Source organism: Carcharodon carcharias, chromosome 26 (genome assembly GCF_017639515.1).
Source record: "Carcharodon carcharias isolate sCarCar2 chromosome 26, sCarCar2.pri, whole genome shotgun sequence".
Lineage (NCBI taxonomy): Eukaryota > Metazoa > Chordata > Chondrichthyes > Lamniformes > Lamnidae > Carcharodon > Carcharodon carcharias.
In genome coordinates this window covers 15,787,513-15,859,601 of record NC_054492.1, presented here as the reverse complement: position 1 = coordinate 15,859,601, position 72,089 = coordinate 15,787,513, and positions in this window count along the sequence as shown.

The window sequence follows — 72,089 nt, the reverse complement described above, 5'->3', positions numbered from 1 at the left end:
TCTGTGATGTTGCCTTCCTGAGAATTGGAACAAATGCACTATCTTTTCCTCCTGGCCCACTTGTGTCCTGAAGCTTATCGTGTGCAGATCACACCTCTGTACAACCCTCTATTGTTTACGCAGTTCCAGTATCTGAGCTGGTAACTAGGATTGTGACTATCAAAAGAAGAGACAGTGGTCTGGATCTAACACAGCCCCGGCGCAGCAGGAACCATGGTGGGACTAAATCGGAGGGTGGAAGGGGCTGACATGGATTCCCGGCTGCCGGTGTTGGGATGTCAGTTAGGCTCATCAATGAGCCAATTGACAAGCTTTATCCCACAATCCAGTGGTGCTTCTTGGAATAATTGGGAGCTTCAGGCTTTCCCCTGTTGGGTTTGCAAGTGGCCTCCCAGGGGGTGTTCCGTTGTTATCAGAGACTCTGTGCCTGATTGAAGCACTTGGCATTGGGAAGGAGGAGGTGCTGCAGAAAACTGTGCCCTTCCTTTGTCTCGGACCCTACGCTCCCCTCTCCTGTGACCATGGTTCCCATCCTGCCTTCAATCACCTATGGCCTGAGGTCCCTTGGTGATCTTGGGCCTCTGGTGGGTGCATTACTGGCAGCTCCCAGTGAGGAGCAAAGGGGAGCTGCCGCCCTCTGGTTGAGTGGTAGCTCTTGGCAGGTGGGACTTCCACCAATGTGGTCCTGAATCCCAAGCCTGACTGTGGCCACTTGTGTGCCGGAGGGCACTTAATACTGTTGGGCCTCCCCCGGGGAACTGACAGGGGTTCCCCACCAGTCCTCTGACCAGTAGGCAAGACCATTGTTGGGCCAATAAATCTGGCTGGTGTTTCTTTCTTCAAGGCATGTTCTTCTTCTGAGTCTTTGTTCTCAGGTATCACTGGCAAGCCAGGTGACAGGGCTTGAGTCTCCAAAGGCATTAATTTACAAGGGGAGACTGAGATTGAGGGAAGTGGGGAGTGGGTGGAAAGCAAGTTGTGCATGGCAACACAGTCTGCAGCGTGTACATCATACCAGATTGTGGGCTGAGGGGGAAGTGGGATTTGAGAAGTTACATAAGGAATTCATCATTCTAGGTGGCTTCATTTAGCCACAGCCTCAGTGATGGCCAGGCCACTAAACCCATGCACAGCCTCCTGAGGGCACGCAGCCTTGCCTGTCTCCTGCTAGTTCTTTGCTGCTTTGTTGCTATGATGTGCCACATTGACTTGCGCAAGAAAGAGGAAACAGCATCAGTGAGTGCGTTGTAATGTGTTTGGCTGATATTTCAAATAGCTAGAAGTATATGAAAGTTGCAACATGTGGGTTTGAGGCAAGCAGCAATGATAGATGTGTGCTGGTGAGCTGGAGCACCTGAATGTTAGGCATAGATCTTGATTGCGCGAGCTTATTGATGTGTGAATGATGGGAGAGTGGTGCATTGAGTAGAATGTGAGATTGGTGGTATTATTGATAGTAGTTGGCACTGGAAGGTGCATCCACTAACCTTGATCACTCAGATCATTGAATGTTCTCCACCACTGCATCCAGGTCCTCGGGGCTAGACTCCTTGCTTTCTGCTCCCAATCCCTTCTCAGTTGGTTCTGTTGAAGGGTCATGAGGACTCAAAACGTCAACTCTTTTCTTCTCCGCCGATGCTGCCAGACCTGCTGAGTTTTTCCAGGTAATTCTGTTTTTGTTTTCCTTCTCAGTCGATGCCTGATGAGCCTCTTAGACCACTGTGGAAAAATGACGTCCCTGCTCCTTTCCCCCTCCAGCGTAATGCTTCCAGTAGTGCATCTGAGAGTCTGGGAGTCCTCTCTCTCTCTGGCCTGCTCCTTCCTAGTTTATTCTTTTTGAAAAAGTCTCTCCCATTAATTTCCAGTGCTTGCTGAAGAATGCACCTCCCCTTTAAGAGATGCAGACTAGCTGAAAGAAGTGTAAGTTAGTTTTAATTTGGTGCTACCCTTGCACAATCCTAGGCCCCCTGTTGAACATGTCGTCAATCAGCAGCATGTTATTACTGATCTGCAGGCCACAATCGTGAAGCTTTTATGCTCAGTTCCATAATGGGGTAATCGTGCATTTTTTTTATTCATTCACGGGATGTGGGCTTCACTGGCTGGACCAGTACCTATTGCCCTTCCCTACAATCACCACTCCTGTTAACGGAGCTTATCCAAATTTCAGCTTCCTGATGTGCATGAATGATGGTAAAATGAGTTCAGGCATTAAATCATTGTACTTAATAAAGGAATATGTGTTCTCAGTTTCTCTTCAGCCCTGATTGTTTGGGTTGATTTATGCCCCTTTTAAGCTTTCTAATGAGGATGAGAGAATATTTCAATGTAACTTGACATTGGCAAAATGGGTGCAACATTTCAGGACCATGGAAGAAGTCCCAGGCCCACATTCTCATGAGAAATGACAAAATAATCTGCAATTTTGCTATATAGACAGCATCAGCCTTATTAATCCAGTGCAGGTGAAACAATAACAGAACTATTGCTCCCAAATCACTTTCTTTGGACCAATTGTGAAGAACCGCTTTAATCAAAGCCACTTGAAGGGTGAGATGGTGGAACTATTTCTAATGAGAAGTGACGATAAATCTTTGCATAGTTATTAGACTTTATTGGATAACTTTGGAGACCCCAGTCTCTAAAGACATTTCAATGTCATTTCCACAAAGATGTTGAATTGGGATTCTTTGAAACTTTCTAAGGTGTACAGGTATGGGAGTTTTGCTTCAGGAAAACCAATGATAGTTTAAACATTTAGTTAGATATTTAATCCTTGATCATTAAATACAATGCCATGCATATCATGTTACCCTGAATAATCTTGTCAAGCCTGCGACATATTTAATGAAATAATTCACTCATACACAGGTAGACTTATACACAGAGTACAAAATGATAGTGGTTATAGTCTTTCTTCATATTAGGTTGCATTACAAGAGGGTATGGTTGGCAATAATGTAATAAGATCTCCACTTGGCTGCTGAGACTACAGACAAAATTTGTATTAGATCACCAATGGGCAATAGATTATTTCCAGTTTCATAGACGCTCAGTCAGTGCTGAATCCGCATGGTCTGCAAAAGCAATATTTCAATGAGCGAGTGGTCATGATGGAGCAGGCCCCCAAGAGAGAAGATGGAAACAGATAAAAACAAAAAACTGCGGATGCTGGAAATCCAAAACAAAAACAGAATTACCTGGAAAAACTCAGCAGGTCTGGCAGCATCGGTGGAGAAGAAAAGAGTTGATGTTTCGAGTCCTCATGACCCTTCAACAATCCAATCAGGCAGAATTCTTTCAGAAAATAATGCTTTAGCATAAAATATGTGAGTAATTTGAAAGTTGACACCTGGTAAGAGTAACTTTGTTGGGAAGAACAGGTGACTTTTGATCTATGGTTCCAGTTTTCCACTACTGGAGTTTTCCTAACCTCATGTTTGGGCCCATTGTATGCAAATTATAGTGATTGATTCCTCTGATCAACCAACAATTACATCATGATTGCACCCTGTGGGGGAGGCAATGACATAATGGTATTGTCGTTGGAGTAGTTATGCAGCGACCCAGGGTAAAGGACTCAGGTTTGAATCTCACTATAGCAGATGGTGGAATTTGAATTCGATAAAAATATCTGGAATTAAAAATCTGATAACTATGAAACCATTGTTGATTGTTATAAAAACTGGTTCACTAATGCCCTTTAGGGAAGGAAATCTGCTGTCCTCACTTGGTCTGGCCTACACGTGGCTCCAGAGCCCAGGGCCACAGCAATGTGGTTGACTCTTAACAAGAGCAATTAGGGATGGGCAAATGCTGGCCTAGCCTGTGCTGCCCACATCTCAAATGAATTTTTTAAAAAATCCTACAATGCACTGGATAGCAGTAGATAGACTGTTGTCCTTTTTGCCTAGCAATTCCTATGTACCTTTTGTGGATAACTCCATACTTAAACTTCTCTACACAAATGGCGATGCTCCAAGTAACAATACTGATTAGACAAGTATTCCACAAGCAGAAGAAATGGAGTACCAAGCTATACTGTGAGTACTCTTGGAAAATACCTTACATTGAAACAGAATAGCAAAGTGCAGCCACAACAACCCTTGTGCTCATGGAGAGCCGGTTACATGGTAACTCTTCATAGAACCAAACAGCACAGAAGGTGACAAGTGAGCTCACTGTGCCTCTGTTGGCTTTTTGAAAGAGCTATTGAATTAGCCCCACTCTGCTGCTCTTCCCCCACAGTCCTGTAAGTTTTTCCCATTCAAGTATTTACCCAATTCCTTTTTGAAATTTACTATTGAATCTGTTTTCACCACCCTTTCAGACAGTACATTCCAGATCAGGAAAACAGAATCTTAGTTTTGTTTCAGTCAGAAACACTGGAGAAGTTAAACTTTTATGTAAGTCACGAACCACAGAACTGAATGTTTACAACCAAAAACAGGTCACTACCAGTCAAGATGAATGGATAACCTCACTGTCCAACCTTACCAAGATTTTCCTGCTCTAATTTGATGATTGCTTGTGAAGGGATGTGTCATCAGCAAAGGGAAGAACATTTGCTTACCAATAATGATGAGCATCAGAGTGAAGGCAATTGCACTTGCTCAAGGAATTGTAAATAATAAAGATGATCAGTGATGTACTATCGTAGTAAGACACCTTAATTTATATAACTGCTTTCAATTCTCACTGTTAAAGCTTAGAACCTACAACACCTCAAAATATCAAATCTATAAAGTATAACAATGATGCAAATATAGGGCCAGGATATTCTGGCCCAGCCATGGCAGGACCCACCGTGGGGGATGTGGCTGGCCAGCCAAAAGACCATTGGCTTCCAGCAGGACCGGACGATCCCAGTGGCGGATGGGGCCAGAAAGTGCTACCCATAGGCCGGGATTTTCTGGCCTCATCGCGGGTGGTACCCACCGCGGGTGAGGTGGTGCCCCAGCCAGAAGTCCACTGACTTGCGGCGGGACCAGAAGATCACGGCGGTGGGCGGGTGTGTAAAAGCCCGCCGATAGTTTTTATGCACTTTACTGTCGAGTCAAAAGTGTCAGCAGCCTAAATACCCTGTGGCTTTCTACTAACTTCAACTATGATCTGTTAATAAGTCAGGCACTTATAAAAACTTTCTGATAATGCTGCAAACAATCGACATTAGCAACAACCCACTATCACTCTTTTGGGAAGCAACGTTTGCTACATAGATCGCTGACTCACTCAATTGTCATGCTGGACTGTGCAAAGAGCAGCCCTTCCCTGAGCATTTGGAGCTTGCGCATGATGCTTGACGTTTGATTGACTTGATATTGGACTCTCTCTCTTACTGAGTTTATGCACCCTCGTAGTTTTAATTTCACAATGTCGACTTGCAAGGGTGTGACCATTGATAACACTCCCAGTAGGCAAGTTAGAGCACACGTGGTCCCTTGTGCTTATAAGCAGTGGTATTCAAACTGATAAGAAAAATACCCTGGACACTTTTTTGATTAACCTTCAACCGTTTTTCTCCAGATTGAAATGGAGTCATTCCGATTTCATGCCTGCTCCAACTAAGTAAATCCACTGATGATTGAGGATTGTTTGCTTACCTATCACAAGGTCACTTGCCTCAAGTGTTGAACATTGAATGGATATTATGGAGGTTATATCCAGTTGTTCTGGACAAGCTGACAGTGAATGATTAGGAGCTTGTTGAAGCTTATCTATCAAGGAATGTTTTGCCAAAATCAGTGAATTTTTGGAAATTTCTGCTCAAAGGCACAAAGTCTACCAAATTTGTGGCCAATCAATCAAAACCAGACAGCGAATTTAAAAAAATGAATAACTTATGTTGCTTTAAACAGTTAAGTGCAGTGCAGCTATACAAAATACTTAAGCACTGGACAATAGTAAAATATGAGGTAAATGTATTGGATCTGAAAGAGTTGCTTATAAGGTCATATCATACTCAGTGTTCGTTTGTTCTAGTTATTCAAAGCTTAATTTTAAGAATCTAAAGTATCTGGTCCATTGCTCCAGTCATGTTTAAGGTGGCCACAATGCACAGAACCTCCACTGTGGAACATGACTTGTTGCAAAAGGCAAAGTAGGTAGCATCAAGCGGCTGAAAACTACATGGAAACATGCCATTCTGTAACAACCACAGGTCTGAACAGCAGCCAAAATCTTCATTTTAGATTCATAAAAGAATGCATGATTTTTGAATAACACTTCTTTAGCACCAAAAATGTGGCTCTATTTCAACAGGGATATTAGGCAAGAAGTATTGAGCAATATGTAAGCATCCTCTGTCCAACTTTCACACATAACTCAGGATTACAGTATCTGATAAGTGAATAAATCTCTTGCTCAGCTAAATATCTATAGACACAGGATCATACTCATCCAGTTAGTTCCTGGTAATCAGTAAGGTAGTAAATATTTTTCAGTGGAAAGTATATTGCTTCATGTGCTCTGTGCTATTGTCAACATGATTCCTCTTTATATGGAATCCTATTGTTGAAGGGGTAGATGTCTATTTTAATAAAGGGCCACATCAGTGAGAAGGCAAAGAGAAAACTAAGCACTTAATTTACCCCCCAAAATATAATCTATCAAAAAATCCCTTAACTTTGCTGTAAACAATTGATATACTAATGAAAAATAAAGGACAGCTAAGTCAAATAGTATTCCCTGATATTTTACTTTTCCTAGGAATAATGTGGAGAATTGTACAGAAAAAACTACTGGTTTCATGAAGTCGTGACCTTGCTGTGATGGGTTACTCAATGAGATCTAATGGTGTCCACAATCGACACAATTTATCTCCACATGACTCTGCTATCTCTTAAATAAAGAAAGTGAATTCCACCATCCCTCCCTGAGCACTGAGAATGCTATTTTGAACAGCAAAAGCAGGAAAAAATATTTTCCTCCCAGCGGAGAGAATTTAAATAAAATGTAATTAGAAACACCTATTTTATAGGCTTTTCCACACTGCTCCATTTGCACTCTGGGAAGCAATATAAAAGATTGGCATTCAGGAAAAGACACAACTAACATCCCCATTAATTTTTACCATTATTTCTTAACATATTTAATATCTGGAGAATAATGATATTGAAAGGGTTATCGGGGCAGTTACAGCAAGCTGTTGTGGTTCATAGGATTCAGCTAAAGTGTTATGGTTTTCCAGCTGCCTTGGCCTGTGATAATATCTTCCACTGTGCTAGTATTATATATCTCGTCTGACAACATCAGCGCATGTACCAACACCAGAGGTAAAACAGTAAAATTGTAATGTACAATATATCAGGACCAAGACCGAACAATTACATCACACAGTCTAGTTTACTCCCTTGCTTAAGTCCTGTTGCAAGGGTTTGCAGAGATTTGCTGTTTAGATTTAAAATCATTTGTATATCTTGAAATATTACATTAACGTTCTGGGTAGACAAAATGAAAGAGCCACTGTAAATTCATTGTAATGTTATTTTGCTTTATTTTGGAGAAAGGTTGATTAGAGTGTGGGCAGAAACATACTGCACCCTCCAAATACAACCTACTATGCTCTTTTTAGCAGAGTGCTTGAATCATACGGCTACATCTTCCAGTCAGCTGTCCCGACGTCACCCCGCGTCATTTAGATTTTCAGTTTGGCGGGTGCGCAGCTGAGTCGGCCACTTAAGGCCTGTGAAAAGCTAATTAAGCCAGTTAATGAACCTACCCGTCCAACCTTAAGCTTGGGGGGGCAGGCCAGGAGCCCTGCCGGGCTTCTGAAAAAGCATGAAACCTCGTTCACGGGTGAGATGAAGTTTCATGAGGGATTTAAAAATTTTGGAACGTTTTATAATAAAAATTATGGACATGTCCCAACTCATGTGACAATGTCACATGAGGGGACATGTCAGTAAAATTATTTCTATTCTTCAAACTGCTTTTCACATTTGAGCCGATTTCCCTGAGGCAGCACTTAGCCTCAGGGAGATCCATGCGCTCTTTTGCGTGCATGCGTGAAAGAGTGCACTTCCGGCTCAGGGAATCCCTCCCCACCCCCCCCAACCCGCATAGTAAGCGCACATTGGGCGGGCCTTAATTGGCCCACCCACGTAAAATGGCGGCGCGTTGGGAACCCACCGACCCCCACCCGCTTCTGCGCTCCACCCCCCAACGGGGGGAAAATGTTGCCCATAGTTGATCTTCTGCTTGGATTCATTTTTGAAAAATTTGATTCTATCTTTTTGCATTTTTAGTAGAATTATATTTGCCATTAAAAATCAAAGGAATATATAACTTTGACAAAAAAAGGCCCTCAAACATCACTTGATGTATTTAAGATAATTAGGCAGGACCTGGGCCAAGATATATTGGGTACAAACATTTGATGAAATGTTGAAAGTTTTTTGACAGTCTGAAGGGAAAAAGAATCTCCCCCACATCTAACAAATGAAGTTTTAATTATCCAGTTCAAAGGAGGTCAAGGTCACTGTTTAAGTATTAAGACACATCATTCAAATGATCTAAAATCCCGATATTTAAGTATGTTTCATTGTAATATTTCAGATCAATATTCCTTGTTCTTATTTGATAAACATACTCCCTTGTTGCAAATCGTCCATGTTGAGCAAAGACAATATAGCCTACACAACAATTTTCATTGATCATTAAACCTAATGAAAAGAACTGCATCATTGAGTATCAAAGTTAAGGCTACGTTTATTGAATGAAAAAAACACAATTGTTAATATGCTAATGCAATCTGTTATGACGTTGTGTATCGGTAATCAGCGATTATATGATCAATGTGACCCATCAGGATTTATGAAAGTGAAATTAGTTTGCTGTGTTTCCAATAAATAATTTTCTGTCACGCAGTACTTTCGTAGCTAATGATAACTATAGAGATGTTTCATTGCAATGCTGGAGGTCGATATTTTAATCACCTTTAATTTATAAACTAGACCAGCAACTTTTGCCTTAAAAATGCACAAATACAGACCAAGCGTGTTTCTACCATTACAAAGTAATAGCAGTGCAGCCTCCCTCAAGTCAGTAGGTCAAACCTTTAAAAGACTACTTTCATTATTATAGCAATCAAATGAAATTACTAATTGAAAACATCTCTGATCTCAGTCCACGAATTGTTCTACTTATGATATTGAAAGAATTAAAGACACTTTGCTAATCTTTTTTTATGTCTGTAAACCATAGCTGGAAGCAGAATTCCTTCACTATAACATGCTGCTCATCTTCCTCTTTAACATTTTCTTTTATCTGACTTGGCATAAGAGCTGTCAAGGCAACCTTACTGTATGGGGCCTCTTCTCTGATATATTTTGCAAATAAAATCGTTCATGTGTCATCCATGGTCCCTGCGGCCTTGCTGTCTGGGTTCCTGCTCGAACAGGTGATAACCTGATAGACTTTATCTTGTGTTCGTCAGCCTCCCTGAAGTCTGTAGACACTTCGACTGGCTGTTAGGCATTTTAAAATTCCCCCTTGAGCCATAACCTTCCCCCTTTCTCCTATCATCAGCTGGTATGTCTCTGAGCTGTCAGTAGCTTGTTTTTTATTGATGTTTCCATGTGTTTTATGTCTTTCTGAGATATGACGGCCCTGACACAGCTATGGAGCTGTAGTGATTTCAATCAGGCTGCATAAGAGGCTCTGGATTTTAACTTATACAGCCTGTCTTAGATACTTCAGAGATTCACCTTTAATGAAAATGTTTCTGAAGACAGAAAAAAAGGCCTGTGTGCAACATCAGTGATGAATACACAAGACAAAAGCCTGCTTTTGTCATAAAGGAAGCAAGAACAGAAAGTGACCCTCAAGCCAAAGGTTCTGACACCACATCAAATCCCTTTAGGCTCGATGTGGCAGGCTGGGGCTAGCTTAAGATTACTTTATCACATCCAAGAGTGACGCTTGCATTTACTTCAGATGTCCAACATGTAAAGAGTTGTACATTTCCCAACCCATGTCGCCTATTAAATCAAGTTTAAGTGACTTGTGGAGCACACAGCCTTGTCAAACTGAGCTAAGCTTAAATCAATTTGAAACATGAAAATGCGCAGCGAATTATTATCCTACAAAATTCTAGGCTTGCTTCTCATCAATGCCGTTCATTCGTAATAATCCTGAAAACAAATTAGCTAGCATATTTTCAAAACAGAACAAACACTGCATTGGTATTTGGCACTTCTATGCATTGATGCATTGAAATTTTAGTGCTTGAAAATGGAATTTTCCTCTCTATAAATAGTAAGTAATATAATATTATTGAAATTAAGTCCAACATGCTACTCATGTAACATCATTTTTTATTATAATAACTTCTTAAAATGATGATAATTTCTTTAAAAAATACAACTTAAAAAAAAAACTAAAATCACATTGTCTTTTTACAAACCATGTGGAAAATACATGTTTTAACATCAATGCCTCACAGTCCAGTACTTTAACTATTTCAATTAGCATAGTTACAGTGTTTGGTACTGCTACATTATTATTTAAATTACAACATCTTAATTGGCTGGTCATCAGGCAAAAATTCCCAAAATGAGAGAAGCGACAGGAACTCCATTCAGTTAACAGAGTGCATTCAATGATTTGTTGAATATGATCAAGTATTATTAACATTTGTAATGAGACTATGTGATATAAGAGCTTACACTTTTACTGATGCCATTATTGGAGTGGCATCAATGCTTTTTTTTAATCAGAGGACAGATAACCAGTTAAAGTATCTTTCTGTTCTAACTGGGAGTTAATAGTTCCTGTGTTATAGGAACAGAGACACAAATAAATATTAATACAATGCATAATGCATATCATTCAATCCATTGGTTGTAACTTCTTTAATATTGATATACATTGAAAAAAATGTACTTCTAAATCAGAAATGAAAACGAGCCCTGACATACTTGACCTTTGCAAATGTTCAAGTATATTTAGTGAAAATTGCAAGAGGCTAACTACTTCCATTGTAAAAATTTTAAAATGGCATTACATTTTTCAGGATATATTTGCATAGCTATGCACGATTTTTGCATAATTGTTAATAACTGTATTTATTGTCAGTATAGTTTGAACTTGTTAGTCTCATTATAAACTAACCCAAGAATGTACTTTCTATACATTATGAAAATCTGCTACACCAGGCCTGCTAGAACTCCTTTTATAAAATACTATGACAAGAAGCCCTAGTACTCAAACAACTTGCTGTTCAGTCAGAATAATAATATGGCATTGTTTTCTGGTTAAATGCTTTTCAGAAATGTAATTACCTGAATTACAATTATTGGCATCGTTGTTAAGATAAGTACCTTACTTTACTTCTATTAATATTATTAATTCCTTTGAGAACTTCTTTTCGTACATAGGAAAAAACATATTTTACAACATATTACACATTACTTTTTAAGCGAATGCTTAGTTAAAAGAAGCAAAGCTGAATATTATATCATACTACTTTGTTCCAGAACATTAAAACAGTATAAGCTGAAAATATTTCAGCTCCATGAAAAATATGGTATAATAAAATCCTTAAATATGTACTATTTTTTGTATATGTAAATACACTGCATTAGTATCAAACCTTTACAAACTAATGCTGTTGTTGAAATGCATATAGTTTCAGCACTACGAGAAAACCACTAATTTAAAATCTTTGTTGATTGCACACGTTCTGAATTTTTAACGCTAAAATAAGCCTAAAATTGGAACTGAGTCAAATATAAGCTGTCACCCAGGAAGTATTGAGGGAAGGAAAACCTTCACAGTGAAGCTTTAAAATTTCAATTTATATTGGTCATGACTTGTGACACAGTTTGGTGCGTTGGGGCCTGGGAGTCAGGGTTGCCACTGACCTCTGTTCAGACTGGTTGAGAGAGATGTCAGCTGAAAACTCCCAGGGATGTACTGGCTGCCAACTAGTCTGAAAACTTCTGCCAAATTGTCGTACCCCTCAGCTGAATGCTAACCCGAGAGGAGGGGAGCGGTAGTACTAAAAAGGTTAGAGGTGGGCATCACTTTCAATAGTAGGCTGTCTGGTTCATTAAAGACAGCCGGTCCCAAACAGCATGGGAGTCAAGCAGTTCAGTAACCTCTAGGATGGTACTTTCTGCATAATTTTAAAATCAAAGGCACAATAATCTGGAGTGCTTAATGGGTTGGTGAAAAGATTATGGTAAAGACTTTATTGTTTTAGTGATTTCTTATCTTTAGATGTGTTACATTTATAGCTGCTAACGATTATGTCACATTATGATTTGATAACTGATTTTACTTCACAAATATTATTTGCAGTGAACAATAATTTTGGTACATATGCAGGCATAATGTACTTTAAACATGTGAGTATTTTTGAGTAACCATCTCAAAATGATTCAATTCAAGCTATGCAAATATGTTTTCTTGCACTGCTTTTGTTTCCAGAGTATTTATAATTTACAGTAATGGTGAGCAAACTTGTCAAATTATCATGCAATGGATAATGCATGAATACACATCTGGTAATATGCACTAGTTTTATATTTTGATCTTGATAGGCTACTTCCAATACTGGATGAAAATGGCATTTGTTTTTCTGTGTATTACAAATTATTAAGAAAAGTGGAAGCAACAGATAAACATTCTGCATGAACAAGCTTATTAAGTAATTCAGCTTTAACAAGTAACACAATTATTTCCACATATTAATAGACAAATTAAAAGCAATCCAATTAAAACTAAGGCTGACTCTTTATTGCTCAAGGAATGTGCATCCATTTTATTTTCAAAATGTGAGTGCTTTTAAAGCATCCTTTATGATATAACTGTCAGTCATGTAATCTGCTGATTTTAATCGATTTGTACCTTGTTTAAAGTTTTTGTTTGCAATACTTTAGCGACTTCACAAATTATGTGCATTAAAATACATTTTCCTCAGCAATAAAATGTTCAGTGTAATTTTATTTGGAACTGCTGAAATATGTTTTTGGTGTATCAAATACAATAATACTTAAATAACTGCCAGAGCAAATCGATGACATGCAAATGGCTTAAGTTTAAAATTTTAAGTAAAGAAAATAAGAAACACATTTCTAGTGATGAACATACTATTGATACTTCAAACAGAATGTTCCAAATGAATAAAACTATGTAGCTTGGTGCCTGTTATAAACTTAGCATAATGCAATTCTAGTTGAGGAAACCTATCTGATTGATTGTGTTGGTGCTACAAAGAGTTACTTAAGTGTGCGTTCATCTGCATGAACATTACACTGTAGAAGTCAATGATGGGTGATTCTAACTAGTATTGCCAAGGAGTTGATAAGAATATGAATTATCGTGCCATCAGGTTACAATATTATAAAACCATAGTTAGCATCACCTTAGCATTTTCCCCCAGACACCAAGGCCAGAATTTTATGGCCCCGTCGCGGCCATTCTAAACTCCATTGACTTTGACAGGAACGTAAAATCCTTCTGCCGTAAAATCCCACCCGGAGTAGCCAATAATTGCTTATTAGCATAATACCAATGATTAAGAAGAAAGGTTCAATTTACATAAGAGCAGAAAGTTTATTTTTGTCCATTGTCTTAATAGCTTTTAATTACTTTTATTTGAAAATCTAAACAAAAATAGGAATTAAAAAATACATTCTTCTTAATTATGGCAGATTTAGCTCCGTTGCAATGTTCAGATAAATAATGTAATGATAAAAAAGTAGTTGTCTATTTCTGGTCAGTGCTTGAGTTAAAAGCCAAGCTATGATTTTTTTTGCATAGGGTCTGACAGAGGCTAGTGAAAAGAATATTGTGATAAAATGATCGCGTTTAAATAAATCAAAAATGGATGAAATAATTAATCAATAACATTTTTAAAAATAACTTTTCCGTTATGGTTTTCCAAATTATTGATTCAATATAAACCCACTTGTTTTATCTGTCTGGGTTTAGCCATGTGTTTTTGTGTATGTTTTTTCTTTAGGAAATGTTTTGTGAATAGAAATTAAAATGCAAAGACTGGAAACTGTAATAAAGCAGAAGATGCCATAAAATACAGAAGATGTCCCATCACAGCATGTAAAAGTAAAAAGGTGCAATAATGTTTAGGGTACAGATCCTTCATTAGAATAATTCTGATAAAGGGGCTACTAATTCTAAATGATTAATTCATGTTTTATCCTAATAGAGGTTGACAGACCTGCGCTGTATTTCTGACATTTTCTGTTTTAATTATCTCAAAAATATGTTGTCAAAATATGTCTGTTGATGTTAAACTATCTATCTATCTATAAATGTATATATATATTTTAATATATTAAGATAACCCACTTTAGTGGAAATTAGCCTATGAATAATATATATAATGATGCCTAGAAATTTACTTACACATCATTTAGAAATAAATCGCAATCATTCTTCAGTCTGAAATTCCCATTCAAATTCTTGATGTAAGCATTTTTGTTACCTTGACATTTTTTGTTTTGCAATATATTGATCATAATGCCCTTGGCATTCAGTGAAAGCAACAACCTGGGAAACAAAATAAAAAAAATATCGTTTGGTGCAAAATACTTTACAGTCATTTTATTGGGAATTGTAAACATTACTAACATTTTCAATTATAAAGTTTATTGTTTCCCAATGCCTCTGTTTATTGAGATTGTGATGCCTTGGAAAGTCAGTGCTCTGTATTTCAACATATCTAATCCCCATGGTATATATTTTAAGATTTTAAACAGTATCAGCAGTAGCAAGGAATGCTGAAAAATTATAATATTCACAAACTTAATGTTCAAGTTTGCAGGTGTGCATACTTCTAATTGTCTTGTTGAAAATACCTCCTCATTACAACAAGCAACCTGCAAAAAGTAAGAATTGAAGGTAATATAAAGTCACTACTGCTGATGACTAACAACAGGCGTGTCAAAATAGATAACTGATGCAAGGCAGAAAGCTGCTAAGTTTTTATACAGTCAGATTCTGTCATATTCACAGTCAGCCAAGCAGCGCAAAGGTGACACCTGGAGACTATGCTTCAGACCATTTCTTCTTGATAGGGGTGTCTTCCATGTGCAAGTTATTACCTGGCAGAATAGCATATGGTAAAATGTAAACAACATCTGCATATTCTTGTAATAATTTCATATGTTTAATTAGTTCCAGCAAAGCAGTTTACCCTTAGAGACCCTCACTGTCAGTGTTGAGATCATACATTTGTGCCCTGCTGTCTGTGCTGACAGGCTTCCATTGTTCAAACGATGCATTCAGCTCACCAGCTAATGTGACTGAATCTTCAGAGGGTAGAAGCACATCTCCCCAATCCAGCTGTAGGAAAATACGTCTGTCAGTCCAGCAGAAAGTGCTAATGGCAGATGTGACAGATCATATAAATTTGGAAAATATGCAACAAAAGGGCTTGAAGTGAGTATCCCTTTGCCTTTAAATTAGAAGTAGTAAAGATTTTGTATGCATATTTACAGTAATAATGCATATAAACAAAATCCTATTCACAATCATAGCTAGGACATAGCTACACAGCTGAATCTGTGCAGGAGGAAAACTGGTGCATTAGGATATCTGGGGCCACCATTCGCTTTTAACACAATGCATGAACTCTACCATTGCATGCATAAATATTGTTTAAGGTGCTGCTTAAAACTTATCACTTTGACCAAGCTTTTGGTCATTTGTCCTAATATGTGGCTCAGCATTAAAGGTGATTTTTAGGTGCTTCTTGTTGTTGTTGTTGCACTGAGATAGAGATCCAGCCATTGACTTCAAACATTTATGTTTTTTAGAAATAAATGGTTTTCTCAAATGATATATGTTCCTGTTGGCGTTCCTCAAGTATACGATTAACAAGGTGCAGAGTGCTTAAGAAGGTTTAATCTGCCACTGAGGCATGCAACATGCTGCAGTGTGGACAGGAAGATAAGAGCATATTTTTGCAATAAAAATGGAAAATTCTGGAAATAAGGAGCAGGTTATTCAGTATCTGGAGAGAGAAGAGAGTTCCTTTTCCAGGAAATTTTTTCTCCAGAACAATTATACAATTTGATCCTAATTCTTTAATTGGAATTGTGCTGTATAATTTATGGACAAAAACATACTCTAACGATATAACTCTACCTGGCATCTGTCGGATCTTTTCACAAATACCAACTTGCATTTATATAGTGCCTTTAACATGCTTCACATAAGTGCTTTCAGACAAAAAAATTTGCAACAAGCCAAAGATGGAGATCTTAGGAGAGGTGGCTGAAATCTCAATCAAAGAGGTAGGTTTTAAGGATTTTAAAGGCCAGAGAGGTAGGTAGGTAAGACAGAATTCCAGGGATTGGAGCCTGGACTGGGGAAAGCACGGCCACCAATAACGGGGCCAAGGAAGTTGGAGCATGTAAAAGAAGGCAGGGTTGGAGGAACTAGTTTCAGTGCTGGAAAGTGTTAACAAAGATAAGGAGGGGCCGTTTGGTTAATAATGAAATCCCAACACAATGACTGGAATTTTTGTCTTGTTCCAAACCTGCGCATAAATCTCCAAAGATTCAGTAAAATTTAACATTATCTGTCACAACACGTTGGTAATGATTCATTTTTCACCAGTGGTACCTCCAAACAGCTACAGCCTAGATATTAATGATGGGGATAATGTGTACACTTAATACATTTGGAGACATTCCTTGGCTATCTTAAGAAAAGTGTTTGAAGGAAAAGTGCTAATGTGCACATTAAGTAGCTTATAAAAGAATGTTATATAAATGTATTGAGTGGTCTTTTACTAACATAAGCAACAGTCATTTTTAATATTTTTCTCCAAAAAGCAGTAGGTTTGTGCTATTCATACAGATGAATAAACACTGGGATAGAGATAAGAACAGGTGCCTGCTAGGAGTTGTCAAGTTTAAATTCAATCTGGGGGTTCTAATGACATAATGGCCGTAATTTTCCAGCCCTGTTGATATCGGACATCATGGCGGGTAGAGGGGGACAATATGGTGAGAAGGTCAAAAATTGGTTCCACGCCAGTGTGAAAGCACAGCGGGATCATCCAATGCTGTCCGCCATGGTGGTACGCCAATCCCGCTGGAGGCTGGCGTGAACCCGCTTTGCATCCCGCTAGTGATGGGAATCGCACCCCCCCAACCCCCCACCAGATTTCCCATTATGCCAGTGGGAAACACGTCGGCCCAGAACACGTCTGGATAAGTGTGACATCCAGGAGTCGGGACTTCCCGTTAGGGCCTTGCTTAAATTGTGGACACCTGAGGAACAGAAGATGCTGGAGCCCTACAGCTGCTGGACCCTGTAGGAACACGTGCATCGCATGCTGGATGGATTCTCATGGACATGGCTGTGCACAGATTTGCTTTGGAACATCACGCTCTTGGTCAAGGGCTACTATGGATGATCGGGCAGTGGAGAAGCAGGTCCAACTGTGAGTTGGAGAGGAAGGTGTATCAGGTGGGGGGTAAGGTTGGGTGGGGGGGGCACGGGGTGTGGGGTTTGTGGAAACAAAGGTGTTGGGAGGATGAGGTTTGGGAGGGGGATGAAGGTTTCAGTGGGGGTGAGGTTGGGAGGGGGAAGAAGGGAGTATGGGGGAGGAGGGTGTAATGGGGGAGAATACGGCAAGTGGGGGTTAGGTGTAAGGAGGACGAAGATGTAAGGGAAGGAGCTTGGAGAGGGTACGGCGTTCAGAGGGGTGAAGAGCCCAGGGGGAGGAAGGAGCCTTGGGGGAGGAAGGAGTTTGGAGGAGGGAAGGAGTCCAGGGGGAGGAAGGGGTTCGGAAGGGGGAAGGAGTAAGGGTGAAGAAGGGAGTAAGGGTGGAAGACGGTGTAAGGGTGGAGGAAGGAATAAGGCCCGGGGAGATGTCCAGGTGAACGTGCAAGGGCGAGGTCTGTGGAGTCAATGACTGCCACCTGAAGAGGGAACTGATGGTGGGCACTGTAGGATAGAATGGTAAGTATGAGAGGGGGCAGAGTGAGCCAGAAGGTGGGAGAGTGAGGTTGCGATGGTAGCAGTAGAAAGGACAGCGAGGGTGGTTGGTGGGGACTTGGAGGCAGATACAGACCCTGGGGGTGGGAAGGAAGTGGATAGGAATGGGATTCTTAGGAAGATAGGGAATATATACGTTCACCTGGATATCCTGGAAAGAAAAGCATTCTGGTTGGTAGGTGACAGTGGGGAGGTGGAAGGTGATGCCAGGGAGCTCAACAGTGATGGGGAAAAGGACATGGTGATTGGAGGAGGAGAAAGAACAGGGGGGCTGACCAGAAAAGTTGCAACTATCATTTTTCTCAAATTGAAAGTGAGCGGAGCCTCGTATTGGACGGGCTCAGGTGCTGCATGGGAGTGTGATCAATGGCTGTGCAGAGATGCAGGTCAGCTCAGATGGACAACTGAAAGAGAACCCCAGCAGGCAGCATTGAAAATGTTCAGGACATTGAGGTGAGTGTGATGGAGGAAGGATCCATGTGCGTGGGAGAATGCTTGCACAAAGCTCTAAAAGGCTCTGCCACACACACACTACTCCCTCCAGAATTACTTATGGCCCAGCTGTGTGCAGCTGACTGCTAGTGGGGGGGAGGATGCAGGGGGAGGACTCTCAAAGCCTGTAAATGAAGCTGAAAGACAGCGTTACACATTATTTAGTGGAAGTGAATATATTTTCAGATTATAAGGTGACAAAATGTGTTTACCACTGCAATCAATTGTGATCAGAATTTCTTAACTTTTCTAGGCCAACCACTTTTTCTAGGTGCTGCCCTGACATCCGCAGGAGGGGTGGAGACAGCCTGTGCAATGGTTGTTCCTATTGCCTCTGATTACTTTGACATGTATTTTCTGGAGAGCCAAAGTCTTGACGGCTTCAAGTTGCTTTGGCTGTCCTCCTGCGGGCCAGCTGATCCCTCTGCGGTGACAGAGGGTGAGGTTGAGAAATCACAGGCAAAGGGGACTTAGGCGGAGAGGACAGCCTCTGAGATTCCTGAGTGGATGACCCAGGGGTACGCATCTGCCACTCTTCCTTCCTTCGGATGCCCAAGGACCCCGGTCTGACTCCTTGAGGGGAAGGAGCACCTGGAGGGATGTTGAGGATCCCCATTTCCCTCTCAGGTTGTCACTGCAGGAACTAATCCATGGCTACCACGATGGAGTGCAGGCCTGTGTGTGTCTTTGTGTTCTGCTGGACAAGGGTCTCCATGGCATGCACCATATTTCTCATGGAGACCTTCATGGGTGCACATCTGGGCATCACTTCATCAGAGAGCAGGCAGGCGCCCTCTCCAACTCAAGTGCCACTCTTATGTGAGCTTCCAACAGCTCTGCGTGACATTCTCCTGCGCTGGTGGAGGGTGTGGGTAAGCGCTGTGGCCGGTCTTCCAGGCTGCTTATTTCCAGCTCTTCAATGGAGGAGGTGTCCCCTTGGCTGGAGGTGAGGACCTGGATGGAGTCCAGGCCCTGTACTGGCTGGCTGACAGTGACAGTTGCTTGGCAGAGCTCTCTGTGGACAAAAGTAAAGATAATTAGTGTATGGCAGCAGAGTAAAAAGCAGGAGAGAGAGCACTCATAGTTGCGTTGAGAGAGGGATGCAGGATCCTCATGTTGGCTTTCTCCGCCGAGCTCACCGTTGCCACAGGCACGATCCACGTCCTCACCAGTCAGTGCATTGTCACAATCCTCAAAGCGGGTGAAGGGCCTAATGTGGGCCACTCCACCCTGGGTCTGGGACCTCTCCTGCTGTTATGAGCAGGCTTCTCCTGCATGAAAACAGATGGAGAGAGTGTGAGCAGGGCACATGGCACTGTGTGGAATATTTGTGTGGTGATTGGAGTCATGGACAGGATGAGGATGAGCTCCAGAGGATATGAACCTGATGGAGGTGTGAGGGTGTGGGTGAGAGTCAGTGGTGTTGTCCCTTGAGGTGTGAGATCCCTGTGGATGTGAGATGGGTTTGTGAGTGTGTGAGTTGAGAGTGATGAGGTGATTGACTTACGCTGGCGGAACAGATGAGAGCATTTATCCTCCTCCTGCACTGGATGGCTGACCCCCTCTGTGCTTTGGTGGTGCTGACCACTGCTGTCACTGCGCCCCCCCCCCCCCATGTCAGATTGATGTCTCTGGCGGACATGCTGCAGCCAGACCAGTCATAGAGGACATCACGTGGGCCTTCCACCTCGTCCAGCAGGCGCCCCAGGGAGACGTCACTAAGTTTGGGGGCTGCCGCCTTCTTTGGTTTCGGCACCACCGGAGCAGTCCTGGTCTGAAGACATGAGGCAGGCTGAACTCTGGTGTGCCTTAAATAAGGCACCTGGAGCGGGGAAGCTCTGAAGTCATGGCATGGCGGGCAAACCCGAGCCCCGCCTACCAGCGATCCGGTGTGTTCCACATGGATGGATGATTAATGATGGTGGGACTCACCAGGAATGGGATGAGATGGTGCGAAAAGTGGCCATTGCGGCCAATGGATTCAATGTTCTTTTTCCCGCCCACTACTGCATGTTGTGCAAATCAGAGATGATTCCACCCGATAAGTCAAATGTTACCCTTGGCTAGGTGGTAGGACTTTAATCCCTGAGTCAGAAGATCAGCGGCGGGATTTTCCACACTTGCCCACCACCACCATGTTTCGGTCCCTCCACAGGTCAATGGACTCCTGGCTGGGGCCCCGCCTCACCTGCGGCGGGCCCCACCCACGACGGGGCCGGACAATCCTGGCCCAGGGGTTCAAGTCTATCACAAAATCTTGAGCATATAATCCCGGGTAGTACTTCAGTGTAATATGGAGGAAAGTTGCACTGTTGGAGGTGCTGTAATTTGCGTGACATGTTAAACCATATACCTCTCTGCCTCCTTTAAATGCAGCTATCCATGAAGGACAGAGGAGCTCTCCAAGTGTCCTGCCCTCTCAAACAATATCAATAAAATAGATCATCTGGTCATTTATCCCATTGCTGTTTGTGGAACATTGCTGTTCCAATAGTAGCTGCTGTGTTTCACCACATAACAACAAGGACTCCACTTCAACAGGAGGTCATTAGTTGTAAATGATTTTGGGTCTCCTGAGTTGTGTAAGCTGCTGTATAAGTGCAAGTTCTTTGCTTCAACTACAAACACACAGTGAGGAATGTTTATGAATCTCAGCAGGGACTTGAATCATACTTTCAACTCCCTCTGCAGCATCTATTACTTCCTATTATATATTATATATATATATATATGTATATATATATATATATGTAAATATATATATATACACACACACAGTATTTTTAAAAATCATCATTGCCATAGCATTATTATACAACTATGGTTGCTATCACTGCATCTGAATGTGATTTGTACTGATAATTCTTGTAGCACTCAGCCTAGGCAATATTGGGCCCACGCTTACCATTAATCATAATAAAATAGGTGATGAGTATTTTGGAGAGCTTCCAAACTTGTCAGATGTTTAACAACACTCAACAGTTGAAACTAATACTCACAGAGATAATCAAAATCATACCTACCACAGTTTCATAACCAGGAGATAATATGCACAGGTGACTCAGAAAGGTTAGCTACAATGAATCTTGCAGTATAATGATGACTATTAATTCTGCGGTAGATATCATGCAATTTGAAATGTAGTCATGTGGTAAGTTCAATATCCCAGTTCCTTGCAAGACTTTCTTTACATTTGCTTTTTCCCAGATTATGATCATTGGACTAAATATTACTGTTGCTGAAGAGCTGAAATGTTGAAGATTCTAACAAAATGTTCCATGTTTTTGAAGCTCCACTGAACCCTCCTGTGCCACTGACATTTTCCATTGTGTTCCCAGCAGTAACTGCATTAATGCCCATTACTGGCACTGCATAAGGGATGGATGATATTAAAATTCCATGCAAGTGAACTGTTGGCCATTTTTATGTTTTGATATGGGTCTTTTTTGTAATTTGTGTCTGGGGTCAGAATGCAGAGTGTCCTTGAGCTCAATTTTGTTTAAAGGGGTAGATATATTCTCTGCTCACTGTGGATCTGTCACAAAATTGGCAGAGAACCAGGTTGTTTGCCTATCTAACTGAAACATTCACTTTACATTGCTCGTGTCCAGGTTGCAAAATCAGTTGGGTTAGGAGAGAAACATAAATCTATGATGGGTTGATAGGAATGATGACCTGCCATAATCTGTAGCAACACTTCCTGAACAGCCTATTGATGAAGAGTTGTGTTGGGGGTGTTAAAAACATAAATATTCTTCATGCTAGTGCGAATGGTCTTTGGAGAACTGATGGAAAAGCTGAAATCACCAAAGACAGGAATTTATTCAGAGCTGCTTCCACTGCATCGCTGTAACATTGCCCATGATGGAAATTCAGGAGAAACTGTGTTTATGTGTGTAAATGGGATTCCTACCACATTTGCAAAGAAGTGAAAGTGATGGAGTGGTAACTGATCTAAGGACATTCACAACTCAAAGGTTTGTCTTTCTCCTCTGGGGGCACTAAGATTCCTAATGTGTGGAAGAATACCAAAAATTGCACCCTCCCCAAAAAAATTGCACAGTTAATGAATCCATTTTACTGTTCTAGTGTATTTGATGCATTAAGTGTGTTACATTTTGAAGAGCCAGGATGGATCCATTCTCCAAATGCTTTTTCTTTTAGTAGAACAAAGTGGACAGAGGGACAACCGCAGCAATGACAGATCTCTCATGGCATTTTCCCAGGATGCAGACTGGTCTGTGCCAAAGGGCATAGCTAGAGTCTCTTGATTGCTTCAGGCCTACTCCAATAAATCTGTCTCAGTGTGTAAAGGTTAACTCTGTTTTTTCATACAGGGACAATTGTCTAGCAGAGAATTAAACACACGAGATAACCTTCGCCACTCATTTTGCATAAATATTTGGTTTACCAGAAACGTTAACAATTGTTGTTACTTCTGTTTCATATGATCATGTAAAAGGCTAGCAAAAAGGTAAGCCTTGCATCTATATAGCACTTTTCACAACCACCAGAAACCTGAAAGCACTTTACAACCAACTAAGTACTTTTTGAAGTGTAGTCACTGTTGTGATGTAGGAAATGCAGCAGCTAATTAACTCCCACAAGCAGCAATGTGATAATGCCCAGATAATCTGTTATTCTGTGATGTTGATTATGGGGTAAATATTGTCCAGGACACTGGGGATAGGTCCCCTGGTCTTTTTCAAAATAGTTCCAAGGGATTTTTCACATTCACCTGAGCAGGCCGATGGGGGCCTCATTTCGACATTGTATCTAAAAGATGATACCTCCCACCGTGCAATAGTCCCTCAGTACTGCACTGGAGGGTCAGCCTTGATTGCTGTGCTTAAGCTCTGGAGTACGAATTGAAACCAGTGTCTTGTGATTCAGATGCAAGAGTGCTATCAACTGAGCTGCATGGCTAACACACAATTACAATTACAACTGCAAATACCAAAAACAATTTGCATTTATATAGTTCCTTAAATGTTGAAAACTCAAAAGGCATTTCAGAAATATTTAATCAGACAACAACAGGCCCCAAACCAAAGAAAGAGATATGAGGAGGGATAACTCAAACGCTGGTCAAAGAGATAGACTTCGTAAGGATCGTGACATAGGAGATGGAGATGGAGAGACAAATGTTCAGGGATAAAATTCTAGGACACAGATCTTAGGTTGTTGAAGGCATGATTATCAATGTTGGGTTAAAATGAGTGACAAGAGTCCTGTGCCAGAGGAACACCAGGGGATTTTTTAAAATTCTTTCATGCGATGTGGGTGTCACTGGCTAGGCCAGCATTTATTGCACAGCTCTAATTGTTCTTGAGAATATGATGGTGAGCTGCCTTCTTGAACTGCTGCAGTCCATATGGTTTAAGTAGACCCACAGTGCTGTTAGGGAGGGAGCTCCAGGATTTTGACCCAGCAACAGTGAAGGAACGGTGATATAGTTCCAACACAATGGTGTGTGACTTGGGGGGGGTGGATCTGGCAGGTGGCAGTGTTCCCATGCATCTACTGCCCTTGTCCTCTTAGGTGATAGAGGTCATGGGTTGGAAGGTCCTGTCGAATGATCCTTGGTGATTTGCTACAGCGCATCTTGTAGTTGGTACACATTGCTGCTACTGTGCGTCAGTGACGGAGGGAAAAGATGTTGAAAGTGGTAGATGGGATAAACATCAAGTGGGCTGCTTTGTCCTGGATGGTGTCAACTTCTCAAGGGTTGTTGGAGCTGCACTCATCCAGCCAAATGGAGAGTATTCCATCACACTCCTGACTTGTGCCTTGTAGATGGTGGACAGGCTTTGCAAAAGTCAGGAGGTGAGGTACTCTCCACAGAATTCCAGCCTCTGACCTGATCTTGTAGCCACAGTACTTACATGGCTGGTCCAGTTCAGGTTCTGGTCAATAGGAACCCCACAGGATGTTGATAGTGGGATTCAGTGATGGTAACGCCATTGAATGTCAAGGGGAGGTGGTTAGATTCTCTCTTGTTGCAGATGGTCATTACCTGGCACTTGTGTGGCTCAGATGTTACTTGTAGGGCTCAAAGAGGTTACAGAAGTAGAGATGTGAGACTATGATGAGACTTTTAAAGAAGAATTAGAATTTTAAACTGGAAGTTTGGGACTTACTGTAGGAATCAGCAAGATCAGGGGTAAAGTATGTGGGACTTGAGTGTGGGATAGAATACAGGCATCAAAGCTTTGGATGAACTGAAGTTTATAGAGGGTGGAAGATGGGTCAGCCAGGACAGCACTGATGCAGTGTAAGCTGGAGGTTACTAAACTATTGGCTGATAGTTTCAGTGACAGGTGGTGGCAACAGCTCCTCACCCAGCTCAACATTCTTGATGATTTGGACATACTTAACACAGGAACAAGAAACAATGCTTTCTTAAAAGCCTGCCAAACAGGGCAACATAGCTGGGCAGATCCTTGTTTTATAGAATACTATTTTAATTGTCCAACTAGAGAGAAGATTTTAAAATTCTTCCAATGGCTCTACCACCCATTTATCAAACTGAGGAGATAGATGTTTACAACTGCATAGAGCTTTTCACCCTTAGAAGGTAGAGATGTGTGAATGACTGTGCATGCTCCGATTGGCTTTTCCAGTCCAACAGTGGCCTTACCAGCATTCATTAAAGGGGCCAATGGAGGCTGCTGAAGAGAAAGAAGGGGAGCCTATTTTTATTTACCTTCCTTGGAAATTGGGAGAAGCAGCCTCCCCATGTTACCACTTGCATGTATCACAGAAGGAAGGAGGGGGCTAGTGGCATTTAGGGGGAGGAGTACCACTGAGGTGGTACTAAGCTTCACCGCCTGAATGTTCCCTAATTCTCCACTGCAATCCCACCCAATTCCAGGAGAATTCAGACTCCACATCTCACTGCAACACACATGTGACCTTTTAGGTCCACGTTGTGCATACACATACCCACAGTGTATGAGGGGAGACTCAATTGCTTGTGTTATCTATTTGATTTCCAAGCTTTTACATTGCCAATGTGCATGGTGGCAACAGAGGGACAAGTTTGGAGTATGAATTGTAAGTCTATTGATGCGTAATATGAGGGGGAGTTGAAGCCAAAAATAGAAATGCTTCACAAGAGAGCCTAGTAACAATATGCAGCAACTCCTGGTGAGGAGATGTGAGATCAGATGTAATGCAGAGTGAAGCTGCCATTTTTTAAACAATACAACAGCAATCTTTATGTTCTGAAGAGTGTCCTCCAAACAGACTTCATCATTTATTTCCAACACAATAAGAATTTACCCAAAGTAGGCTTGACCTGCTAGTGATGAGGTGAGTGGCCTTTATCATGTCACACGTCAAAAGGATTTCATGTCAGAATGTGATCCCAGGTCATAACAGATATACAATGCAAATATGTTGTTTGGTATTAGAAATATGAAAAAGGCAAAGAGAAGTAAATAAAGTCAGTACATACCAGCTGAGTAGTCACCTTTAGTTTCCAATGTTTGAACAGATTGACCATGACAGGCGTTATTACTCTTGTGTTGTTCACAATCGGTAGAAGAATATAGAGTAGAACCTGACAGCTAAGAATTCCATAATAATATATAGTATTACAGGTGTCAGTCTGTCTGTCTGTCTGTCTGTCTATCTATCTATCTATCTATCTGTCTATCTGTCTGCTTATCTATCTATCTGTTTGTCTGTTTGTCTGTCTGTCTATCTGTCTGTCTGTCTATCTATCTATCTATCTACCTACCTACCTATCTATCTAGCTGTCTATTTATCTCTCATTTCAAGATATGCACAACTCTTGGTTAGTCAGCACCTTCATACACTTAACTCATTGGGCTGAATTTTCTGGCTGACATGCGGGTGGCGGAGGTCACACATCAGCGCTTAAAATGTTGTGTGCTGATGTAACGCGAGCGTCCCGACATCGCAATGTTTAGGTCGGTTGGTGCACTATACAGAGCGACGCGTGCCCGCCATTAATTAAAGGCCTTGTTAAGGCCATTAAGTCACCAATTGTCGCTGATTTTGAGGAGCCTTTGGCTCGGCGCACGGACCCAATGGGCAGGCGGGTAAGTGATTTTTTAACAAACCTCATCCACTGGCGGGATGAGGTTTGATTTTGGATTTTAAAACGTTTAATAAAGTTTTTGTGTACTTCATTAACATGCCCCATCTCGTGTGACACTTTCACATGATGGGGACATGTTAGTGATTTTTTTATCTTTCTAGTTTTGAACTTTCACCACCTTCCAGCGATCTCCCTGAGGCACCACTTAGCCTCAGGGTGATGTGCGCTATTTTGTGCGCATGCGTGAAAGAGTGCACTCTCGCAGTTGGGGAATCCCTCCCCCACCCGCACAAGAAGCACATTGCACTTCCCGTCGGGCGTCATGCTGGGCGGGGCCTTAATTGGCCCACCCACTTAAAATGGCGGCGGGGCCCGTTTCGGCGGCGGCAATCGGCTGCCCACCTATCGCTGAGTCGGTCGGGCCCGCCCACCCATCAAGGGCAAAATTCAGCCATTGTTAGACCGACACACAGAATTTTAATTTTCAGTTTCTACTTATTCTAACATAAGTTTTATTCAATGCCTGCTTATAAGTAGCTGAAATATGAAAATATATAGATTGTTCCTATTTTGTTTATTTTTACCTAACACAAAAAAAACCCAAATTGGTTACATTTATAACATGCTTCCCAGCTTCACTTCCAAACTCTTAACTTTAAATATGTTTAGAAGTATAAACAACATGCAATAATGTTCTCTTCACTGCAGAAAAAAGCAAAGCATTCAACATTACTTAGCCTCAAAAACATATGGCTTCAGATACAACTTGTTCCTATTAGACAAATAACCCATTTGACACAAAATATTTACATATATTGGAATCTTAATTATACCTTGTTTTATTTTTGATACACACAAATCCTGCCATAGCAGCTTGGTAAGGTATGAAGCAGAATGAAAAATTATAACTTGCACTCTCACCATGTAAAATTATGTAAACACTTAGACAAGTATTAACAGAAATGGTATTTAATTAACAGAAATAAAATACTTTGGCAGCGATTTGCCTGCATCAAACATTTCCATATCATGATAACAAGTGTGCCCAAATATAACATTTCCACTTCAGAACTAATGCTAAAATACTTAATTTAGTAGCTTTAGGGGATTGTTCAGCATTCTGAATATTAGACATAGACACAGGTGGAAATCACCTGTGGAGTTGGCAGTTACTACCTGAACATAGGAGAAAAACAAAATCACAACAGAGGACATTTTCTGTCCCTGTGCTCCTTACACTTAGCAGAGCACAACTTACAAGGCCAAGGTCACCCCTTTCTTCTGTTCAAATTAATGGTCATAATATCATGGGCTTCTGGTGATTGATTGTCTGTTCTGTGCTCCCTACTCAGGAATCCACTGCCTGCAAGTGTTGGAAGCAGATTCAGTAGTAAATTTCAAAAGGGAACTGGATAGGCACTAGAAAAGGAAAAGGCAGGGGGTTAGGACCAATTGGGTGGCTCATTCAAAGAACCAGCATGGCACGATGGGCTCAATGGCCTGTGTCTGTGCTGGAGTCCATGGATCATTTTTATTCCTGTTCCAAACTTCCAGTATAAGGACTTCAAAAAAAAATTGACATCCAATCAAACACCTGATATTTTGCATGGATGCAGAAAGTGTTGCACAGTCAATGTCTTATTTTGAAACCCTACTTAAATGCTGTTTGTACCAATAGCTAACATTGCATAGGAACAAGGACTGCCCGAAATGCAAATTTCAGGTAAATAATATTATTGGATAACCATTAGACTAGTGTCCTGGTGTTTCTAATAAGGTTAAAATCTATTTTCCCTGCACTCTTAGTAATAATATTATTGACCTTCAGTGCTCAGGTCCAATGAATTACAAAGCAGAAGAGAACAATAACTTGTTAGAGCATGATATATATTTTAGTAGATTATTGTGATAAGGTCTGTATGTCGCGACCCACTGGCGTCAAACTAATCCAGCAATATTCAGCACTACATTGTTCTTAATCAATAACTAATTATCAAAGTATGGCTGAGGTAGCAGTTCTTTCAGAATTCCTTGTTAAAAATGGCTTTTGGCTGTGAGCAGGAAGAAAGGTCGTCTCAGTGACATCGTCACAAGCCTTTCAACATCCACTGCACTGTCAGATTGAATTACTGTTACTAACTAATTGATATAAATTTAAACAGAAGAATGCTTGTTACTGTGGGATGTCATAATATCATCTTCGGTAAGTGTGCGTAAGGAAAAGCGCACTGTAGACTCCCACTCTAATAGATGCAAATTATGCTTGGCACAGCTAGGACATGAATATGATTAAAAATAAATCTAAAGGAATTTACAGACTTTGAGATTTTTGTTCTTTAGGACAATATCGAGTATACCTGTATTGGAAAGTCTCATGAGTTCATGAACATATTCAGATCTCACTTTATGATTACTTTTACTGTGAATAATTTAAAATTCTGCATAAGAATTAGTTAGGTTCTTTGCAAAGTCACAACTACAAGTGACTTTTTAGTGAGGCCTGTTAGTGTTCACCAACATAATCCACTGACCCTGTTCTACGTGTGGTTATAAATGAGACGGGAAACAATAAGAATTTCAACTAGAGAAATTAAATTGCACAAAGTCAAAAATTTGATTCTCAGTAAATTTTAGGCTGCTTCAAAGTAATAACAGAGAAATTAGAGTTAATTATATGAGTTCCTTCAACTTGAGCAATGCAATTGTTCAAGGTTAAGTGCAAAAAAGTTTCCTCAGAATGTGAAAGTGAGCTTACTTAATTCTGCCCCACTGCAGAAGACTCTGTGGCCTATTATACAGATCTGACCATGCTCTCGTCAGTTTTCTATAATATGTGGACTTTGGTTTTTAAATTTTAATGCAGATTTAGCCGTAACAGTTCCATAAGTTTCTCATGTCAATAATTTGAACAGCAGAAAATTTTTTCACAATGTTTGCCCTGTCACAAATTCAAATGAGCTACATGGCATTTTTATTGCAAACTCAATAACGTTATTTAAACATTTTCAAAACTTTATTTACCTTTTTAAAGAAAAAACTGCTATATTTTGTACATCTTTGGGGTGAGATGGGAGAGGAGATGCTTCCTCTGCAAAAAAAACTTAATAGCCTTGAAATTATGCAATGGGCATTTATTATAAATCAATTAGTGCTGTTGTTTCAATAGCAAAGGAATTTCTTGCAAATATTTTGAAAATTTGGTCCTTATTTGACACAACACAACTTAAAGTAAAAATTTTGGAAACTTAAAAAAAAGCATTTTTCTAATTTGTGTTTCTTTTGTGAATGCAAATTCAAGTCACAAAAATTAGGAGCATATAAACATGGTACAGAAGCACAGTAGAAAATAAACTGCAGCAAAGTCCACTGCCAACACATTCAGCGGATCAATGTTAACACAAAGGTAATAATGAAGGCACTAAATAAAAAAGAAGCAGCAAATATCAAATATAATAGTGAACTTAATAGAAAATCCATCCATCAATAACAAATGCATAAATAAGCTATACAAGTCTATTTTAGAGATGCAATTTGATTACTACAAAACTAAATAGGTATTAAAGGCAATTTTTTAAACAATGGGCCTTGTTATGATCAGTCCCTATTCAATTTTCTTTTTAATTGTGGTTAGAATATAATCAAGAACACTGGTTAACTGCTGAAGAACGGTAATTGATGCTAATTTAGAGCATCAAGATGCTGTGCTGTGTTGTTAAAATGCAGACTATAAAATCACTAATATGTTTTTGCATATTTATGCAGGATTTAGATACATACAAAAGCGCTGAAAATAGCCCTTCTTGCGTATGGCGATAAATATTCAGTACAAGAATCACACTGACCAGCCAATTAAAAAAAAGGGGCTAATTCTTTTCAGGGAGGATGGGAGAGAAAAGCACAATTTTAACCTACCCTGCCCATCAGGAAATTGACAGGATTGGGTTTTACACCCCATCTGATTTTATTCTCCACTGAAGTCAGTGTAAAGTACTGTTAGGCTAAACTTGCCCCTGCCATGTGCATCAAGCTATTCTCTGGAGCGAAATATTATTTTCACTGTGAAACTATTGACACAAACAGAGCTTCAATTTTATATAAGGTGGTCACTGTTGTTTGCTCTTCAAACACACATTGGAAGCACTGACTGCATGTTTACTGCCTATTTGTCCAGGCATTCAGCTTCAGAGGTAGAGCAAAGCACTTGGAGATCTTTTAGTTCTTCCATTGCTTTAGGATGAAAATCCTAAATCCACACCATTCCCTCTATTGCCAGGAAAAGTGCCACTGGTCAGCGAGTCAGAAATGCCACAGCTTGGTGAAATAAAGAAACAATTTGATACTCAGGACAAGCCACTCAACTGATGTGGAGCAGGGAAGGTTTGTGTGTATGTGTGTGTCACTGTCAGGGAAATGTCCCAAACTAATATGGGATCTGTTGTGGAAATAGCCCCACCATCTCGATACTTTATATCCTTAGCCCATTTCCCAAACCCACAAATGCTTTGTGTTAAACAAAAATCAAATATGCAAGTCTTAACCCCAGTATCAGTAATATTCAAGTCCATAGCTGACTTCATCAGAAGTGTTTCAGCTACATCAGTTCAAAGAGTTCCTTTTGTTACAGAGCTGCATTTTGCTTAAGAACATGTTAGAAAATAATTCATGAGTCTATGAAATTAATACACGAAGCTATTCATAATTAATGCTGTCATTAACTATCTGAGCCACGAGAAACCTTTTTTGGTTTTCAATAGTGGCACATTTTTGTGACTATGTAACTTCTGTAAATAGAATTTTTGCAAGTTTCCAATGTTCAACGATAGTGAGATGTGTACAACCATTATTTTTTAATTGCAATGATTCTCAAAATAAAAGCTATTTTTAAAAAACGGGTGTGTGAGTTTTACCAAAGCAATCAAAGGGTTCACTGTTGTACTGGTGCCATTTGCTATTTAAATTTGAATAGCACAAACTTACATTAGCACTTTTATAATGTGTCACCTCTGCATTCCTGAGCATTTAAAGCTTGTTTTTATTTTTATCTTGTTGTTCCTCATTAAGGTAAAATTTGACAGAACTGCAGAGCAGATTTTTCCCCACCGTGCATTCAACACTAAGGAACTCTTTAGTTTAATATGGCAAGGTGCAGCAAGGAGACTATAATTCCTGGCATAACTCCAGAAGTGTAGACTTGACCTTAAAAGTAGAATGTTGAAAGTTGTGACACAAATACCACAGGCTTTTCAAAACTCTGGCTGAGTGGATTGAGAGTAAACTTGTGTTTCATGGCTGAATTCTCAACATCGACTTAGTTTAAGTATTGTGTTGCTTAATCTAAAATGCTACAGACTGTAGGTAATTTATAGTCAGAAGTTCCTGACAACAGATAATTAGAACAGGTTGGTTAGGTTGAAGCTGCTTCAAAGCAATGAAACATTGCAGGTGTAATGAAAATTGAATATTACCACCTCCAGAAAATCCACTTTGATAGATTGTCATTTGCCGTATGTTGATGATCTAATTCTTGTTCACTTATTCTTAATGCATGATACTTTATAAATAAAACTGACATTATAATTCATTCAAAGAAAAATATTCAAAATTGGTAAAGATCAGTTTATAGATGCCAGAGGGACCATATATCAGTTTAAGTAATTGATAATTAGCTTCGAATGAAGGATTAGCAATTCTTTTGTAAAGTGCCCATCTCTAATGGGGACTTCGTCAGAACAATTCGGTACTGAAATAGTTACATGGAGCTGCGTGTTTTATTCAAGAATGATAACTAATTCTGAATAGGTGAAAAGTAGAACTCCATCCCAAGGCTTTCAGCATCTATCAGCAATTTGCCAGGAGTTCTGCCTGTGCGAGTGAATGCTGGCACAAAAGTGCAGATTTGCAGTAAATCTATGCTTTTGTGTGTCGTTGCAAGAGCATGCTGAAATATTTGGACACTAATACCCATTCATTTTCTGAGCTCTATAAATAAAAGCTGCTTGCAATGCAGTGGCCGTGAAGTGCCATTCTTCAGGTCACAGCAGGTAGCCCATCCTTATTACCGCAGTAGGGGAGGAGACCAGAGCAGCAAGACATCTAAATCAAGACATTTTTACTGCACACAAAATCACTAGTAATAAAAAAAAGAGACACATTGAAAATTTCTGGAGACCCCGTGGGTATCATTATTTGAAGGCAAAAGTATTTGAAGGTAATGAAGTGAGTTTAGGCACTTCTGTACTGGAGTACTGGCAGTTCTATTTCTCTTATGTTCAAGTAGTATATATATGTGTGTATGTGTTCTTCAGTGCTGTCAGAAATAGAGGAGTAGAGCTTGACTTCAATTGAAATAAAAAACGGGGGAAATGTACAATGGCTGGCCAACTCGCTATCATCCATTTCATAATGTTGCACAGTCAAAAGATCTAGCTGGGGTTTGTATAGAGTGCAAATGTACTTTTTAATTTAAATAAACAACAAATGCAAGGCCAAATTTTGTGATTGCTGTGGACAGAGGTGACCGATAATATGATGTTGGTGAGAAGGACCCAAGGGCATTGAAAGGCTGTGCCACAGCATATCGGGAGATGGACCTTCCCTGTGATTCTCCACACAGTAAGAGCAGAATTTTATGGCCCAGTTTTGATGGGGATGGGGCTGTAAAATGTGGTGGGACGTATATAAATCCCATTGATGACAGCGGAAACATAAAATCCCGCTGTCATAAAATTCTGCCCTAAGTCTCTGCTCCCAGCCGGGGGAGGGTGCAAAGCAAAGATTGTGTGCCCCTCCCCCACCCCCCTTCAGAAAAAATTGAAAGGGAAGTCATCTGGTGCCAAATGTGCCATCACCATGTTCAAATAATGTTGGCGCGGGTGTGGGAACAGACGTTTTAGCTGCCTATCATGCATGGTGTGGGGAGTAAATAGAGAAGGCTGAGGGAAATAACTTCACAAACTGAGAGGGGAGGACATAAAATTGATTGCTACAAACTACAAACACTAGCCCACAATGTTTTCTCCCTCCAGCGCTTAACTATTTAAAAAATCTTCCTACCTGCCAGTGATGGCACCAGTCACCAACTACCTTGGGGATATTTGAGTACCTGGCAAACCCACGGATGTCCATCTGCTGTCACTCTTGCTATGCCAAGCCAACCTCAATCCAGGGTGCTGAAGGCAACGCCCTAAAATACTTCACACCCCTCTCCGAATAAATTGACTATTCTCAACCGGTTTTTAAGGGAAAGATTAAACGATAAAATCTACCTGGGTTAACTCCTTCCAGACCCTTCACCTCTTGTGTGACCACGCTTTTGATCATTTAAAAAAATTCAGTCAGTTGCTGCCTCTGGTCTGCTTGCCATGTGCCTGGCCACAGTGAAGAGAGGTCAGCAGCAGAATCAGTATCCTTTTCCTGTACTTTAAATATTTATGTCTGGATAATTAAGACATAACAGAAAGTTTGTATGATAGGCATCATTTAAGTACTGCCAGATTGCAAATGTGTGGATGCAGCACCTTGATTAAGGGTTTGTCCATATTCGGTTGTAAGTGATTGAGCAATATTTACCTATCCAAACAATGAATAGCAACAAATAGAAACTCTCCATCTGGGATAATTATGTTTGTAACAGGTTTCAATTATAGGCACTTGACTTCAACGTTATATTTTCCATATGTTACTCAAGAAAGCAGGGAGAGTGAAAACGGAGCTACAGGCCAGGTATCCTGATATCAGTCATCGGGAAAGCGCTGAAATCTATTACTAAGGAAATCTTCAAAAATGCACCAGAAAAGCAGAGTATGATTAGAACAGGTCAACATAGCTTTATGAAAGGGAATTCATGTTTGAAAAATTTATTAGAATTTTTTTGACGATGTGACTAGTAGGGTAGGTAAAGGGAAACTGGTAGATGTAGTATACTTGGGGCAGAATTTTGCCCTTGGCGGGGGTGCTCGGCGGGTGCGAGCAGAGGCAGTCGGGAAGCCGAATGCCGCCTGTGATCGACACTGCACCCTGATTTTACCCGGGCGGCCCAATTAAGGGCCGCCCAGCGTGGAATGCAAACGCCTGCGCTCAGCACTGCCCCTGCAGGCGGGGGGAGAAGGGCGAGCGGGCCTAGCGCAAAAGAGCATTTCAATCTCCCTGAGGCACGGAGCTGCCTCAGGGAGATGAAGCGCTGTTTAAAAAAACTAACGAACAAAATAAAAATTTCATGAAACACGTCCCCTCATGTGACTCCGTCAAATGAGCAGAGACATGTTTTTAATTAAAGTGTAAAATTTTTATTTTACTTTTATTTGCTTCAGGAAGCCTCACCCTGCCCATGGATGAGGTTTCCTAAAAAAACGTAAAGGCTGCTTGGCCTTTTTGAACGGGCAATGAAAAATTCAGTACAATTGTTAACTTAATGGCCTTATTAGGCCTTTTAATTGTTGGCGTGCATGTTGCCGGCTCTGACGAGCGCCCACCGATCGATCTATCGCAAGAGTGCGCGTTGGAGTTGGCACGCCCAGCCGATGTCAACGTGATTTACTTCACGCTCGGGTGTGGACCCGCACACAGAGTGAAAAATCCTGCCCTTGGACTTCCAAAGGCACTCAGTAAAGCGTCAAAAGGTTAATTCACAATATAAAGGGTCATGGAGTTTGGGGTGAGATATTACCATGAGTAGAAATTTAGTTAATGGGCAAGAAACAGAAAATAGGGATAAATAGAGCATTTTCAAGTTGGAAGGATGTGATTAGTGGAGTGCCTCAAGCATCAGTGCTGGGGCCTCAGCTATTAACAATCTATATTAATGATTAGATGAAGACGAAGAGAGTAAAGGAACTACATTTGCTTATGATATAAAGTTAGGTGGAGAATGCAAGCTGTGGGGAGGACACAAAGAAGCTACAAAAAGAGATAGACAGATTAAGTGAGTGGGCAACAAGATAGCAGATGGGGTATGATGTGGGGAAGTGTGAGGTTATTCACGTTGATCAATAGAAAAGCGTAATTTTTTTAAACGGCATGCAAGTTGTAAATGTTGACATTCAGAGAGATTTGGGTGTTTTTGCACAAGGAACACAAGAAGCTAGTGTGCAGGTGCTTGGGCTGCAGCGGTTCAAGAAGGCAGCTCACCACCGCCTTCTCAAGGGCAATAAACACCGACCCAGCCAGCGAAGCCCACACCCCGTGAATGAATTTTTAAAAAGCAAGCAATTAGTAAAGCAATGGCATGTTGGCCTTTATTGCGAAGGGATTGGAGTACAAGAATAAAGAAGTCTTGCTACAGTTATGCAGGGTTTTGGTGAGACCACATCTGGAATAGCGGAAAATCATTTTTCCACCATCGTGAAACAAGGTTGTGATCGTCTGCTCCACCCATCAATGAAGGGCCGCTTTTCCTGCCGCTGCAAGTCGGGAACGTCACTTTAATACATTTTTATCTAATTTAGCCCTGCTCGCCAGAATCATCCCCCCACGTCAAATTTGACATACTTGGAGTTGGGCCTCTGAAGCTTTTCTGCCCACTCAAGCAACAAAAACATGAAAGTGCCACCAAATGCTCCAGAACGTTTCACCCCTCGGACACAGACTGCAAATTAATATGTGTTTTAGGGGGCAGCAGAACAATTGGCCAACTGGGCAAGTTGTACAATCCCCTTGTGAAATGTGGCCATAGAGCAGTCACTGGTGGATGTGCTCACAGCCCCTTGCAACGTCTTTATTATGATTTAGACCGGTATCTATTATGGTTAAAGCTAACAGTGCAGCCTTGCAGTGTGGTTTAGGAGAATGCCTGTGCCTGAGCTGAGAGCACAGCATGCAGTCCAGTGGCCGAAGCTGCCACTAATCAGTCAAGTGGAGTGGGGTGGAGGTGGGTAAGATTTTGGAAAGCCAATGAGCGCATTACACACTGGCCATCCAAGTTGTGGCCAGCACACCCCGACATGTATGAAGGGTCCTTCAGATTTAAACAATAAAGGTTCTTAGTACACCCATGCTAATGTACATATCTCTCTCTTTGATCCTGCAAGAGGAGGACATCAGGATCATGTAGCCTGGTGATTTAGCGGGGTGCCTCATGGAGAAGGAGAAGAAGAGAGCAGCAGAGGTGCCTGGCTCAGCAAAGGGAGGAGCACCTCCCTCAAGATGAAGGGGCACAGGGCCTGCTGAAGATCCACAGGGAGCCATCACTCATAGACTCCTTGCTCGACACAGGGTCAATAGATGACGCCTGCCATTCCTCCAGATGACTGAGAGCCAGTGTCGCCGAAGACTGTGCATGTCTAGGAAGCTGGCTGTTCACATATGCCACTTGCTGCAGGATTTGGCATCATGGGGACATGGAGGGTATCCGCTGCCAGTGGCCATGAAAATGACCGCGGCACTCAATTATTATGCCAGTGGCTCCCTCCACGTCTCCACAGGTGACCTGTGTCAACCTGTGCCAACTATATCAACTGCAAGGGCTTCTACTTGCTGAATGTTCAGCTGGTGTGCGATGACCACAAACACATCCTACAGATCTGCGCACGATTCCCAGGGAGTCCCATGACTCCTACATCCTTAGCAGGTCTCAAATCCCTGACATCTTCCAGGGTCCAGAGAGGCTGCCGGGCTGGCTTCTTGAAGATAAGGGCTACCCACAGAGGACATGGCTGATGACGCTTATGCAGCGGCCTCAGACTGCAACAGAGCGATGGTATAATGAAGTTAACGCCATGACCTGGACTTTGGTAGAGCAAATGATAAGCAATTTGAAAATGAGGTTCTGGTGCCTCGATAGGTTCGATGGAGCACTGCTGTACAGTCCCCAGAGGATGTCACACATCATTGTAACTTGCTGTGTGCTCCACAACCTGGAGCTGCAATGGAGGGAGGACCTGGCTGAGGAGGAGATGGAAGAGCTGCATGTCTCCTCCAATGAGCAGGACATTGAAGGGGTTGATGGTGATGAGATCCTCGAAGGCCAGGATGCCAGCGATGAGGCAACTACATTGGCAAAACGAAGCAGGTGCATCCGGGGAGGCTTTCGTAGCTGCAAGATTTGTGGAGGATGATGACGAGATGCAGGGAGGACAGTCCTGACATCGTCACCTTGCATCTGTGAACGTTTGACTCCCGTGTGGCTGATGGCAGCGCACATACCCTCAGTGCTCAGACTCATGTTATGGAGACACAGCGGAGGCCCTAATAGTCACTAGATTCCAGGAGGATGATGATGACATGCAGTGAGGACACTCCATAGATCTTCACACAGCCTCTGTGAATGACTGATACCTGTCTAGCTGAGGGGAGCTCATTTGCACTCAGTGATCAGGGTCATATCATGGAGATGCAGCCATGAAACTTTAGAAGCATCTGATCCTTTGTCAGCCTTCAGCACCTGACCCCTTCAGGAGAACAGCGGCACTGGTTGCAGATGCTGAAGAGATGGTGGGGGGGGGGGCCAGCCCCACCTTGGCCTTGCTGGATGTCCTCTGGAAGCCAAGATCTGGACGGACCCAAGCTGCTTTCAGGGTCCTGCTGTGTGGCAGAGGCACCCTCCTCAGCCATGGAACTGGAGCTGCTGAGGTTACAGGAAAAGGGGATTCGGATGGGCTGGACAATACCGGAGTCACCTGGATGGATAGCCCCCGGGGGTGCACCTGCTAATCCTCCTCTCTGTGGGTGCCCAAGGGCCCCTGGCTGAGTCCTTGAGGAGAAAGGGAAGCTGGAGTGAGATCGAGCTGCCGTGCACCCCTCTCTCATTGACACTGTTGGAGGCCAACTATGACATCAGTGATGGAGTTCAGCCTGGGCAGCAGTGCAGGACCTATGTCCTGGGTCAAGGTCTCTATGTGCTCACCAGATTGTGACCCCAAGGCTATTCTAGAACAAGGTCCCACCGAGGTGAGCGTCTCTGCGCTGGTGGAGGGTGTGGGTGAGCACTGCGATGGGTCTTCAATTAGGGTGTCATCAGATTCTTTTTCTGAGGTAGCGTCAGGGCTGGAGTCGAAGACCTGGTTTGTGGACCCCCTCAGCTGCTTCCTGGATGTGTCTGTGAAAGCAAGGAGAGATAATTAGTGCATGGCAGGGGACTGTGGAACAGGGGAACTCACTCACAGCATGGTTGTCTGATGGATGTTGCACTGCTGGATCCTCACTTGGTTGAGCACCGCTGACCTCACCGTTAGCACAGGAATGGTCCAGATCGTCTCTGGCCAACTGGATGACTCTATTTTTAAAGTCTGTGAGAGCCTTTATGTCAGGCATTCTCCACCAGTCTGCGACCTCTCCATTTTGTTGTGTGCCAGCTTGTCCTGCATGAATACAGATGGAGAGGGTGTTAGCAGGATGCCTGCCAGGCCAGATGAGATAGATGCCTGGCATGTGTGGGTGGTGAGTAGTGCCATCAACATGATGAGGACATAATCCACTGGAGAGATGAAGGTGTGTGTGAGAGATTGAATGGTGATGTCCCTTGAACTGGCAGTGAGTGAGATCCCTGGGAATGTGTGATGGGTTTGAGTGTGCTAGTTGAGAGTGATGAGAAGAGTGACTTACCCTGGTGCAAGGGAGGAGATCATTCATCACCTTTCGGCACTGGGTGGCTGTCCTTTTTTGCAGGGTATTGGCACTGACCACTGCTCCCATGCTGGATTGGTGACCTTGCTTCCTGGTCTTCGCCCAGAGCAGGGGTAGAGGAATTCACAACAGGCCTCCACTGCATCCAGTAGGCGCTCGAGGGAGGCATCAGTAAAGTTTGGGACAGCACGTTCCTGCCTTTGGCAGCCATGACTTTGCAGCAGCTTCCAATCCCTTAGAGGGAGCTAACTTTGTGCAGGGGCACACTGTAAAGGTGGCACCCGGATTATTGAAGGCCTGAGATGACAGCGGAGCAAGTGAATCAGGGGCTACCCCCAAAGATCTGATATGTTTCCCAGGAATGCATTATTAATGAGGCAGCGTGCGCTGAAAATGGGACGATACGGCACAAAAAGCCGCCATTGCGGCCGGCTGGTTAAATGTCCTACCGCATTTTGTGTAAATGTGGGACAATTCTGCCCATTGCGTGCAATTTTGGTCTTCACATTTAAGGAAGGATGTACTTGCATTGGCGGCAGTGCAGCAAAGGCTCGCTATATTGCTCCCTGGGGTAAGACGGTTGTCCTATGTTGTGAGGCTGAGTAAATTGGGCCTATATTCTCTGAAGTTTAGAGGAATAAGAGGTAATGTAACTGAAATATTCAAGATCTTGAACAGGCTTGACAGGGTAGACATTGAAAGGTTGTTTCCACTGGCTGGGGAATCTAGACCATTGGAGCACAGTCTCAGGATAAGGGGCCAATAATTTAGGACTGAGATGATGAGAAACTTCTTCATTCGAAGGCAAATGAATCTTTGGAATTCTCTCCCCCAGAGGGCTGTGGATGCACTATCACTGAATATACTTAGGGCTGGGATAGACAGATCTTTGGTCTCTCGAGGAATCAAGGGATACGAGGGGCAGGCAGGAAAGTGGAATTGAAGCCCAAGATCAGCCATGATCCTATTAAATGGCAGAGTAGGCTCAATGGCCTGTATGGTCTGCTCCTGGTTCTATTTTTTTATGTTCTTATGCAATAAACTAATATAAAACAGGACATCAAATGCAGGATCCTATGCACAAATCAACCAATTAAAATATTGAGCATGATAGCACCTGAATGGTTAACCTCATCACATCAAATTCCCCATTCCACTATTTTAATATAGGCGCCTTTAAAAATAGCAACAAGAAGAGTTTGCTATAAACATCTGAAACATTTGTAAGGTTGTATCACACTCAATAATTTCCTGGATATTGAAATTATTAAAATAACATCAAGACTGATTCTGTGATCCGAGGCAATAATGAAGACCAATACTTTCTGAAACATGAGTTAGAGAAACGGAGTTGAACCTTATAACATAGAAAATTCATCGCACGAAAGAAGATGAGACAGCCTATCATGTCTGTGCCAGCCGAAATAGAGGTATCCAGACTAATCCCACTTTCCAGCTCTTGGTCTGCAGCCTTGTCAGTTAAAGCACTTCAAGTGCATATCCAAGCATTTTTAAAAGTATTTTTGTAGTGCTATCTCCAAGCTCGGATTCCTCTAAGTGCAGCGTCCTCACTGAGAACCTGGAATTTTCCACATAGCTTTCTTTTAAGAACAGCCAAGTAATCCCAGAAGCTATTTTTTAAAACAGTATGAGTTCTAAAATGACTACATACAGAGACAGAACAATGCATGCAATTACACTGTGAATAACCAGGAATTTGGATTTCAACATTTAGTTCGCTTGGCTTAAGTTTAAGTGTTGTGGGACTGCCTGTTTTAGCTCAATCAGTCGGTTCACTACTTTAGGAGCAGCATGGGTAAATAATGGCATCCCAGAGAAATGTCTTTAGCATATTAGAAAGTGACCACAATATTGTTTAAAGAGATTTATAAAAAAAAAGTAAACAGGATAATTGGAATGTGGGTGAGATGATCAGAGTTCATCAGGACTCTGCACTATTCACAAGGGGTGTAAAAAAAATGCTCAGGAGGAGTATGCATTTCCTGGGATCCACTTGAAACTCCTCTTCATTCAATTGTTGTGTACACTCCTGCTAAAGACATCCCTGAGTAGGATTTTGAGCACCATGTTGTAGGAGGTTGTTGTGGTAAATGAGTGTGTCTGAGTGGCAATAAGAGCAAACAAAGCTGCTCCTCCTGATCCTATCTGCTGATTGCTGCTCAGACCAGCAGAGATTTAGGTGGCCAGCAGCCTCTGCAAGCTGCACAAAGGTGGGGACAGAAAGAGGGAGCAAAACCTGGACTGTCAAAACCAGGAGGCACAATTACAAAACTGGAGTTAAAATGCACCAGTGAGAAAAAAACTCAGTGAGAGGATGGTGAAAATAAGTGATGAACAAAAAGTTTTGAAGGGGGAAGAAGAAGGAAAAAAAGATGTGGAGACCAAAAACTAACAGAGCAGTGGAAAAGGGACGGAAGTTGAAATTCAAAGGAAAGTGACAGGGAGAAGGAACAGTAAAAGAATAAAAATTGAGAGCAGGTTATTTTTCATATTGCAGACCCTTGTCCTGAGCTACAAGTAACTTCACTGCTTACTGACAAGTCTTGTTAATTCCTTTTCCCTCATCATCTCAACACGTACACACACAAAATGTGTTATGTACACTCCCTTTTTGCTTTTTCCGATTGGGGGGGAATAAAAATGATTGTTGCTGATGTGATTATTCTAATAATTAACACATTCGTACCAAATTCCTCACTGCTATTTTAACAGGAGAGTTAACCGAGTTCAAATAAGCAAATTAATGCCTTCGTTCAAATAGTGAGAGAGGAATTCATTACAAACACTTTAAGTGTTTGTAACTATGCCAGTATTGAGTTTGTAATTCTTCCGCTAAGTGTGTTCAAATGACTACATATTGCCAAGTGTGTGCTATCATTTTCTTTTGTTCGAAAGATAAGGTTGAGTAAAATTCTAAACATTTTGAAATGAAACTACAGTGCTAAAGTTGAAAGAGAGGTGGCAATAGCTGTAAGTGCTCCTAATGTGTGTAAGTAAGTGTACTGATCAGCTCAACGCATGTCACAGCCTTCGGCAATGTGTGCAGGTGGTCGATCGCCTCACTTAAAAAGGTTAACCTAGAGTGAACACACAGGCTCTAACTCTGAATAGGGGAAGCACCCAGGGAGCCTGTAACAATAAGCAAATAATGAAACAAACCTGACCATGGTTAAATACATAAAGTGATGAAGATTCACGGACCTCTGGCATTGAACAAGGGAAATAAAGGAACTTGCCCAGCTAGAGCACAGCTGTCATTAGGCTTGTGTTAGTTCAGGGGAAGGTATGTTAGGCTGGCTGCCATTTTGATTAACTCAGGGCTAACCTCTCAATTCACGTAAAGAGGATCAAAAGACACATAGTTTAATCCACATCCTGCTGTTGGTTTGTAATGCGCTTCATCTGAAATGCAATATAGGAAACCAAATATTTTTTGGGAGAAAAAAGTAACTGACACAGTTTCAACATTTTCAGAAAGTCAGCGTGCTAATTGAAGATGTGGATCTTATTGGAAAACTTGCTTGCAATATTTACTAAGAATGATCTTGCTGCATACCTCATAATTGTCAGCACTTTGTGCCACTGATGCTGCGTGACCTTAGCATTTCTTAATGGAGTGCATTCGAAATCAACCAGGAAAATGAATCCATAAAGCATCCACTTTCATCTGCTTTGGGCTTCAAAGAAGTTTCACATTATCTACAAAGTAATAAGATCCTTTCATTACTGCGAATGGCTCTGCCTGTGTTCTTGAATGGTACTCTACGAACCAGAAATGGGCAAATCTCTTCGCCTTTGCCTGCTTGCTTTGTCTGACTCCAAAGATGTTGAGGTGCTTTAAAGAAAGCCATTCCATAAGTAAGTCTGGGATGGGATAAAAGCAAAAGCTGCAACAGCTGGATAAATGAGGAAATGGTAAAGGACACTGAAAGTAATGCAAGTGGGGACAGAAGTGGTTAGTAACAGTAAGCATTTAGTGAGGGCAACTGACAAGGAAAGCATTAAACAGACTAAACACTTGGACTAAAAAAAACAATGAACATTTCACTTGTGTACTTCTGCAAATGGAATTTTAAACCTCATTTAAGAAAAAGTTACCACACAGTTGCAGCAATATGCACAGATTTTATTCACTGTTACAAGTCAAGTTTACTTTATTCCTTTTAAAGTGTAAGATTTCATTGCATATAAAAATGCTGACAAATAATGCAAAAAACATGCTGGTCAATCCCAGTGTGTATAAAGCATATCAGTAAAGCCATAGCATATATAAAACTTGTTAGTAAACCCTCAGTGTATATTAAACTAATCAATAAATCTTCTGTTTGGATAAAACATGCTAGCACAGTCTCAATTTATATGAAACATATTAGTAGCTCTTCAATGTAACTGGAATATACCAGTAAATCTGTAGTTTATCCAAAATATGTACTAAATTGTCAGTGTTTATGCAACACGTTAGCAAATGCCATTGTATATGAAACATGCTAGTAAATCATCGGTGTAGATAAAATATTAGTGAACCTTTGGTGTATAATAAAACATGCTGGTGAAGCCTCAACAGCTTAATGGATCCTTAGCCTATACAACCATGTTAGAAAATTTTCTGTGTAAATAAAGTATGCTACTCAGTCCTTGGTGTATATAAAACCTGGTAATAAATCTACAGTGAACATGAGGCTTGCTGATAAAACATTAGTGCATGTAAAAACTGTGGGTTATTTTTTTTATATAGAATAGGTAAGCAGATCCTTTGAATGTAGAAAATATGCCTGTAAATGCTATAAAAACATGTTTTAGCCTTAATGTAAATATTTGATTAATTCCTTACTAAATATGTATGTGTATATATGTATGATGGTATAAAGTATGACATCAAACTTTGGTGGTAATAAATCACATTACATTTTGATGTGTTCTCAGTCTTTATAAAACATATGAGATAATTTACATTGCACATACAGAACATTCCACTATAAGTTCAGTTTATGCAAAACATGCTAGCAAATATTGGGTGTGTAAAATAAATTAAAAACATGCAAATTTATGTAAAATATGCCAACAAGTCTACAGTATATAGAAAATAAATTTAAATATATGAAGGATAATGGAAATCCTCAGTGAATGTGCAATATGAAACATACTGTAAATTCTTCAGCTTAAAGCATAGTAAGTCATCAATGAGTATAAAAAATGTTTTCAGTGCTTATGAAACATACTGATACTTCCTCAGTGCATATAAAATATATTTGTCCGACTTCAATCCACATAAAAGATTCAAGTAAGTCCCCGGTGTGCATAAAAGTGTTATTAAATTCTAACTGTATAAAAACATGCTAGGTCACTGTATATAAAGCTCATTGCCAAAGCACAAATTATATAAATCATTTTAGCACTTTTCCAGTCCAGAGAAAGCATTTTTATTTGCTCAAATGTGTATAAAATACGTAAATGCACAGTATCTTCAAAACAAAATCTTGTTCCTGTAAAACAGTTTTAAATCCTTAGCGTATGCAAACATATATTTTATGTTTTTTAAATCTTGTCAGTAAATCTACAATATTTTTTGTGACAAAAGTGTTTTGTCTGTTTTGTACTTGGAATTTGTTCCTTTAAAGTCAGTCATAATGCAGGAGAAATGAAAACAAAATTGATTTCAGTCCAAATTCTTGTACCAAGTTCACCTCAGTGCAAATATGCTGCAAGTTTTATTGCTTAGAGGTTTCAGGAAGGAATAGTTCATACTTAAACAAAGCTGTGCATTGGTTCACTTTGCATAGGACTGCCATTTCCTCTTTAAATTTCAGGGGTTGAATGTTCAATCTCCAGAAATACTTGCTTTTTTTCCTGGAACATGTAAAGAATTGTTCTGTTTACATCTGCAAATCAACTTGAAAATGTCATAGAAGGAAGGAGTTCAATTTAAAATTTGGCAAGAGAATTGGGTCAGTTTGAAACTCTTGAGGAGTAAAGAGAGAGGAGAAATGTTGAACATTCCTGGAGATAATTTAGAAGGGTAATGCAAGTTCTCTCTTCCACACCCCTCACTTGTGAGTCCCTGAAGGAGTCTGAAATTGAAGAGAAAAGACATGATAATTTAAAAAAAAGTATGTGTCAGGCTAGTTCAGTGGTAGCTTTCCTGCCTATGTGTAAGGCTATGAGATCAAACGCCAGTCCATGACTTGGCCATTTGGTCTAGACTGATGCTTTGGTGCAGTGCTCAGGGAGAGCAGCATTGTCACAGGTGCTGCACTGTCTAAGATGAGATGTTAAGCCAAGTCACACCCATCTCTTCAGAGGAGGTCTGAGAGATTCCACAGCACATTTGCAAAGAGGAGTAGGGAACTGTCCTAGTGTCATGGCTAAAATTCACCTCTCAAACTATTCACCAAAACTGATTGACTGACCATTTATCTCATTGCTGTCTGCAGGACCTTCCTTTGTGAAGCCTGGCTGTCCCATTTGCCTAGAAAATAACATTGACTGCACTTACACTGAAATTCACGAGGAATTAAGCACTTTGGGACATCATGAGGTGTGAATCATGCTATATAAATAAAATGCCTTTATTACAAAGAATCGTGAGTATATTTTTCTGCCCAAGAGGGTTAGGCTGAAGGATTTTACGATAAATCAATTCAAATAATAGCTTTACACTTAAAAGCAAAATCTGGAGGTGTAATGTGTATTTGCTAATTGAAAAAAAAGCCTATTATAGAACAGAATAGGCCCAGTAGCTAAAGGACATAAAAGGGAATGAAGAAAGGGTTTCCTGTTACATTATTCTGGATACATTATCAAGAGCTTACAAGATCTCAAAACTTGGATCGATAATTTCAAAGTTATGAACATCTACCATGAAGGTGTTGCCTTATCCCAAAGAATGGAGGTAGGTTGATGTCGCATTGCTTTCCACCCACAAATTATTTATAGCACAGAAAGAGGCCATGCAGCTCATAGGTCCATGCTCTGCATTAGTATCCTCCAATGTTCTTCATCTAACTTCATCAGCATATTCCTCTATTCCACCCTCCATGTATTTATCTACCTAGCATAGGTTAGCAAATCTTCTTACAAACAAGCCGTACCACCAAATCCTCAGCATTTTTAAAACATTTTGCTCAAGGGTCTATTTGTTTTGCTCCATAAATCATGTTTAATAGTCAACATTTCAGAAAAAGATCAAATGTTATAGCTGTATAAATGTAACCACTGTGATTTCTTTCATTTTGAAAAAAACATCTATAGGAATTTGACAGAGGCCATTTCTCATCAAAATGAATATAATTATCAAGTGTGTTGTTAAGCAAAACACTTGCAAATTTCATTCTTCTTAAAAAAATCTGTACTCGTTTCCTTTTGGTTGATTATCTTAGTAGAAAATGATCTAAAAATCTAATTATAAATGTTTTATGTTCACTGTTGTGTTATATCAATTATAGGGGCATTTAAAAAGATAAGCATTTATCTGAAAATTCAATCTTTGCATTGAAGAAAGTGGCTTTCATGCCTTTATCGAAACACTAATGAGAACTTTATTTTGACTGAAAATAAATTCTGCCCAGTATTAATGCTTTTATAGCAGAGGTTCCTGGGAGGCCCTTGATTTATGTTGTGAGGCAGCCCCTTCTGTGCTTGCCCTTCGAATCCAGCTGGCATTTAATTGGTCAGCAAAGAGAGTGAGGGGGTCTCCTTTGAGGAGTGAATAACAATTGTTTATGTTTAAATGTCGGCCTGAAAAGAAGGCTGCATTGGGAAGAAGGAATCTTCTGTGCGAGGAAAGTGAACACAAAAGAGACACCAGTGAAACACAAGAGAATAACTATTGGGGAGCAAAGCAGCTGGAGACTGAACGATATGGAAAAGTGGGACTACATGTGGAGGAATCTGTGATTAGCAATAACCCAGAATCAATTAACTGATTCATGAAAACAGAGATGGAGACATCTAAACAAAACTAACATTTATTCTTATATTGTCTCCACTAACATTATTTTCAGATGTGCAATTAGCATTGTTTTTGGAGTCCGGTAGCAAACGATTTGCGGTTTGTTCTGACAGTTAATTACTTTTTATACTGAAGTGACAGAATGTCATTATAATTTTGCAAAGTATGTAAGCTGTACAACTGTTTGCAACAAAATCCTTTTTTTTAAGCATTATTCAGAAGAAAAAAACAATTGAAAGGATATTTTACAAAGAAGTGCTCATTTTAATAAGTTTGTACATTCCTGGCACAAGGGTCTTCCTCTAAACAAATAAAAGGCAGCACTTCAGCTTTAAGAAGATATTGTTCTTCAGAAGCCACAACTCCCTATTTGCATTAGTCAGATCCACATTTCAAGCAGGCTGACATATTAATGATTTTTTTTGAAAAGTCCCAACAGTTGTATTGCACCTACAGCTCTTAGACGGTAAAGGGAAGCAAGATGAACTAGTGTCAACGTGTCAGGCACAGGGAGGTGAATATAGCTCCAAATCAAGGTAACGTAGCATCCTATTGTTACTGACACAGAGAAGCTCATTGATGACAAAGGTTCACTTAGTCAGAACAGTTCAGGTGTTGCTAAATTCATTACAATGTCACTTTGAGATGAAATGATGTCATTTGTACTGTCTTGGGGATGGGAAGAAGAATCGCTCAGATCCTGTCAACACACTGTCGTCTTAATTTCCTTACTGCGTGCCATATTACCATCTGTGGACCCAGACATCATGGGACACAAGTTGGATAGGTTGTTAACATTTCACAGTAATCCTTTTACTTCTGTGATTACCTCCTCTGCCCCCTACGCCCCTCCTCTTGCAATGTGACAGCAGAAGCATTAGACTGAGTCATCACATTGTTCACAGTGTTTTCTCTGCCCCTTTTGAAATGAAGAGCAGTTGTACAAGAGAGCTGTGAACCTCACAGAACCTAATATTGTCATTTCAAAAGGAGAAAAAGATAACATGAAGAACCTTTTAATCAGAAAAAAATGCCAAATGATAGTAATCTGAAATAAAAGCAGACAAACCTGGAAGTAAGGCAATGCTCGCTTGGCTGTGTGGAGGCATATATATTAAAAAAGGACTTGCATTGATAACGCACCTTTCATAACAACCTGTTACTAATGTAATATAGGAAACACTACAGCCAAAATGCACACAGAGGAACACTCTAGCATTGACCTAGAGTTTGAGATCAAGGTCAGAATATTGCCGTTGACGAGTCAGAGAAGGCCCGACACGCCGATGTGTAAAATGACACGAGATGATGTCAGGCATGGGTCCCGACTTCATCGCGCATCATTTCGATATTGCATTCAGCGGGCGTGCACTGGAGGCGGCTGCACACCCGCCGAACACTCAAAGGCCTATTAAGGCCATTAAGAAAGTCATTAACAACGCTGCCCACCTAAACCTTAAGGTTGGCGACGGGAAGGCAAAGAGCCCAAGCAGCCTCTGCGGTTTCCAGGAAACCTCATCCACGGGCGGGGTAAAGTTTCCTGAAGGTTTTATAAAATTAATAAATAAGTTTGGTAAACTTGACAAACATGGCCCAGCTCACGTGATGCTGTCCCATGAGGAGAATAGGTTTAAATAATTCTTTCCTGCAATTTTTAAAAACTTTTATTGTCTAATTCAATCTCCTGGAGGCAGCTCCGTGCCTTAGGGAGATTGCTGAGCTCTTTCACTCGCACGCACGAAAGAGCCCAGGCCCCGACTCTCCCTTCTATCCACCCCTACCCCCCCCCACTTACAGGTGGCGCTGACCGTTACAGAACGTGTGTTACGCTGGGCAGGCCTTAATTGGCCCGCCCACGTAAAATGGCGGCGCATAGCCGAACGCGGGCGGCGATCAGCTCCGCGCCCGTCCCCGCCCACTCCTGCCCAGCCCACCCAACATAGGTACCATTCAGCCCCAAGTCTCTGGAGTGGGATATAATCCCACAACCAGCTGACTCAGGAGTAAGAATGCTACGTCTGTACCACAGCTGAAACCTGCCTCGCTAGCTGGGTGCACAGATGCAAAATAAGGGCTGCTATGTTGGATACCTGATCTAGAATACCAGGGAAACACTCGAATTCCTGCCCTAATGGGTGAAATAGGCAGAGTTTTTATTGAGAACATGGAGAGTGAGGAAAGCAGATGCTTGAAGAACATTTCAATGAGGCAAAGAAAAAAGCATTTATACAGCAAGATAGCTAATGCAAGAAACTGGACATCTGAAATCCAGCACCAGATGAAAAATGAAACAACAGGACCGCTGATTCTAATCCCCCAAGAGAACTGGAAACTCTATGTGGATAGTTTTAACGGTAGGTCTATTAGGCCTCTGGCAGAAAGAGTATGCAGGCATGGGGGTAATTTTGGCTTTGCGTGATGGTATAAAACTGATGACAACGAATCAGCAGCCTTTCTTAATTCCCTTTCCATATCACCCATTTTACAGATCACACAAATTACCTCCATGTCTGCCAGACACTGAAGGATCCCCAGTAATACTTGCCTGTAAGGTTATGTTAATACTTCAACTCAGTGTCGAGAAATGAAGTATCATTCATTGATATGAATGTGCAGCACTGTCCAATGGAGACAAAGGAAAAGGCTTTAGGCACATATAGAGATTCCTATCGCACTCTGGTGACATAAGGCTGTGTCCATTAACTCTGGCAGATTATTGTGTTATCTACTGCTCTTGTTTCCCTGTCTACTTCTGGTTGCCTTTCTTCTGATTCCTCCATTGTTAGGCCCCAACTCAAGGCAAAGTTGTGCAGAAGCAGGACAGGGAGAGATATTATGAGCCCTAGTGCTTCTCCTATTACTGGGCCCCTTATCTCCACAAGCCCTCACCTGCCAGCCCCCACCACCGCACCCCCCCCCCCCCACCTCCCCACCTTTAACTCTCCCCTTCACATCATTCAGGAGCCCAGAATTGGGAACCAAAGTTATAAGCAAAAAGAAAAGCAAAATACTGCGGATGCTGGAAGTCTGAAGTAAAAACAGAAAATGCTGGAAAAACTCAGCAGGTCTAACAGCACCTGTGGAGAAAAAGACAGAGTTAAGGTTTCGAGTCAGTATGACTCTGCAACCAAAGTTATAGTTGGGTCAAATTGTCTCATGTAGGTTTAGAAAAACTTCTAGGCTTTTAAACACTGTGTCTATTTATAAAGCCCATAAAAAGCTAAGGTTTCAGTGTGATACGCTTTACAATGACAGATTTGTTGGACAATTGCACATAACTTGGTCATTCCCATTATGCAACCAGCCCCGCTTCTTTTAACCTGGCCCTATGGAATATCTGGATAGCAACATCCAAAAGACGTGAATGTCACAAGCACCTTAAACAACAGTTTCATGTACAAATGAGAATATCTTGGTTTCACTTCCAAGTTTAAAAATGGCAAAACTTAGCAATAAATTAGCACCAACCAATTCACCTGCAATAATTTGTTATTTCTATCCACAAAATTCAGTTTTGTTAACAGAAAAATTACACTTTGCATTGAGTGATAAATGTTTTCTCATTTTAAATTGAAACTAGCCACACCTGCAAATACCCAGAAAGGAGCATATAATAGGAGAGAAAAGTACTGCAGATGCTGGAAATCTGCAATACAAACAGAAAATGCTGAAAATACTCAGCAGGCCAAGGAGAATCTGAAGAGAGAAACAGAGTCAATGCTTCAGGTCCATGATCTGCACTAGTTCTGATGAAGGCTCACTGCCCTCGGTTTCTCTCTGCACAGATGCTGCCAGATGTGCTGAGCATTTCCAACACTTTCTGTTTCTATTGGAGCAAAAAGAACCTCTTTTATCCAGCCTTCCAAAAAGCAATCAGCCTTCTTGTGAACCTCTCATTCCCCTTTAGCAAGAAACCCAGCAGCAGCTGCCTGAGATCTGCTTTGGCTCAACATTAAACATGAATTTAAAAAAAAAAGCTCAGGTATGATGGGAACAGAAACAACTTGCTGAGCAAGAGAAAAACAAAGTCAAAGCAATAAATTGATAATTTAAAGAAAGTAAATAATAACAATGACCATTAAAAAATGCCAAGCAGCAAAGCTAACAAATAAAACCTTTTGCCTCTTTGTTAAGATGCAGAGTGAGGGAGAGACAGACTGGGCCCCAATTCTTGGTCACCAGGGAAGGAGGAGGTGACTGGAACTGAGCTAAGGAGTTTGGCTTAACTAACACCAACCTTGTGTTCTCCTATGATGACGCACATTCTGGGCTGAACTCGGCGGAGTTCATATGAAACTGGGGGTTGGAAGTCTTAAAGCCTGTGTTTTCCTTCTCTTCCAGCCCAGTGTGTGGAAAGGCTTTTGGGGAGGGGGAGGAGGGGATGTATGTGTGTGTGTGTGTGTGTGTGTGTGTGTGTGCATATGTGTGTTCAGCTCACTCCCAGACTCAGGGTTCTCTCGCACACACACACGCACGTGCGCGCGCACACACGCACGTGCGCGCGCACACACACGCACGTGCGCGCACACACACACGCACGTGCGCGCACACACACACGCACGTGCGCGCACACACACGCACAGGCGCACACACACACGCACGGGCGCACATACGCATGTGTGCACACACGCACGCGCACACACACACGCACACAAACACACACGCACGCACACACACACACACACACACGCACGTGCACACACACGCACACACACGCACGTGCACACACACGCACATGCACACACACGCACACACACGCACATGCACACACACGCACATGCACACACACGCACATGCACACACACGCACACACACGCACATGCACACACACGCACATGCACACACACACACGCACACACACACACATGCACACACACACACGCATGCGCACACATGCACGCTCACACACATGCACGTGCACACACACACGCGCATGTGCACACACACACGCGCATGTGCACACACACACACACATGCATACACACACAAGCACACACACACGCGCGCACACACACACATGCGCACACACACACACACATGCGCCCACACACACGCGCGCCACACACACGCGCGCCACACACACGCGCGCCACACACACGCGCGCCACACACACGCGCGCCACACACACGCGCGCCACACACACGCGCGCCACACACACGCGCGCCACACACACGCGCGCCACACACACGCGCGCCACACACACGCGCGCCACACACACGCGCGCCACACACACGCGCGCCACACACACGCGCGCCACACACACGCGCGCCACACACACGCGCGCCACACACACGCGCGCCACACACACGCATGCCACACACACGCATGCCACACACACGCATGCCACACACACACGTGCACACACACATGCACGCACGCACACACACACGCAAGCGCACACACACACACACACGCACGCACGCGCACACACACACACGCACGCACGCGCACACACACACACGCACGCACGCGCACACACACACACGCACGCACGCGCACACACACACACACACACACGCACGTGCACACACACACGCAAATGCACTGTGGGCAGAATTTTATGGTCCCTCCTGCCTGCGGAATTTGCCAGTCAATGGACTTTTGAACGGCTCGCTACACTTTAAGGCTCCACCCACCCCCACCCCACACCCCCACCCCCCCCACCATGATTGGACCGTAAAATGTTGCAGAGACACACACACTCTGTCTCCCTGACACCATACACCCATTCTCTCTCATACACACTCTCACACACACACAAGCACTTAGGCCCAGATTTTCATTCCTGGGTCGGCAGCGCAGAGTCAAGTGGTTTCCCAGCTCGGTGAACCCGACCTTGAAAAACGGCCTCCTGCAGGTGGACTTTCGGGTCAGGGATGGGGGGTGGTGCAGTGTGGGCTGAAAGAGGCAGGTGGCCCCAGAACAAATCCACTGGCTGCCGGGAGCAGAGGGTTGGTCTGGGCGCAAGGCCTGCCTCTGTGCCCTGGCACTATGTTTAAATAAATGAAAAATAATAATAAAACAAAAAACATCCCTCCAGACCTCACCCATCACTCTCCTCAGTACCCCCCGCACACTACCTATGCCCAATCCATTCCAACCTATGCTAGCCCATGACCTCCACCCACACCCATGGCCCCCACACCCCCATGCCAACTTAGTCACTCTCTACCCACCCCAAGACCCCTCACACTCCTATGCCAACTTAATGCCTCTCTACCCACCCCATTGCCCCATACTCCTATGGCAACTTAGTGACAACTCATGTCAACTCATGCACCCACCACCCTTTGCCCTTACCCTCTCCATGCCAACTCACCAGTGTCCTCGGACAGCTCTTTGACCTGTTTGACACTTTCTAGATAGCTTTGACAGATTTGGAAAGGTCCTTAACATTTACTTGACAGTTGGACAGTCAGTGTTGGGAGTGAATTATGGGAGGACTTCAGGACTCAGAAGAGAGGATGGGAGGGGAAGGGCCATCAGTGGAGAGGCAAAGTAAACATAACGGCACTCTAGTGGCCTCCAGGGAGCAGCCAGGGAAGAAAGCAGCACACATGCCTAATAATACCCAAACAGAAGTCCACAAGGAGGTAGGCAAGAAAAGGAGGGATTGGGGAATCTGGCACATCCTACTGGGCCAATGATTGCTGCTGTTCAGAACAATAGCAATCATTGGTCAAGTAGCCTGTCAATCAAGGTGGTCAATGCAGCAGATTGGCTTCTTTGGACACTGATTACACAGAATGACAGGTTACTTGGGAAATGAGCCCGGGTGTCCCACCTAGAGCACAGGCCTTGATGATTGGCACTACCTGCACCCCTCACTCCTGGGCTCTATGCGGAACACAGACCACATCAACAACCTTGGAGGTTGGCTGGGGCTTCTCCCGATCAGCCCAACTATTGGAACTGCTGTTTGAAATGCTGAATCCAGGCTCCACTATGACCTGGATGGATGTGTGTGCCACATTGCATCTCCCCTCAACCCTAGCTCATGGTGGCACAGCTATATCTAGAGCCATTGCTGCATGGCCTATTGTTAGGCCCTCCATCATTTGTCCTATGAGTCTTCACAAAGGTTTAATCAGCCATTTAATCAGTGACTGACTAAGCCACCCCTTTGTTAGAAATGGTTTCCAATTTTGGATACAGTAGTGTATAAAACTCTGTCATGGGGCCCTTTGGGAAACATTTGCCTATGCAGGTAGACATCATCTGACAGATCCAGACATGAGACCCTTGGCCTGTACACTTGAGTAGTGACATAAAGAAATGTTTGAAGACAGTATCGAAGGCACAGCTGCATCTGTTACCGTGCCTTAATGATCATCCTCCCCCTCCTTAACTTAAAAAGAGAGAGATATGCCTAAGGGACCACCAATAGCTGTGTATAAATGAGCAAACAGCATCAGCTGAATGGTCACAGATAAATGAGTTTAGATTTATGGAGCTGTCAGAAAGGTTCTGAGGAGTTTCATTTAAAATCTTTTGCACAAAAGATCAAAATAACACACAAATTCATGTCTATATTCAGCAGGTGATTTTCTGCCAGTTCCAACCTGGCCCCATCAGTAAGCATATGTTTACATCTCTGTCCCTCTGCAGAGGAGTTTACTCTGTTTGTCTATAACCCCTTGTTTCCAAATGCTCCTGCACCTTTTTGTATTTATATATCACCTTTAACATAATGAAACATCCCAAGGCAATTCACAGGAACATATCCATCAAAATATGACACTAAACCACAAAAGGAGCTATTAGGGAAGGTGACCAAAAACTTGGTCAAGGTTTGTTGTGGGGTGCTAGTTACATCTCAGTAGTTCTTAGTGACATCTTTGTAGTCTGAAGTTGTTACCGGTAAGTCTTTATTAACTTCTAGAACTATTTACTAAGATATAGTGAAGGGTACGAGCTACGAGTTGTCTCCATGCTGGTACACATGGCTCTGCCCAACACCCAACTGACCCAGGATGTGGGTCATGTGCTCTCTTATATCACTGTATTGATGATAATGTACTCAATCACACATTAACCCTAAATTTGCCAGACCCTTATACTACACCTTCCCCAGGTCTTTATCCAATGTATTTTAAGTGAGTATAGTTTACCTTATGTCTTACGTTGTTATTACTGTCATACATTTACATTGTTATTACTACATTATCACCATTACTATATTATCTCTACCCATTTGCCCCCTGTGAATCATTGAATTGACAGGTTCAGGCAGTTTGGAAGCCTTATAACACTTCCCTATCTCGTTCTCACTATTATTGAAGCAGTGGTAGGCTCTGTCACTGCTGGTTCTTCCTGTAGGGCTGGAGGTTGTTCTGGCACCTGGATGGGTTTTCACCCATTTTTTCCATTCTTTCGTGTTGAACCGCACTTGGTTGGTTCGGCTATTGCGCTGCTTGGTGGTTGCTGTTCTGACTTGCTTCTTGCAGGGTGGATGAAGATTGTGTTTGTCTCCTTGTCATTTCTTTTGCTTTTTCCGTCATCACATGGGTTGTTTCAAAATATGTGTAAGTTTATATTTCAAAAATGGAACCCTTGTCCCCACCTGTTTCACAATTTTTCCCAAATTTTTGAGTGCTTTTTTTTCCAGTTGTTTTTCAAGCTTTTGAACCTTTTCATTCAGCTCAGCAACAACTCTAGTAAGTTGAGTTGTTTTTGTTTCAGAGTTAACTGTGGAACTCTTGTATATGTTTGGCAAATTCACCTGGGCATTCAGTTCTGTTCAGAAGCTTTCTTCCATGGTCACAGACTGCTCCTTGGACTCTTTCAATTCATTCGTTAGATCGTCAATCTGTTTTGAAGATTTTCTCTCATTTGTTTTCAAACTCTGAATTTGCACTTCCATACTTTGCATCTGAGCCTTCATGTTGTTCAGATTAGACCAGAATTCAAGACGTTCATCGGTTTTGGTTGTTAATTCTGCTTTCAAACAACCACTCTGATGCATCAACAATCCTCTCTCCTTTTCCAAGCATTTTGCACATTGCTTCCAAGAGACTTCTGATGCTTGAAGTTCATCAAGTTTTAACTGAAGCTCCATCTTCGTTGAATTTGCTTCTGCAAGTTTGTCATTTAAACATTTCAAGTCTTTTTTCAAGTCCTTTTCCTATTAACAACATTACAGTATTCTAATCAGTTCTCGTTTGTCCTTCGCAAACTTATCTTTTGTACGTGAAAGTTGATTCTCCACACTGATCAGTTTTTCTTTAACAGAGCATAGTTCTTCTGTGTTATCCTTCAAGCTCTGATTCTGTAATTATATTTCTGCCAATTGTTTCTGAGCAGTGATGTAGTGGGAAATTTTAAGGCGTAGGAACTCTTAGAAAACGTGTTGGCCATATCATTTCTAAATCTACAATTACACATTTTCTCCCATGTATTAATCATTTGAGTCCCCAGACATCAGTAAAACTATGTTTTTTAAGTGAAAAATGTTAGTGCTGGGAGGCGTTTTATTTCAAACCATGTGGTATTTTAAATCATTAGTCTTTAGCATAGCTAGAATTTCATTAGACAACAGTTTAATTATTCACTTCAAACCTATTAAAAACATGAAATACAGAAAACTTTTCTTACATCTGACTGGGTGATGGTATATAGAGGGGCCACTGCTTTTCTTGATTTATATTTATAACCTAGGCCTGGTGTATAGGGCACAATTTCAAAATTTGATGTTGATGCAAAGCTTGGAACTTTTGTGAACTGTGAGGAGATTAGTTTTGATAGATAGACTTCAAGAGGATATAGACAGGCTAGTAAAATGGACAGACACAGGGCCGATGAAATCTAATGTAGAGAAGTGTGAAGTGATACATTTTGGTCTGAAGAACAAGGAGAGGTGACAGAAACCGAAGGATACAATTCTAAAGGGAATGCAGGAGAAGAGGGGCCTGGGTGTATATGTGCATAAAACATTGAAATTGGCAGACAGGTTGAGAACACAGTTAATAAATTATACTGAATCCTGAGATTTATATTAGGGACACAGAGTGCAAAAGCAAGTAAGTCACGAATCCTCATGAAACATTGGTTCAGCCTCAATGGGAAGGACATGAATGTTTTAGAAAGGGTGCAGAAAAGAATGACAAGAATGGTTCCGAGGATGAGAGACTTCATATTGTGTGGGTATATTGGCAAAGCTGGGGCTGTTCTCCTTGGAAAAGAGAAGGTTGAGAGGAGATTTGTTAAACGTGTTCAAAATCATGAGGAGTCTGGATAGAAGAAATGAGGAGAAACTGTTTCCATCGGCGAAAGATCGCGAACCCTAAGGTGATTAACAAACAAACCAGAGGCGACATGAGGAAAAACTTCTTTAAGCAGCAAGTGATTTGGGTCTGGAATGCACTGCCTGAGCTTGTGGTGGGGACAGATTTAATTGTGGCTTTCAAAAGAGAACTGGATAACTATCTGAAGAGAAAAGATTTTACAGGACTGCAGGGAAAAGGTGGAAGAGTGGGACCAGCTGAGTTGTTGCAGGAAACCGACAAAGAGACAATGTGCTGAACGGCCTCCTTCTGTGCTGTGACCATTCTATGATTCTAGTATAGATACATTCAAGGGAATTTATAAGTACGTAAGAAAGAAAGAAGCTAAAGGCTACCCTGATAGTGTGATCTGGGAGGCTGGGAGGAGGCTTGTGTGGGTCATAAACACCAACATAGATGAGGTGGGCCAAATGGCCTGTCTCAGTGCTGTAAATTCCATGTAAAGCTGCCAGCAGGAAATACAAACACTTTACCGCGTTTCATATCCTCAGGCCATCACAGCCAAGGAATTAATGTGAATCACTGTCTCTCACACACTCTCTCCCCCCACCCACTCACAATCTCTCTCCCCCCACAGTCTCCAGTCACTCACTTACTTAGACGCCGGAGCGTCCTGCTCATTTGGTTGCCTCGCCTGGACCCCTCCCCTCCGGCTGCCTCACCTGGACCGCGCTCCTTCAACTACCTCGCCTAGGCCGTGCTCCTCCGGCTGTCTCACCTGGACTGTGCTTCTCTGGCTGCTTCGCCTGGACCACAATCCTCTGGCTGCCTCGTATGGACCGCGCTCCACCGGTTGCCTCGCCTGCACCCTGTTTGTCCGATTGCCTCGCCTGGACTGTGTTCTACCAGCTGCATTGGTTGGACTGGCTGGACCATGTTGGTCCGGCTATCTCACCTGGACCCTGTTCACCTGGCTGCCTTGTCTGGATTGCACTCGTCCGGCTGCCTCCACTGGCTCCTGCTCCTCCAGCTGCCTCAGCTGGGCCCTGGAACTTACCTTCAAAACCCACCTTCCCACTCTTTGCTGCTCGCCCAATCACAGGCTGGTTTCTCCCTGAATTTGCTGCTGATTGGTTCACTAATGAGCCTATCAGCTGCAAATGCAGGGAGGAACCAGCCTGTGATTGGATGAGCAGCTTTACAGCATTTTTAAAAAGTAAGTCTCCTGAATGTCCAACAAGATTGGCGGGCTGCATTGAGTTAGGCAAGCCTATTTTAAATAGAAGGTGCTCAGCACCACTCCGGTGCACTCCGGCAGCACTAATCACTGTTCCTGCACACCAAGATCTAGATCATTTATATATTTCAGGAGCTACAAACCTTCTTCCAGCCCGAAAAAACCCATTAACCATTACTCTCTGTTTCCTATTCCTCAGCCAATTTTCTATCCACGTTGCTACTGCCCCTTTTAATCCATGAACTATAACTTTCCTCTGAAGTCTGTTGTGTGGCATTGTATCGGATGCCTTTTGAAACTCCCTATACACCACATCAATGGCCTTGCCCACATCAACCATCTCTGTTACCTCTTCAAAAAACTCCAGCAAGTTAGTAAGACGCAATTTTCCTCTAACAAATCTGTGCCGACTCTTCAGAATCAATCTACATTTTTCCATGTGACTATTAATTCTATCCCGAATAATTGTTTCTAGAAGTTTCCCCACCACTGAAGTTAAACTGACTGGTCTGTAATTGCAGGGCAGATCTTTACAACCATTTTTGAACAAGAGCGTAATGTTTGTAATTCTCCAGTCCTCCGGCACCTCCCCCGAATCCAGGGAACATTGAAAGATTATTGCCAGTGCTTATGCAATTTCCACTCTCACTGCCTTCAATATTCTTGGATGCATCTCACCCAGTGCCTTATCAACTTTAAAAACCGACAGCTTATCCAATATCTCCTCCTTAACAGTTTTAAACCCTTCCAGTGACTGAGTTTCCTCCTCTGTCACCATGGCCTGGGCAGCATCTGCCTCATAGGTAAAACAGATGCAAAATATTCATTTAACACCTCAGTCATGCCTCAGCCAGGCGAGGCAGCCTCTATGTGTAAATCCCCTTCTTGATCCCTAATCAGCCCTACTCCTCCTTTTACCACCCATTTACTATTGATGTGCTTATAGAATACTTAGGGATTTCCCTTTATGTTAGCTGCCAGTCTTTTTTCATAATCCCTCTTTGCTTCTCATATTTGCTTTTAAACATCCCTTCTGAACCTTCTGTATTCGGCTTGATTCTCAATTGTATTTGCTATCTGACACATGTCATATGCACACATGTTGTCTTTAACTTAACTCCTATCCCCTTTTGTCATCCAGGGAGCTCTGGATTTGTTTATCCTACGTTTCCCTTTTGAGGGAACATACCTTGACTGTGCTCAAACCATCTTTTCTTTGAAGGTAGCCCATTGTTCAGCTACTGTTTTCCCCACCAACATTTGGTTCCAGTCTATCCAGCCCAGCTCCATTCTTGCCCCATTGGAGCCCGCTCTCTGCCAGTTGATTATTCTTACCCTGGATTGACCAATGTCATTTTCCACCTTCATCCTAAACCTTATGATAAATTGATCATTGCCCCCTAAATGTTCTCCCACTATCACTTGATCTACTTGGCCCTTCTCATTCCCAAGAACCAGGTCGAGCAATGCCTCCTTTCATGTTGGACTGGACACATACTGCTGTAGGAAATTCTCCTGAACGCATGTAGGGGCACTTGTCCCTCACTACCTTACACTACCACTGTCCCAGTCTATATACGGGTAATTAAAGTCCCCCATTAGAACTACTTTATGATGTTTACACTTCTCTGTAATTTCCTTGCAAATTTGTTCCTCTATATCCTTCCCACTAGCTGGTGGTCTGTACATTACACCGAGCAATGTAATTGCACCCTTATCATCCTTTAGCTCCAGCCAAATCGATTCTGACCTTGAATCCTCTGACACATCCTCTTTCTCCAGTACTGCAATACTCTCCTTAACCAAAAACACCACCCCTCCTCCTTTTTACCCTTTCCAATCTTTTCTGAACACTTTGTGACCAGGAATATTTAACACCCAGATCTGACCTTCCTTAAGCTAGGTCTCCGTTATCACCACAACACCATAATCTCACAAGGCAATCTGTGTCTGTAATTCCTCAATTTTATTAACTATACTCTGTGCATTCACATACATCCAGTGTAACCCTGATTTAGATGTCATTACTTGCTGCCTCACTTTGACTCCATCTATTAACTTACCACTTTCTATTTTAGTGCTATCCGCCTCTCCAACATTCCATACACCCAGGTATTACTTTCTAATATTCTCTCCTGGCACCCACACCCCTGATGAGTTAGTTTAAACCCTCCCCAACAGCACTAGCAAAGTGACCCACAAGGAAATCAGTCCCAGCACTGTTCAGATGCAACCCGTCTGGCTTGTACAGATGCCATCTCTGCCAGAGCCAGTCCCAGTGTCCCAGGAATCTAAAGCCCACCCTCCTGTAGCATCTTTCCAGCCACGCATTCATCTGTCTTAACTTCCTATTTCTGTATTCAGTGGCACGTGGCACAGGGAGTAATCCGGAGATTACTACTTTAGAGGTCTCAATTGTTAAGTTTCTACCTAGCTCCCTAAATTCCAGTTGCAGGACCACATCCCCCCTTCCTACCTATGTTGTTAGTACCAATGTGGACTATGACCTCTGACTGTACACCCTCCCCCACAAGAATATCCTGCAGCCATTCTGTAACAGCCTTGACCCTAGCATCAGGGAGGCAACAAACCATCCTGGAGTCAAGTTGACGGCTGCAGAAATGCCTTTCTGCTCACCTAAGGAATCCCCTATCAGTACTGCCCTTCCACTCTTCTTCCTCCTGTACAGCTGGGCCACCTGTGATGCCACAGGCTTGGCTCTTGCTGCACTCCTCTAAGGATCCATTACTCTCATCGATATCCGGGGTGGAAAACCTGTTAGTGAGCAGGACCTCTGGGGGCTCCTGCACTACCTGCCTGGACTGCCTGATGGTCACCCATTCCCTATCTGTCTGCTTGCCCCTAACTTGCGGTGTGACCACCTCTCTGAACAAGCTATCCACATAGTTCTCTACCTCATGGATGCACCACACTGACTCAGCCGCTGCTCAAGCTCTGAAACGTGGAGCTCAATCCTATGTAGCTGGTGACACTTACTGCACATGGGCTCGTCTGAGTCATGAAAAGTGCCCATGACTCCCCACATGCCACAGGATGAGTATTCTGCTTGGCTGAGCTGTCCTGCTATGCCTTAACTATAAACTTATAAATCACTTTTTTACTTAAACTTTAGTTACTTTTACTTACTTTAACCATACTCTTGTACCATTAACTATAAACTGGAGATTAGTAGAAGGTAGAAATTTTTTGCCCTTACTCAAAAATTAGCTCTCTCTCCTGACCTATAAATCCTTCCTTTCCATAGGTTTGTTTAGAAATATACATTTCTGTACTCGTGCTGTTTTCAATTCCCGACTCTCTCTCCACTCGGTTGTTTTATCTCCTGAACTCTCACTGTTTCATCTCCTGAACTCTCACTGTTTTATCTCCTGAACTCTCACTGTTTTATCTCCCGAACTCTCACTGTTCGGGACTTTGGTACAAAGGACATGGAGAGGCACTGTAAAATAAATGATACTCTTCTAAAGGGTGTGCAGGAGCAGAGAGACCTGGGTGTATATGCACACAAGTCATTAAAGGTGGCAGGACAGGTACAGACAGCTGTTCCTAAAGCATACAATGTTCCAGGCTTCATTAATAGGGGCATAGAGTACAAGAGCAGGGAGATTTTGATGAACTTATATAAGAAACTGATTAGACCTCAGTTGGGGTGTTGTGTACAGTTCTGGGCACCACACTATAGGATAGATGTGAATGCATTGGAGAGAGTGCAGGTGCGGTTTACGAGAATACTTCCAGGTATGAGACACTTCAGTTATAAGGAAAGATTGGGGAAGTTGGGACTGTTTTCCTTGGAGAGGAGAAGGCTAATAGGAGACTTGGTAGAAGTTTTTAAAATCATGAGGGATCTAGAGTAGATAGGGAGAAACAGTTCCCATTTGTAAACAGACCGAGTACCAAAAGGCACAGTTTTAACGTGTTTTGCAATAGAAGCAAATCCAAGGTGAGAATTTTTTTCACACAGCGAGTAGTTAGGGTTTAGAATGCACTGTCTGGAAGTGTGGTGGAGGTGGGCTCAATCGAGGCATTCAAGAAAGCATTGGATGATTATTTAAATAGAAACAACGTGCAGGGTTATGGGGAAAAGGCAGGAGGTTGGCACTAAATTAAAATGCTCAGAGAGCCAGTGCAGACATGATGGGCTGAGTAGCTTCCTTCTGCCCCTTAACAATTCTGTGATTCTGTTCCTGATATTCTTCACATTCTGTTGTGAGGCGTTCTACTTATTCTTGCCAATCAAGGTTCTTTATTTTCATCTCTTCATATACCTCCTTGGAAATGTAATGTTTTCCCAGTTTTTCTTCCAACAATTTTCTTTAGCTCTGGCGTCTTGGTCTTGTACCTCTTGGCTTCTTCCTGGAATAGTGCAGTAGTAATCTCTGCATGGGTGATAGCATCTTCTCAGTGCATCATCCAAAACTATAAGAGTGCAAGTCCATGATACTTATTCATGTCAGGACTGGGCAACCTCACCGAGGGTCTAAAAATGTTGATGACCTTTACTAAAATGCTAAGTGGATAACAAAATTTCTTGGCCATATGAAGGGAAGAAATAGAGTCTGTGACCAAGTGATGGAGTGACACAGCAGTGTAATGCACTGTTTGATTATGACCAAGACATGATGTGGATGAAACGATAGCATGTCAGCCAAGCCTCATTATGTATTCTTTTTTGAGAGCCCAAACATCCATTAGAGTACTGAAACACCTGAGCCCCAGAGAAAATATTGCTTGACAGTTCTGGATCTCCAATCTCTTAAGTCAATTTCATGACACAAATGTAAGGTAAAATGTAAAGAGGTTTCAAGTACTTGCAGTTGAAACTTTAAAAGGTCTGGATGATTTGCATTTGTATTGGACTGTTGTAAAAGTTATTTTTGTAAATGAATTACTTTTTCTAAAGCCTTTTTTTTACATATCCTACTGTCACTGAAGGAGTATTGGTTATATATGGTGTACAGTGGCATGGAAGTGCCATAGCTTGGCCTGGGGGCATGAGGGGCCATAGAGATTGTTTGGAGGAGCATACCTTGGCATGGGGGGCATGAGAGACCATAGGAGGTGGATGGCAAGCATGAAGTTGCATGGATGGGGCATGGGGAGTGTTGGGGGGGTGGTGAGGGGTATGAGGGATAAGGGCTAGAGGGCCTTTCTGTTTTTATTTAACAGGGACGAATTCCCACAACACTGAGATAGGACTTTTAAACAGCCTGACTCTACACTGGGCAGCCCATGTGGCTTCCTCTGAAATTTTTCCCAGGTCAGCTGGCCCGACTCCAGCCGTACCCGCTATCCCCACAATAAAAATCTCACCCTTGAGGGCACTTGCTCCCGAGAATTTTGCCGACTCTATCTACTTGCCTCGAGGGTGGAAATCCAGGCCAACATGTCTATGGTGCAGCAGGTCTGCTTAGTATTTTACCTCGTCTTCTTCTGAAAAAAAGAATGAATGGTGAATTCCCATTTAGATTCGCGTTGTTCCATTGTCATAGACATTGTTCCATTAATATGGACTAGTAATCCGGAGACCCAGGATAATGCTCCTGGGACCCGTGATTGAATCCCACCATGGCAGATGGTGGAATTTGAATTCAATAAAAATCTGGAATCAAAGGCCTAATAATGACCATTGTCCACTGTTGTAAAAACCCATCTGGCTTACTAATGTCCTTTAGGGAAGGAAATCTGCCATCCTTACCTGGTCTGGCCTATGTGTGACTCCAGGCCCACATCAATGTGGTTGACACCTAAATGACCTCTGAAGTAAGGCAACTAGGGAAGGGTAATAAATGCTGGCCTAGCCAGCGATGCCCACATCCCATGAATGAATAAAACAAAAATTCCAGAGAACAGCCAGAACATTTGACAGAGAGCTTTCTGGCCAACTAAGTGGAAATAAGAAAGAAAACATGGAATGAAGAAGCCAGGTTAAAAAATACCTTTGGAATATAAAAATATTACCATATGGCTTTCTGCAAACAGTCTACCTCAGCAGCCTCACATATTCATTTTACATGGAGGGGTAGATGGCTATGTTACACAATGGTAAATTGCAAGAAGTGGCTTTAACATATAAATGTTATCCTTAGGACCTAATTATAACATGAGCAATCATAAACTGCTGGGCACTTGTGACACCATTCAAAATCAAACCAAAATTTGGCATTTGTTGGGTAAAAGTGTGCTATAATGGACCTCTACTATTTACCACCCGATCAGTTACATTCACTTTACATCCATTAAGTGAGCATATCTAATCAGAAAATTTTACAGCACGGCAGCTATAAAAAGGGGAAAGAATGCAATGAATCTGTAATGACTCAGTGTAACACCAATACTGTCATTTCACAGACCTCTTAAATTCTGTTCTTTTTTGAAATGAAAAGGCTTGAATTCCCTGGAATTCTAAGTTAAAGCTTTTGTAGCAAAACAGAGCAGATAAATTCACTGATCCCACACATCAGAAGGAGAGCCCCGCTCAAAAGGAGTGTCGGTTGCAGAAGTACTACAAGGGCTGCAGCACCAGCTCTCTTGCAACTGTTGAGGTGGCTTCCCAGTCGGAGCACAGGAACATTGGTTTTCTGCCTTAGCCGTGGCTTAGTGGGTAGGACTGTCACCTGTGTCTACAAGGCTGAGGTTTCAGGTCACACTCCAGGGCATTGAGCAAATGATCTAGGCTGACACTCCAGTGCAATACTGAGGGAGTGCTGCAATACTGATTACTGTCTGATGAGGCTTTACACTGAGGCCTTGTTTGCCCCCTTAGACGGATGTAAAAACTATGTGAAGAAAGCCAGGGGAGTTCTCACTGGGGTTGGGGCCAATATTTATTCCTCAACCAACATTGCAAAAGCAGATCCTGATGCTATTACTCTTTGTGGGACCTTGCTGTGCACAAATTGGCTGCCACTTTTCATACTACTGTAACGCTTTTTCATGACAGCAGATCACAGCTCTGAATTACTTACAGGCATATTGAATTTTTAAAGTAAGACATGTGATTTTTAAAAAAAAGACCTACAAGCAAAAGCTGGATGAGAATGTAAAGAAACTGCTTTCTGGAAAATATGTGGATTATACTTGACCAATTAGTCTAGAGAGAGAACATGGAATGTTGCACCTAAAAAGGTGTCAGGGCTTACTTCAGATAGACACACTTGAAAGGGGGAGATGTAATGCTAAAGACTGAATTTTAATTTCCTGTGGTTGTGGAGACATTGGAGACTGATTACCACATCTCAGCAGACACCATCTCCTGTTGAGTTACATCTCAGAATGTGGAAATGGTCTGAGTTGAAAGAAAGCAGATTCTGGACGAAAAACATGTTTACTTTTTCCCTTCCAGGAATACACAAAGAAATGGGTTAAAAAGCCAACTGCAAACCTGATCTGTGTATTCTAGTTCTGGTGTGCTAGTTTGTGCTGTGAAGGTCTCAGCAAAAGAACATCAACTAGACATCCCTGCAGTTGTAGGTAAAAGTCTATCTCTCTCTCTCTCTCTTTGGTTGGAGGCAAGTCAGCAAAGCCACAGTCAAAAAGGAAATAGGACAACTCTTTCAGCTCATCTATAGAATCAAGTGTCTCCAAACCAACTGCTCAACTGCCAAAGTCAGCCCCACCAGAATCACCCAACTGAACGGCAGCAATGTTTTGCCACCTACTCCTCGCAGGCAAGCCAAAGGCTAATTCGTATATTTTAACTTATACTTTTGGACTCAACTTCTCATTTCTGGAATGCATGTATGTGATCGTTATTATTATTTTTTTCCTCGGGGTCTTAGTAACTAACAAACTTACACTTTCTTTGTCTCAAGAAAGTGTGGTTAAATTGGCTACTTCTAAAACATTAATACATTTGGGCTGGGAAAGAGTACCCATGAGGGAAGGGATCCCTTTTAAATTAACCTTGCTGCGACCAGCTGAGGGGGCTGCATAAAGAAGGGGAGCCAGCCCATTCCTCCTCACCCGGGAGCATAACAAAATTGGGGTCCTGTTTGGAAAATTAACAATTTGGGGTATCTCGTCCGGAATCATAATAAATTGGGGACCTCGCCCGAAGGGTGATCGAAACAACTTCAAAAAGAATTTCATTGGTTGTAAAGCACTTTGGAGTCTTAAGGTCATGAAAGACGCTTTATGAAAGCAAATTATTATTCTTGTTTCATTATTAATTGAGAGGAAAAAATAACTTCCATGTAAGATGAAAACAGTCCACAATATTTCTATTTTATGGACAAGCTTTATGCAAGGGTTACAGAATTTCCTTGTGAATTATTTCAACTTGTTTTGCTTTCAAACTGCCCTGAAGTCACTTTGTAAAATATTATTGTATGAATGCTTAACATATTTAACTGTGAAGTTTATCTGCCCATTATTTCAACAGAGACACAACTAATTTAAAATGAATGGGCTAATGGCTGTTAAAATGGCAGTGGTGGATGATACGAACACATTAAGAATCATATGATATCACACACAGAAATTTCTCAGCTAGGAATTTAAATAAGGGTGGCAATTATTAGAATTGTTAAACTAATAGTTTACATTAGCTATTCAGGAAAAATTATGCACTTTCTGTCTACGTATTATTTTCATTATATTTTTGCTATGTGGGTAATTTCTGCTACCAACTTTAAGGATATAAATGTGCCTAAGCCTCCGTACCTTCAATCATGCAGACGTACATTATTTTGAAAGACTAGGCATGGTGAATTTATATTGACAGTGCTGCACGTTAAGCAGGATCACTAATGGATGACCTTGAGGTTCGACCATTACAGACTCCAGAAGATCAAGTCTCAGCCCTCTCCTGCGAGTGGTCTGACCCTTCCATTCTCCTTTCACCGTCCTAACCTTTAACTCCTGATCTTTGACCAAATTATTAAACAGACACCTGCTTCTTCCTTGTGACTTCAGCGTCAGACCTGAAGTGGTGCCATAATTTCTTGTGAATACGCTGTGACGTGCAACGCTGAGAGAGACTTGTGTAATTGAAAGCACAGGATTGTAAAGGTGTCAGTAATTTTTCAGGAAGCCTGTTTTCTCTGCACTATGGCTCTGTGTTTGGTTTGATTTGTCCATGTGATTGCTTCAAAATCAACATTTGCATGGTGGACGCATCTCAAATAAATGTCTGAAGTAAATAAATTTATATGATTCAGAAATAATTGCCTTCTTATATACTCAAAGATCCGTTCTGTAATACACACCACAATCAATCACTTCACATAAAATGATTCCTTCTTCAACACCAATTTATTATGGTTAAAATCAATAAACATATTTTTATTACATACGATTCATAGTGTATGTTTTAGCCCATTGATGTATTATTCGCAGTGGAAGGAATCAGTTACACTGCCATGGAGTCTTGCTAGCTCTGTTCTTTTGAACTGTAACCTCAGTCATAAATATAAGCAGAGGTTAAAAATATTAGAATATTAATCAATGTTGTGTTCTGGAATCTAGAACGATTTCCTGGTTGTGTGTCCTGAAAAATAAATCCTATAATTTTTGATTTCATTAAACTGCATTATTTTTTATAACCGGCAATAATCTTAGTTGTGACAAGTAAACGTAGTTCAATTATGGTGCACAGATTAAAAAATCTCTCATCCCATAGCTTATCTAAAAGAAAAATGGTGACTAGATTTTGAGCTACATAAAATCAGAAAGTTACACGGCTCATTCAATAATATTGAGGAAATAAATTATTTTGTTGACTCCTAGCTGAAAGTATAGCTAATCATCTCAATAACAACAGCATTTAAACTACGCAGAAAGCAGCAAATATATACATGAAATTACAGTACTGTTCTCGAGGCCAGTTTGAGGGAATGAAGCTGAGGCGGAGCCAGTGAGAGCAGCTGACGTCCAACAGCAGAAATGAGTCATTAAGGTGCAGTTTGAGATTGACACTGACCTAGGTCTGCCATCTTGCATTGTCCTACCATCTGCCCAAACTTGATCTTTGCCTCGAGTACTTTGCTTCTCAATTAACAGGTCCAGGTGGGCAAGGGTTCCATCATTTCCCTAACATCATTACTGCAGTCATGGATGAAGTATTAATATTAAGAATTGATTCGGGCAGTTCTCACTGTCTTCTGTTATGCTTATGTAACAGACAAAGTCACACCGTGTAATCTGAGAATCCGTGGACTGACTGGACATTGCTCAGTGCAAGCATCCATCCGCCTCGATCTATCGCCTTTGTCTAGGCGTATTTTCCAATCCAATTTTATACTCAGCACTCATTGTTGTGCATTGTATCTGTGCAGGCCCTGATCAAAAACAAGGGACTCACAGAAGAGGACCCTTTGACAGGGTGCCTGCAGCTGTTAAAAGCCCAGCAATTAAAATGTCACCTACCGAAGAAAGAGAGAGGAGGAGGAAAGCTGTAAAGGACATGTGTCCTTATCAATGTCTTATTTTCGTGTTATCACTTTATCCACCACCAGTGTACTTTCTGCTTTCCACTTGTCTGCGTTGATCTGAGACCCAAATCAGTGGTGATGACAGCTCTTTGTTTTTCCTTACGAAGTACATGCTTAGGGTGATTGAAAATGGAATGTGTAAGGCTCATACGGACAGCAGAAACAAACTGAACTTGTACATTAGTTAGGCAAAACAAAATAAAACTAAAACCTGACCAGGTGGTGGGCTCATAGGCGATATATTTTTTTGTGTGCGAGCGTGTGCATGTGTGTGTGGGTGTGCGTGTCTGCAAATTCACATGCATTTAGGTTGTAAAGGGGCATAATATACATCAATGATATCTTTGATCAGCGTAAGAACTCTGGAAATGGGGGATGTGTTGGATATGGTTATCATCAACATATTTTCGATTCCCAGTGTTCAAACCATTCCAAGCATTCTGCAACACTTTTCCTGCATTTTGATTCCAAAGCCAATTCAGGACAGAAAGAAAGTTTTCCTTTTTTTACAATTTTAGGGAAATTTCTGTGGGGTTAGTGTTGTTTGCAGGTACACTGGTATTTACATATTTCCTTAAAGGGAAATTGCTGGTATGATCAGTCAAGAGTGCAATTTTCAGTGTCGTATTTCTAATCTGGTGGAGCACTTCAAAACATCATAACGAGCATCAACAAGCTAGATGCAAAAGGCGAGGTAATCCATTTACTCTGAAAGAGAAAGGACAGGGAAGCAGTGTTGTAGGGCCTCCCAAGTACACAGTTTTCAACTGACAGAACAAGGTACGATGACCTGGGAATCAATTCACGTCGGTTCTCAGACGAGAACAGAGCGACTGGGCACCCCTAAATCTGCTGACCAGGGGACCATGCAATATTGGGTCTCTTGCAACCAGGAGGTGACCACTTGAACTACGGGTACCAGTTGTGCCTCAAGAGGCAGTTTGACAGTCAAGGGGATGAGAAAATCAGAATGCCCATAGTGCATCTGGGGCTGGTGGGGGAGTGGTTGAGCATGCATTGTCGGTCATCTGAAATTTCAAAGTGAAACCAGGGGCAGGTTCTTCCGGTCGGCGAGCGGGGGGTGGAGGGGGGGCCCGCTCGCCAACATGTAAAATGACGCGGGGTGACACTGGGGTGAAAGTCGCGACGTCACCCTGTGTCATTTCCATTTTCAGGTCGGCAGGGGCACAGCCGAGTCAGATGCACGCCTGCCGACCTGTAAATGGCCTATTGAGGCCATTGAAAAACTAATTAAGGTAATTAATGGACCTGCCCGTCCAACATTAAGGTTGGTGGGCAGACAGGGAGGCCCTGGCGGGCATTGGAAAAGGCATGAAACCTCATCCATGGGTGGGATGAGGTTTCATGAGGGTATTTAAATTTTTAATCAAACCTTTCAATAAAAGTTATGGAAATGTCCCAACTCATGTGACAGGCACCACCATGTGAGGGAAATTTTTTTGTCATTTCTATTAAAAATTTTCATTCTGAGCCGATCTCCCTGAGGCAGCCCTTAGGCTCAGGGAGATCTGTGTGCGAAGGAGCGCACTCCCGGCTGAGGGAATCCCCTCCACCCGCACAGGGAGAACATAGCACTTCCTGGGGGACGTCACGCTGGGCAGGCCTTAATTGGCCCGCCCACATAAAATGGCGGCGCACCCCTGATTGAAGGTGCCGATCGGAGGCGTGCCTACCTGTGCATGCTCCCGCACTCACCCCCCCCCTCCAACGGGGGAAACATTTTTCCTCAGGATGTGACACAAGGGGCATGCAACAGGTGCAGGGCCCAGTTTTAAAGTGTGTTATTTCTGATTTAAGGTGGCTGCCAGGGATGCCTGAAAGCAGCATATCGCAAAATGGCGTCACCATCACAAACGAGTGCAACATGCAGCATTGGACCCTTCCAATGTTTGTTTCCCACTGAGAAAATGGTCACTAGATAACGTGGGCCAGAACGTCCGTGGAGTCCAACACAGTCAGATTGCCACCCAGCTCCTATGCAGCTGCACCTTTCTTGCCCAAACATTCGTCTAGGGCTGGGTGAGAAAAGTGCAGTTCAGCTGTTCAGGAATCCTCTCAGTCAAATGCAGGAGAGTCAGATGAGAGAAAGATATAAAAACAAAAAACTGCGGATGCTGGAAATCCAAAACAAAAACAGAATTACCTGGAAAAACTCAGCAGGTCTGGCAGCATCAGCGGAGAAGAAAAGAGTTGTTTCGAGTCCTCATGACCCTTCGACAGAACTCAGTTCTGTCGAAGGGTCATGAGGACTCGAAACGTCAACTCTTTTCTTCTCCGCCGATGCTGCCGGACCTGCTGAGTTTTTCTAGGTAATTCTGTTTTTGTTGAAAGAAAGGCATGTCCATTTTTTATAGCACTAGATGCTGTAAAGCAGGTAGGTTTAAGGGTCCAGCCACTTTGAGAAGACAGGGAGATGGTACTTGTGTAAGGTAATGGACAAGATCATTTTTGGGGGGGTGGGGGGTGGGGTGGTGGGCAGGGGTGGAGGTGGTGGTGGTAGGTTGGTCAGGAGAGATAAGATGGTCATGGGGTTAGGATGGTCATGTGTGGTAGGGTGGTCAGGGGGTGGTAGATGATCATTGGGGATGGTCAGGTGGTCTGTGGGGGGTGCAGGGTGGTCTGTAGAAGAGGGCTCGGATAGTCAGCGGTGGCGGGTTGGCAGGTCAGGGGGAGTGGCTATTCAGTGAGGTGGGGGGAGTTGTGGTGGGGGTATAATCGGAAGGCTGGGGTAAGTTGGGAGATGGGAAAGGCAATCGGGGGGTGGAGGGGTAGTCAGTTGGGTAGGGGTAGTCAGGAGGTACACTTTTAAAGTGTATTCACTGTTGGAATGTAAAGAAATTCAGCAGCCAATTCGCACATAGGGACATGACAAGGTAATTTTGGGTGGGCAGTTGGGGGATAGGGGGTTAGTTGGGGGTCCAGAGGGTAGTTGAGGAGTGGGTGGTAAGGGGGTAGTTGGGGGCGGGGTGGTGTCCCCAGCACATCTTTGGCGTACTGACCGCCCCCATTTAACCCCGCCCCTCACAAAACCCGTCCCCCATTAGGACGCCTTGGAGATCGGAAGTTATGGCCCTTTGCTTTCTAGAAA